Genomic DNA, 72,089 nt, shown 5'->3' with positions numbered 1-72,089 from the left:
GAGTCCGCTCATACTGAACCTTGATCATACGTTTATTCATATCACAAGCTTTCAGCATAAGTTTTACAGGTGTCAAGATCACCCGGAGAGCAACGTCCCAGATTGCAATGGCTGCTCTAAGCCCCTCTGTCTCCAGCATATACTTATAAACAATGCAAAAATATGGGTTGCTCCCTCTGCTGTCCAATCACCTGTCTCCCCTGGGGCGTCACCCTACAGATGGCTACTTTTGAACTAAGATAAACATTCTCTCCGGTTCCATTAAGAAAGTCATAATCTTAATACACTACAATGACTAAAATGTAAAATGTAAAATGTTAACCTCATTCTCCTAACCTGCTTTGTTCATTATCCAAACCTGCGGTGTTAGTTCTAACCTGCTACATAAAGTCACTTATGTCCATAGCTGGGTTAGGCTCAGCTAAAATCCTACAGTTGTCAACAAACCATCAGTATCACCACACTGGCAACTTTGAGATAAACGACTTAGTCGTGCCTGTTGTTCGCATGCGTATCTGCCCTCTCATTGGCTAAAATGGTCCCACCTGATCTCATCTGCCTTCCCTCGTTGAGGACATTTCCATTGTTAGAGCGGTCACTCAAATATCTTGTCAATATAATAGCTAATCTTTGGTTGTGACTAGATGGAGTACAGCTACGACCGTATGTGACTTTTCGTAGCAGGTTAGGAGAACATTTTAACTAAACCTTAACCTTTTCCTAACTTTAATCTAATTATCCTAACCTGAAACGTTAATTATCCTAACCTGCTGCGTAAGTTCTCCTAACCTGCCACGAAAAAGTCACTTCCGGTCGTAGCTGTATACCACTAGTGAAAACCAATTTATAACAGAGACGCAAGAGGAAGCAAGACATCCCACTCCATAATTTTTTCTGGTTCATATACAGTCAAATAGAGTTCGCCAGTTTATAGTACTAAAAACCGGAAATTAGTTCGTTCAGCCATTCCTATGGGGAAAATGAATGGGGAAAGAATAGGGTTTGGGTATAACCGCAGAAAATAAGCCTACGTTTTGTTCTATGAGATAATATCAGTCAGTTAACATGATCTTCATGAATTATGAAGCCTTTAAGATCTTTTTTTTTAGTAGAGAAATGCTTAAAATATCACAAAAAGTGACCTCATAGAACAAAACATATAAGATCTCCTAAGCCTGTGTTTTCCACAGACCTTATTTTCTGCGTTTATCTCAAAACCATACAAAAACTCCATTCATTTCCCCATATAGGCCTTGGCCAACGAGCCATGGCAGAGTTAGTGCCTACAAAAAAACACCATTACTATTACTCTTTATAACTAAGCAGACCAGGCCCAGCTGCTATCCCATTTTGTCAATATCAACAAAACCAACGTGTGCGCAAGTATGGGGCAAAACAGACAGGGTTGGCTTAGATTGTGGACAACATCTAAACTATTTATTTTCAAAATGTTTATTAAAAACATTAATACATTTGCACAATGAACACTTGTTAGCACATTGTTAGTCGTTACAGCCGTTGGTTAGTTAGCTAGCGAATTTTATCCATATTAGCATAGACATGACATAAGTCAAAACAAGACATGGTATCAATAAAAAGATACACTGAGCTGAAACGAGCCACCTACGATTCCCCACATGGCAGCTTCTTGTCATTGCTGATAGCTATCTGACCAGCCTTCTGCCTCATCCATGCGCATACATCATTTTCATTAAGTTGTCAGCCAATGTTTTGTTTTTTTGTCATTTAGCAGACGCTCTTATCCCGAGCGACTTACAGTTAGTGAGTGCATACATTTTTTTTCATACTGGTCCCCCGTGGGAAACGAACCCACAACCCTGGTGTTGCAAACGCCATGGTCTACCAACTGAGCTACACGGGACTTATGGGAGAGTAACCTCATAGATACTGTACTTTTGAGGAAATGTGAAACTCCATTGGAATCGTATTAACGCCGACTGTGTACATTGCCTGTACATTGTCAGCGGGGCATTCTGGGTAAACTCTGACAAAGTGATCTCTCCTTCAAGGAATCAATAGGTATGGAAGTCCAGAGAGGACATATGAATAAAACAATTATTCCCTCATTATGTCGAGATCACAATTTATCTCATTATCACGACATAACACAAAGTGTGTGCCCCCAAAACCACAGCTAATCACATGCAAGAAAACATAGGCAACTTGGCTAGTTTTGTGAGCTAGCTAGCTAGTTAGCTAGGTAGTCTTGTTAGCTAGCTAGCTAGCTAGCTAGTTTATCTATCTTGTTAGCTTGCATAACTGATATGTGTATAATTGTAAGGGACACATCATGTTTTATGGATAATATTAAAATGTACAGAGTGGGTGAGCTCCATTCCTGACAGGCTAATCAGATTCAATTTCAGACTCAGAGCTTGATCAGATTCAATAGCAGTCTCAGAGGCTGATACATCAGGATTCTGCCTTGAAGGCTGTCTGCAAGGAGCCTTACATATGAAACAGCCTACAAGGCAGCATCCTGATTTATCAGCCTCTGAGGCTGTTAGTGAATCTGATCAGCCTGCCAGGAATAGAGCTCACCCGCTCTGGATCATATGCATCAGCCTTTAAAGCACTGACTGATTTGTCAGCCTTCAAGGAGCTTTACCTATGAAACAGCCTATAAGGCAGAATCCTGATTTATCAGTCTCCGAGGCTGCTAGCGAATCTGATTAAGCTCTGAGGCTGACATTTAATCTGATCTGCCTGCCAGGAGTGGAGCTCACCCACTGTAAATTTAAATATTATCCACAAAACATTAAGTGTCCCTTATAATTATACGCATATCAGTTATATATATATATTATTTTTTTTTGTCATTTAGCAGACGCTCTTATCCAGAGCGACTTACATGAGCAATTTTTTTTTTTTTTTTTTTTTTTTTTTTCACCTTTATTTAACCAGGTAAGCCAGTTGAGAACAAGTTCTCATTTACAACTGCGACCTGGCCAAGATAAAGCAAAGCAGTGCGATAAAAACAACCACACAGAGTTACATATGGGGTAAAAAAAACATAAGGTCATAAAATACAACAGAAAATATATATACAGTGTGTGCAAATGTAGCAAGTTATGGAGGTAAGGCAATAAATAGGCTATAGTGCAAAATAATTACAATTAGTATTAACACTGGAATGCTAGATGTGCAAGAGATTATGTGCAAATAGAGATACTGGGGTGCAAAAGAGCAAAATAAATAACAATATAGGGATGAGGTAGTTGGGTGGGCTAATTTCAGATGGGCTGTGATCGGTATTGGGGATTTATTATTCTCCTAAATTGATGGGATGACTAACTTAGAAAGAATGCATTCTTGACTGGGCTAATGTAGGCTGTGACACCTGGCACGCTGTGATTGATGTGAAGAGCTGTTTTAGGGGGTAAAATGAGATAAGGATTGTGTCTCCAGATGCTGGAATATACTGGTTCTTTGTGATCTGTGAACCTTCCTTGGATGTAGGAATGATGTCTAAGGGAGCTGGCTCTTCTCACTATGATAGGTTGTTATGATGAACGTATGCCTGGTAACAGAAGAGGCTGGCAACAGGGGTGCATCAACGGATTGGCTGAGTAAAGTTTAAACCACGCTCAAGTCTCTACTCTAATTGGTCAGCAGAGAAGTGGGAAATTCCCTCTGTCAGAGTATTTGAGTATTGGATCTGAAACAATGTGTTAGTTCTCTGGGGTGCCCTGCGAGGTATCTCAGAGAGCCCGTATATACGAAACATCATATTTACCATTGAAGGTTTTTGCATTAATTAAAATAACTAGTATATCTTAGAAGTTGTGTTGACCTCTTTTGTTCCTAATACCAGTTTTGAATTGACGCGACTTTGACAATTGGTGACCCCGACGCGGTCTGGTAGAAGGGACTTCGCTGGGTAAATGTCCGGCCCATTTGGTCACCTCTTTCATCGAACCGTGTGTTTCACAAACTGCCCGGGCTTCTAAAAAGGTAAGCAGATACCTATTGTTAAATAACTAAAGATCTGCACATTGGCTTTATCCAAATTAATTTTGTGAAACAACTGTCTGATGTAAGTGAACTAAATTATGAAACTATTATGAGTAGATAAGCACAATATTGTGACATGCAAACCTTTGATAAATGTGATGTTTAAACCATGGTACCAGAGAGTATTGATCTACCGGCAAGGTCCGTAACCATGGATACGGCTAGGTTCAGGAGACAATACTGACATCTACCGGCAAGGTCCGTAATTGCGACAATACGGCTAAGGTTCGGAAGATATAGGGAATAATTGGTTTAAGTAATTGCTATCGGCAAGGTTCGTAACTACGACAGTACGACTAAGGTTCGAAGAATTACACCGGCAAGGTCCGTAACTGAGATACGGCTAGGTTCGGGAAATTTTAGATAAATACTAGCGACTGGCAAGGTCCATAACTTCGAGGATATGGCTAGGTTCAGCGGAGTATTTTATAAAGATAGTAGAAGAGGCTGTGTGCCCAAATAGATTGTGTGTGGAATATAAGTGTGTCATTTATGACTGTGTGACATGGGTGTCATTTATGACTGTGTGACATATTTGACTGTGTGATAGGATTATGACTGTGTATTGTGAGTGAGTACGATAACTGTGTACTATTTTTGCTGTGTGATAACTGTATACTACGTTTAACTGTGTACCATTTTTGGCTGTGAATACAAAGAATATTTTAAAACAGTAAATAATGAGAATTACAATTAGGAAATAAGGTTTAAATTGTGCAAACGTTAACAAAAGACACCCATAGGAGGTACTATAAAAAGTTAGACAGTGCGAGTGTTGTCATATGCATGAAAGTGTGAATGATAAACCTGTGTACCTTGATAGAAAACAAATTGGGAATCAAAAGATGTCTGTGGCTGTCCAAACTGTATAATTTGGGAATAAATGTTGGATTTGTGGTTACTCAAGCCATATAACCCATCAGTGACAATCGAAAACATGAAATGAAAAGTGATGAATGAGTGTGACTGAACTAAAACGTTTGAGTTGATATATTTGAAATATAACATTTGGTGTTTGACATAGCATAATACTGCTTTTGAATAGTTGTGTCGAAGCAATTCGGTTTAGTATTTGATTTGATGTTTGATGTTTGACATAGCATAATACTGGTTTTAGGTGCTTGGTTTGGGCTATTTGGTTTATTATTTGATTTAATGTTTGACGTTTGACCCTGCAAAATACTGGTTAAACAATTAGACCGAAATAATTCGGTTTATAAACGTGCACGAACTTTAACTAATTAGGTGGGAATTATTTGATTTAAATAAATAGACTGAAGTACTTTGAATAACGGCAGAATATTGGAAAACGCGCTAAAACGAGAAAACAGCTCCTCACAGCTCCTCAAAAAGCCTGTTCCCCCTGGACAAGAAAGAAGTAGAGTTGCGAGAGGAGGGGCTGGAGAGAGCGAAAGTGTGGCTTTTGGAGCCAGAAAAGACTGGCAGTTGGCTGGGAACGCATGTGGGTATCTGACGAGAGAATGTTCTAAACTTGCTCACCGAACGCAGACGTGCGTCATGGGTGAGAAAGTAAAGAATATTTACATTTGCGTTTTTGGTAATTTGGCAGACGCTCTTGTCCAGAGCGATTTATGGGAGCAATTGGGGTTGAGTGCCTTGCTCGAGGGCACATCGGCAGATTTTTCGCCTGGTCGGCTCGGGGATTGGAACCGGCGACCTCTCGGTTGTTGGTGCGGCGATATTGGTCACTAAACTGCCTGCCGCCCCATATGAGTTTAAGATTGTGGCGTTGTTGGATCATGTGATGGTGGAATAAACTAAGTAAATGTTGTTTTAGACGTAATGTATAATATAGTACAAAGCAAATAGAGGGTTAAATTGAACTAATTATCATGGTAGAGCTAACGTAGTACAGTGAGGGAACTTCATTTTGTGTCAGAGGGTAAGATGAGATCATTAATGGTACTATTGGTGGTAATCTATTTATCATTTCAAGGCATGGAGTAACAATCTGCATTTATGAGTGTAAATTCCACTGCTGATGTGTTGATTGAATGAGTACGATGGAGTATTTAGTTTGGTAATGTTGAATGGACTATTTGTAGCATGTTTTGGGGTTAAATAGAAAAACTAACTTATTCAATAGGGAATCAAAGGGAGAGAGAGTTTTTTGCTGAGGTGAAAGCTACTGCGATTTTCATTTGGTGACGTCACTTGCTCTATGAACTGGGAGTAGTTACTTTGAGAGCATCGCAGATGGTGTGGAGTGACTGGCGATGTCCCTGGTTCGAACACAGGTAGGGACAGTAGACAAAGCTTTCGCAGTGGGGCTATATACCTAGATTACTATGTGGATTGAGAAATGTGAAAGGTTGAATTAGATAGCTTAAATAGAAGTATTCTAGAAAAGTCTATGAAAACATGTTATAAGGTTACCATGCGCTCTCCCCGAAGGAGCAAGGGGAGGGTGAGAGACAGTATAGTTCAGATGGTAGGAACATCATTAAATGTATGCTAATCAACGATAGCAAGTATTTGTTTTATTAATTAGGGCATAATCAGAGAGAACAGTTAAATAAATTGAATAGCGAACTGAAATGGGTTAGCGGGAAAATACAAAATAATTGGACGATTTTAGAACGATAATTTATTTTGGTTAGGATGAAAGTATGCATTGGCTGTTGTGCTGGGGAATAGCGCCAGCCTGTGGTGGGTTATGGATTTGTTACATAAACTTATATTTTAAACTAAAGTGATGGAATAGGCTACAATTATAACATTATCAGAAAAAAGACACAATTTAATGTGAAATGGTTATTACAATTATTATTGATAGTTATTACAGTTATTATCATTGATCCAGTAATGATATAAGGATAGTAGAGGAAGGCAGGGGATTTAATCTCATTTAGGGAAGTTATATTAGGAAGAAAATACCATTAAATGAGGGAACATTTGATGTAACCGTGATTGTATTGGCTAAAAACTCAAATATTACATTTATAGGGGGGACAGGAACAATAGAAGGGGAGACAGATTTTCCTAGGGGGTTGAACAAATAATTGATAATGGATCATTTGAGATGAGATCACATGTAGCAGAGTTATGGTAATCAATTAAATAATCATTGTATACTCAAGGAATTTTGAGTGGTTTAATGGATTAGTTAGGAGGAATTAGATTGATACAAACAATTATTGATGGGTTAAGACTGGGGATATCATGTTTTGTGTGTATCACCATCTCTAGATTATAACCAGGAGAAAGAGATTAGCTCATCTCAGTTAGGCAGTATTTAGGTCAAAAGAGGGAGCTACCAAATTAAGTTGAGCCTAACTATATCTGATTGTTATTTTTCAATTGGGTTTTTCAAATAAAAAAATTTAAAAAACACACCCAGCATGATGTTTATAAAGGGTTGTTATGTTGAATTTAGGGGGATTTTCAACAGATCATGGGTGGTGTTTACTATGCTATAGGATGGAACTGTTTGTTGGGGGATATTTGAACATAAATTAATGGAATTAGCTGCAGTAATCAAAGGAATGGTTATCACTAGGTAAATGGATAAAACAGGGGGAAAACATTACTGACTGGCAGAATACACCAAATGGGGATCAGTATGGCCACTCCACTGGGAGATATAGAATAAAGTTGAATTGGAGAGCAAAAACCCAGCCCAGAGTCCACCTGGAGATAAGTTTTAACGGATGACAGGAAGAGATTTTCTTAACTCAGGAACAGGAGGCTGAGTTAGCAGCAATTCCGTTCAAATTATGGTCACAAGGACAATAGATGTAGGACTAATTAAGGGGGTAGCTCCAGTACAAGTGATTCCTCGATCCGATAATAGACCATACCAAAAGCAATATACTATGAAACCAGAAGCAATAAAAGGGATAACACCTACATTTGAGCATTTACTTAAGGGAGGGGTGATAATTCCTGGAGATGAGGTACAATGCAACTCTCCAGTATTTCCTGTTAGAAAGGAAGCACCTAGCGCCGACTGGAGGATGGTCATGGACTTACAGTTAGGTTAATAGAAATATAATTCCCAGAGTTCCATGTGTACCAGATCCACATACATTGCTGAACCAATTGCAACCAGAGAACTCCTATTTTACAGTGATAGATTTAGCTAATGCTTTCTTTAGTATCCCAGTTCATCCGGATAGTCAGGGGTGGTTTGGCTTTACTTTTCAGGGAAGGAAATGGATTTACGCTAGGAGGCCTCAAGGCTACTCAGAAAGTCCTACAATCTTAGCCCAGGCTATAACTAGGAATTTGGGAAAGTTTGGACCTAGGGAAGGAAGCCAAATGTTAGTTTATGTAGATGTTATTCTATTGGCTAATCCCACTCAGGAGGGATGTAAGAGGGATACAATCCAATTGTTAACCTTCCTGGCAGAACAGGGACACAAAGTGGGCAAAAAAGAAACTTAAACTTTGGCAGAGCGAGGTCATATACCTAGGACACACTATAACTCAGGAGGGGCGAATGTTAAACTCATCCAGGAAAACTGCTATACTTGAAGCGCCAGAACCGTTAAAACAAAAAACAAATGATGAGCTTTTTGGTAATGATAAACTGCTGTAAAGCTTGGGTACTCCATTATGTACTGCATATGGGTAAATTAAGTGATCTTATCTATGGGAAGGCAATGGTAGCCCATGGTAAAGTAATTTGGAACTCTAAGGAGCCATACATACATCAGGGATGTTATCCAAATGGTAGAGAGTAACGAGGGATATGACATTGGTAGTGATTTACAGATGATGAGGTTTTTTGGTGGGCTATTAGATATAACTGGGTTAATCATGAACATAGAGATTTTTATTCTTTGTTGCTAGACAGAAGACTTAGGTGACCTAAGAATAGACTTGTCATGTCCAACAATTAGTCTTCAGGTCAAGCCCGGGAGAGCCTGGGTAGAACAGAGTTTGAACTAAACATGAGTGTTTTTACAAGATAAGAGATTGAAGATTGGATTACTAATTGATTCTGAACTGGATGAAAGTTGAATTTAGCTGCCATAAAAGACAAAGGAAGTGGGAGGAGCAATAAAGAAGCAAAAGACAATCTCAAAAATGAAAGGCATGGCAATTGGATGATAAATTACCTAAGGGATGGTTTAGAAAGGTGGTAATATTGACACATGGGCAAATCATGTGTCAAAAAGGGGGAGTGATAGGATTAAATAATATTGATAGGATTAAATAAAAAATACTTAAAAATAAAAAACACAACAATAGAAATTGAGAGCTCAACATGTATGTGTGAAGATAGTTTATTAACCACACCTGTATGTCAGAGGTTTTGTGCCCCACAGGTGAACTAAAGGAGAAGGTGACCCACTCTATCTCACCAGGAGACTGGGTGTGGATCCAGTCCCTAAAAGAAGAAAAACTGGAAGCAGGCTGTCAGGAAGGGCCCTATCAAGTCCTATTAGATCCATCTGGGTGCATGTCACACACTGCAAAAAGGTAAACCCAGTTACACCTGATGAACAAACACAGAGTTAGGAGAAAGAACCGATCACCATTAGGGCTCGGGGGTTGGCTCCTTAACGAAGATTCCCTTACCCTGTCTGATCATCCCTGTGTGAGTTTGGTAGAAGGTGAAGCAATGGGTTGGCATCTGACATGTTCTCAGGGCGAGGGTGGGGATTCACAGGTCTTCTGACGGTAGGTAGCTGTCTGATTGTGGGGGCCATATTCCTAACACACTCAAACCCTTCTGATCAGCCAAAAGTAGTAGTTAACCTAAAACAAGTTGATAAAATAATACCTGAGCACAGTCTATGAAGGCATAGGAGACAGCTAGACGTAGGGAAAGGGGAAGATTAGGGACTTTAGGGGAGGACATCACTATATGTATGTCACATTGTACATCCTGGGACTATGTAGTTGTTCATATCGAGAGCGTGGGGGATATGTAAATCTCCATACACAGTTTAGGGACAGGTGTAGTATTGTGAAAGTAGGGAATTACCAGAAATGGCAGTGCGACCCATAGAAGGGTAGGTACTGTCTGAAAGTCTGAAGTACGCAAAAACAGGTTTATCCTCCATGCAAGCCACCTGGGAATGTGGTGAAAGAGTCTTGTAGTAACTTGAACTATCTGTATCCCCCGATAACAAAGTCATTCCGACCTAGGTTGCCTACGTTTGAAGTCTCAGGGGATTCTAATTGTTTTTCTAGGACTAGTAAGATAGGATACAGAGTAGGGCATCTTAGCTCTGCTCCTACACAGATAATATCACAACTGAAAGAGAACCTGACTAATCTCTCCTCTTTGTTGCAGCCAGAGGATTTTAGGAACCAAAATCAGGCCCGTGCTGACATCTGATGGATGTGTGGTGATTACTGATTGTGAACTCAACTACATATGTAAACAATCAAACGTGTCAGAGACTGGTGAGTTGTCAAATAGAAAGTAGGACCTCCTCCCGGGATCCTTTGATGAAAGGATCCTTTGATGGGATAGGAGTACCTCGAGGGGTTCCAGAAAAATTCAAAGTTAGGAATCAGATCGCAGCTGGGTTTGAATCAAGTATTTTCTGGTGGTCAACAATTAATAAAAATGTAGATTGGATGAATTATATTTACTATAACCAGCAAAGATTTATAAACCACACTCGTGATGCAATAAAGGGATTAGCTGAGCAGACAGCGGCAACTATCTTAATTGTCAGAGTGGTGTGTGTAGATGAGTGGAAGGAATCAAGCGCAGGAACCAGGATGACTACAACCGTCTTTTATAGTACTGTTCAACACGTGAACAAAAATAGTCGCCTACCCAACCAGGTGGCGCAAACAATTACGCACAAAACACAGTGCGAAAATACACAGGAAAAGCGCACGCAGTGCGAACTCTCGGGACACGCCAACAACGAGAGAAATAAACCATCAGAGGCAGTCTGACAACAAACAATCACGCATAACACCTGACCCACACACACGAAACTAAATAGGGAAACAATTAAGACACAAAATAAGGGACAGGTGTTATGAACAGACAAAACCAAATGAACATGAAACATAGAACGGTGGCAGCTAGTACTCCGGAGACGACGACCGCCGAAGCCTGCCCGAACAAGGAAGAGGAGCAGCCTCGGCCGAAACCGTGACAGTACCCCCCCCTTGACGCGCGGCTCCAGCCGTGCGCCGACCCGGAGCTCGGGGACGACCCGGACGACGCGGAGCAGGGCGCGCAGGATGACCCCGATGGAAATCGGTCAGTAGGGACTGGTCCAATACGTCCCTCCTTGGCACCCAGCACCGCTCCTCCGGACCGTACCCCTCCCACTCCACGAGATATTGAAGACCCCCCATCCGGCGTCTAGAATCCAGGATGGACCTCACGGTGTACGCCGGAGCCCCCTCGATGTCCAACGGGGGCGGAGGAGTCTCCTCAATCTCAAAGTCCTGGAGTGGACCAGCTACCACCGGCCTGAGGAGAGACACATGGAACGAGGGGTTAATATTTTTGTAATCAACAGGTAGTTCTAACCTATAACTCACCTCGTTCAATCTCCTCAGGACTTTAAATGGCCCCACAAACCGCCGACCCAGCTTCCGGCAGGGCAGGCGGAGGGGCAGGTTTCTGGTTGAGAGCCAGACTCGATCTCCAGGTGCGTATACTGGCCCCTCACTGCGGTGTAGGTCGGCGCTCGTCTTCTGTCGACGTATGGCACGCTGCAGATGGACGTGTGCAGCGTCCCACGTCTCCTCCGAGCGCCGCACCCACTCATCCACAGCGGGGGCCTCGATCTGGCTCTCATGCCATGGTGCCAGAACCGGCTGGTACCCTAATACACACTGAAAAGGGGTTAGTTGGGTGGAGGAGTGGCGAAGAGAGTTCTGTGCCATCTCGGCCCAGGGCACATATCTCGCCCACTCCTCCGGCCGGCCCTGACAGTATGACCTCAGAAACCTACCCACATCCTGGTTGACACGTTCAACCTGCCCATTACTCTCCGGGTGGTAACCCGAGGTAAGGCTTACCGAAACCCCCAACCGTTCCATAAATGCTCTCCACACTCTAGAGGTGAACTGGGGGCCTCGGTCAGACACTATATCCTCGGGTACCCCGTAATGCCGGAAGACATGGGTGAACAGAGCCTCTGCGGTCTGTAGGGCAGTGGGTAGACCCGGCATGGGAAGGAGACGACAGGCCTTAGAGAACCGATCCACAACGACCAGGATGGTAGTATTCCCCTGTGAGGGGGGAAGGTCGGTAACAAAATCCACCGAGAGGTGGGACCAGGGTCGTTGTGGAATAGGCAGGGGTTGTAACTTACCCCTGGGCAAATGTCTGGGCGCCTTACACTGGGCACACACCGAACAGGAGGAGACATAAATCCTCACATCCCTAGCTAACGTTGGCCACCAGTACTTCGTGCTAAGGCAGTGCACTGTCCGGCCGATACCCGGATGGCCAGAGGAGGGGGACGTATGAGCCCAACAAATGAGGCGATCGCGTACCTCGAGCGGAACGTACGTCCGACCCACAGGACACTGTGGAGGACTCGGGTCGGTGCGTAACGCCCGCTCGATCTCACCATCAACCTCCCACACCACCGGAGCAACCAGACAAGACTCCGGTAGTATGGGCGTGGACTCAACTGACCTCTCCTCTGCGTCATACCGCCGAGACAGAGCATCTGCCTTCCCGTTCTGGGACCCAGGGATGTATGTGATTTTAAACACAAACCGGGCTAGAAACATAGTCCAGCGAGCCTGGCGAGGATTCAGTCTCCTAGCTGCCCGGATGTACTCCAGGTTACGATGGTCAGTTAGAATGAGGAAAGGGTGTTGAGCCCCCTCGAGCAAATGCCGCCACACCTTTAGGGCCTGGACCACGGCTAACAGCTCCCTGTCTCCTACGTCATAATTCCGCTCCGCCGGACTGAGCTTCTTACTGTAAAACGCACAGGGACGGAGTTTAGGTGGAGTGCCAGAACGCTGGGAAAGAACGGCCCCTATCCCGGCCTCTGACGCGTCCACCTCTACTTGGAACGGTAAAGAGGGATCCGGATGCGCCAACACCGGCGCCGAGGTAAACAGGTCCTTCAGTCTCCCAAATGCCCTGTCCGCCTCAGCTGACCACCGCAAGCGCACCGGACCCCCCTTTAACAGAGACGTTATGGGAGCTGCCACCTGTCCAAAACCCCGGATAAACCTCCGGTAATAATTCGCAAAACCCAAGAACCGTTGCACCTCCTTCACAGTGGTTGGGGTCTGCCAATTACGCACAGCTGACACCCGGTCTACCTCCATCTTCACCCCTGACGCAGACAACTGGTAACCCAGAAAGGAGACCGACTTCTGGAAAAACAGACATTTCTCTGCCTTGACATATAGGTCATGCTCCAACAGCCGCCTCAATACTCGGCGCACCAGGGCTACATGCTCAGCACGGGTAGGACTATACACCAGAATGTCGTCGATGTACACCACTACTCCCTGTCCCTGCATGTCCCGGAAAATCTCATCGACGAAGGATTGGAAGACTGAGGGAGCATTCATCAACCCATATGGCATGACTAGATACTCGTAGTGTCCGGAAGTCGTGCTAAACGCTGTCTTCCATTCATCGCCCTCTCGAATGCGCACCAAGTTATATGCGCTCCTAAGATCCAATTTTGTAAAGAACCGCGCACCGTGCAGTGACTCCGTCATAGTCGCAATCAGAGGAAGTGGATAGCTGTACTTCACTGTGATCTGATTGAGACCGCGGTAATCAATACACGGGCGCAGACCTCCATCCTTTTTCTTTACAAAAAAGAAACTTGAGGAAGCGGGTGAAACGGAGGCCCGTATGTATCCCTGTCTAAGAGACTCAGAGATGTACGTCTCCATAGCCTTTCTCTCCTCTTGAGACAAGGGATACACATGGCTCCGCGGGAGAGCTGCTCCTGACTGGAGATCTATCGCACAATCCCCCCGCCTATGAGGCGGCAGCTGCGCCGCCCGAGTCTTACTGAACGCCAGTGCCAAATCCTCATACTCGGGGGGAATCTGCAGTGCTGGCATTAGATTCGGACTCTCCACCGAGGTCGCCCCTATGGAAACACCCAGACACCGCCCCTCACATTGAGCAGACCACCCTTTAAGAGCTTTCTCTCGCCACCTAATAATAGGGTCATGAGTCATCAACCAGGGAAGACCCAGCACTACCGGATACGCAGGAGAGTCAATCAGATAGAGCTGAATTCTCTCCTCATGACCCTCCTGCGCCATCATCTGAAGGGGTGCTGTGACCTCCCTAATCAACCCAGACCCTAACGGACGGCTATCTAGGGCATGGACGGGGAAAGGCTTATCCACTGGAAGGAGGGGAATCCCTAACTCTATACAGAACTGGCGATCTACAAAATTCCCAGCTGCGCCTGAATCTACCAGCGCCTTATGCTGGGAACGAGGTGCAACCTGTGGGAAACAAACAGGCAAGGTTAGGTGCATGACAGAAAGCTCTGGGTAAGCAGGGCGCCTACTCACCTGGGTGGACCCCCCAATGCGTGACCTGCCTTCTCCCTCACTGGAGGACCCGCCCCAACACCTAGCCGCGGTGTGCCCTCCACGACCACAGTTGGTGCAAGGGCCGGGTCCCCTCGGGCTCCTCCTCCTCCGTTCCCTAGCGCCAGCACCTCCGAGCTCCATAGGGCTCGGCTCGGAGGTGCTGGAGAGTGGAATGGGCAACCCCCTCCCGGAACGTCCACGGGTGGCGAGCAGGGTATCCAGCCGGATGGCCATGTCGACAAGCTGGTCGAAAGTCAACGAAGTGTCCCTGCACGCCAACTCTCGCTGGACGTCCTCCCGGAGGCTGCAGCGGAAATGGTCGATATGGGCCCGCTCATTCCACCCTGCATCAGCCGCTAGGGTTCGAAACTCCAAGGCAAAGTCCTGGGCGCTCCTCATCCCCTGTCGGAGGTAGAATAGACGCTCCCCCGCCGCCTTCCCTTCTGGTGGATGGTCGAACACAGCACGGAAGCGGCGGGAGAACTCCGCATAGTTCGTGGTAGCGGCGTCCATTCTCCTCCACTCGGCGTTGGCCCACTCCAACGCCTTGCCGGTGAGACAGGAGATGAGGGCTGAGACGCTCTCGTGTCCCGAGGGCGCCGGGTGTACGGTGGCGAGGTAGAGCTCCACCTGCAGCAGGAACCCTTGACACCCGGCAGTGGAGCCGTCGTACGCCCTCGGGAGCGAGAGCCGAATCCCACTAGGTTCCGGAGATGAGACAGGAGGGCTGACCGATGGGGCTGGTTCGGTTCGTGGAGGTGTGGGAACCCCGCTGGTCTCCCATCGGTGCAGAGTATTCATCACCCCCTCCAGGGCATGACAGACCTGGTTGATGCGGTCCTCCTGGCCACGAAGACGTTCAGCCATCTCGGCTGTCGGCTCGGTCGCTCCTGCTGATTCCATGGATATGATGCGTGATTCTGTCAGAGTGGTGTGTGTAGATGAGTGGAAGGAATCAAGCGCAGGAACCAGGATGACTACAACCGTCTTTTATAGTACTGTTCAACACGTGAACAAAAATAGTCGCCTACCCAACCGGGTGGCGCAAACAATTACGCACAAAACACAGTGCGAAAATACACAGGAGAAGCGCACGCAGTGCGAACTCTCGGGACACGCCAACAACGAGAGAAATAAACCATCAGAGGCAGTCTGACAACAAACAATCACGCATAACACCTGACCCACACACACGAAACTAAATAGGGAAACAATTAAGACACAAAATAAGGGACAGGTGTTATGAACAGACAAAACCAAATGAACATGAAACATAGAACGGTGGCAGCTAGTACTCCGGAGACGACGACCGCCGAAGCCTGCCCGAACAAGGAAGAGGAGCAGCCTCGGCCGAAACCGTGACATTAATGACATGGCAGAATAGAATAGCTTTAGATATGCTTTTGGCTGAGAGGGGCGGAGTTTGTGTTCTGTTTGGATCTATGTGCTGTATTTTCATCCTCAAACAATATAGCACCGGACGGGTCAGTGACAAAAGAGCTTCAGGGGAGTAACTGCACTGATGAATGAACTGGCTGAGAGATCTGGTATTGATAGCTCCATAAACGGTTGGTTTGATAACATATTTGGTAAATGGAAAACTATTGTTGTAACTATTCTGGGTGAAGTTATAGCTTCTATGGGTATACTTGTTCTTTGTGGATGTTGTCTTATTTCCTGTGTCTGAGGTTTGGTGAGAAAGGAGATGGAGAAGGTGATTTCCCAACAGATGGTGAGATACGGCCCAATCCTGGACTCCGACCTAAGGAATTAAGGATATGACCTACCAGGCTTGGTGGAGTGACACTAGAGGGTGTCTAAAGGGGGCCAAAATATACTTCTCTGTTTGTGTTTTATGTTTTAATAGTCTTATGTTTTGTGTTCTATTAATCCTGTGTTTTATGCTTTATTAATCAAGTTAACCATGTGAATGTTTGTCTTTCCTTATGTGATGATTTGAAGTTCTTTGATGACTGGTAACAATTTGCAAGTGGGGTGTAGATGGACTGAGGGTTTTAATTTTTTAGTATCAGTATGGCCTATAAATAAAAGTGTGATTTTTTGTTTGTATTGTATTATAATGAATGACAATCTGTGTTTTCTTATTTTTTGAATCACACCTTATTAGGTGTGAAAATGGGGATTATTGGGGATTTATTATTCTCCTAAATTGATGGGATGACTAACTTAGAAAGAATGCATTCTTGACTGGGCTAATGTAGGCTGTGACACCTGGCACGCTGTGATTGATGTGAAGAGCTGTTTTAGGGGGTAAAATGAGATAAGGATTGTGTCTCCAGATGCTGGAATATACTGGTTCTTTGTGATCTGTGAACCTTCCTTGGATGTAGGAATGATGTCTAAGGGAGCTGGCTCTTCTCACTATGATAGGTTGTTATGATGAACGTATGCCTGGTAACAGAAGAGGCTGGCAACAGGGGTGCATCAACGGATTGGCTGAGTAAAGTTTAAACCACGCTCAAGTCTCTACTCTAATTGGTCAGCAGAGAAGTGGGAAATTCCCTCTGTCAGAGTATTTGAGTATTGGATCTGAAACAATGTGTTAGTTCTCTGGGGTGCCCTGCGAGGTATCTCAGAGAGCCCGTATATACGAAACATCATATTTACCATTGAAGGTTTTTGCATTAATTAAAATAACTAGTATATCTTAGAAGTCGTGTTGACCTCTTTTGTTCCTAATACCAGATTTGAATTGACGCGACTTTGACATCGGTAAGGTGCTCTGACAACTGATGCTTAAAGTTAGTGAGGGAGATAAGAGTCTCCAGCTTCAGAGATTTTTGCAATTTGTTCCAGTCATTGGCAGCAGAGAACTGGAAGGAATGGCGGCCAAATGAGGTGTTGGCTTTGGGAATGACCAGTGAGATATACCTGCTGGAGCGCAGACTACGGGTGGGTGCTGCTATGGTGACCAATGAGCTAAGATAAGGCAGGGATTAGGGTTAAGTGCCTTGCTCAAGGGCACATGCAAGCTAACTATCAGCATAGATAACTAGCTAGCTAGCTCACAAGTCTAGCCAAGTTAGCTGCGTTGTTCCTTGCACACAATTGGCTGAAGTCTTGGAAGGGCACGCAGCCTGGGAGACAGAGCTGCCTGTCAGGCATCTTTCAGTGCTTAAATGCCTTACGAGATCACAGGGCTCCTTGAAGAGGTGGTTATCTTGCATCTGAACAAATGAATGGATGATGCGTGATACTTTTGATTATCTCGTGATCTCGACAAAACAACTTTTGTTTTGTTGTGATCATGAGATAAATAAGTTGTGATCTCAACATAATGACGGAATTATTTGTTTATTCATATGTCCTCTCTGGACTTCCGTAAATGGGAGTCAATTTGGCAAGAGCACAAAAACCCAACATGAGCACGAATTACATGAACAAGAAGCTCAACATTAAAAATATTTTCCAGGATTTAAGATAATTAACTCGTCCTCTGTAATATCGTATAGCTTTGAAATCGTGACATTAGCTACTTTCGAGAAAATAGGCCGGTATCTCGACTCATACCCTGACTTTAATTAGAATGGCTTGCGTGAAGATTAATTTAGCAACCGCGTGACGCAGCATGACAACGTGAACGCAATTGGTCTAGAGTTTGCTGGACGGAGCGGTATACGTTTCTCCATTCATTTCCCGCTTGGATTCTTATCTTTTCCTTTTATAATATCTCTGGTAGTCTCTGTGGAGTCCTAGAGGGAAAGAGGAAGATAAATGCCCAACTCGGCATAAAATCTGTCTCCCTCCAGCAGGTGGCAATTTTTCGTTGTTTTGCCCACCATGCAAGGAGTTTTTGTATGGAGGTCAATGAGAGAGTGTCGAAATTGGTCAACAAAACATTTATGGCTTATTTGCTACGTGAGGTTTATTTGATCAAATAGAAGTTTCGTAATACTTAAGTTGTTAAGAGTGTACTGACCTAAGTAGGACACGTGACATCCCGGCAACTTTGAGAAAAAACACTTTATATCGGAATTGTCTCGAGATGGCTATGCATATTCATGAAATTAGGCTAGTAGAATAACATCTCTCTCCATTGAACACCGGCGGTTGACGTCAACAACCCTTATCGAATATTCAAAAAAGGATAACAATAATGAGATGTATCCACCAATCCAAAGAAAGAGTAGTCGGGAGCTAGACAGCCCGCTGACAACGACTCCCATTGTTAGGGCGGAGAGACATGTATCTTGTCAGTATATTCATAATCTTTGCGAGTCCCCAACGACCTGATGTTCTGGTTTTCAGGGGAAATGGAAAGAGAGAGAATGGTGACTGGACTTCCACTATTGGACATTAACAAGTCATATATACCAGAGGAGGCTGGTGGGAAGAGCTATAGTAGGACGGGCTCATTGGAATGGAATTGTTGGAATGGAGTCTAACATGTGGTTTCCATATGTTTGAGAACGTTCTATTAATTCCATTCCAGCAATTACAATGAGCCCATCCTCCTATAGCTCCTCCCACCAGCCTCCACTCATACAGTCATTGATTAACAAGGGTCATGGCTAGAAGGGATCCAGCTTTGTCAAATTAATGTCAGACCCAACCAAATTCACAAAGAAATTTGAGTTGTAGATCTGTCATTCTCATTGGAGCCAGGTAGGAGGCGTGGCATAGACAACGCGGGAAGGACAGTTGAGGCTACGACAGATTCGAAAAGATGGCGGAGGCGGACGATGAAGTGGACTGTGAATCTAATGGCGGTAGAATCAAGGAGGATTGGAGTATTGTTCAAAAGAATGGAAAAAGGAGCAAAGTAGGGTACAGCATGGAGAACGTCCATTTATATATTGTAGGAGTAAGGTTTGTTAATGAGGAGTAGCTTATCGAAATACCAATCTTGAAGAATCCATTTGAGCTATCCAAACTGGTGGAGAGAGTGATGGGTAAAGTGAAGGATGTGAGGATCACGAGGGGCAGGTTGGTTTTCATTTTTTGTACTTCTGCGGATCAGAAGGAACGTGTGTTGCGGCTCTCCCGATTTGAAAAGTTTGACGTGTCTCTTCGTAACAGGGCACCCCTCAAGGGGTGTTAAAGAGATTAAAAATATTCCTGGAGTGATTGATGCACGTCAGATGAATCGAGTGGTGAATGATGAAAAAGTGAAGAGTTTATCTGTTCTTTTGTTTTTTGATATGGAGTCTCTCCCTACTCAAATGCAGTTGGGGTATATAAACTACAAAGTCAGAGCATTTATCCCAAGACCAATGCAGTGTGATCACTGTAAAGCTTTTGGTCATGTGTCAAGGGTTTGCAGAAGGGAGAAACCGAGATGTCCAAGTTGTGGAAAATATAATTTAATGTGTTATAAATGTGATGAAAATGTGAAATGTTGCAATTGTGGTGGGAAACAGGAACTCACGTCTTTTGAATGCCCGACAAGGGTGAAAGAAAATGAGGTGGCCAAAGTTAGGGTTGTATAGAGCATTTCCTATGCAGCAGCGGTTAAAAGGGTTGAGGGTTTGAATGGTGCTCCTGAAGAGTCCATGGTGGTGGATAGGCCTTCAATGCAAGCTGCAGGGGTTGCCTTTCACCAAGATGATCCTGACATTTTAATGGTTAAAAAGGTGGACTTTGTGGCCTTTATCGCAATAGTGATAAATGGCACTGCTAAGGTGGAGAAAAGATCTAGGAAGATTGTGACTGCGGCAGAGCGGTTCCTGGGGTTGAAAGATTTCACAGCAAAGGAGTTACATGGAATATTAGCAAAAGCCGTACCACCTTCTCAGGACCTAGAGCCTGGGAAGGGAGATATGGAGAACTAAAAGGAAGAAGTGGGAGTTTTGTTTGTTTTGGCAATGTACTATTTTTATTAGGGTGGATTGTTAGAATCACTATTAAGTATGGATTTATTTTATTTTTATTTTTGGTTTCAAATCGTCCAGTTGGTGGCGGCAATATAACTTTTTGATGTAGTCCGCCATTAAACCCACAGAAGAAGAAGTCATTCTCATTGAAAGCAAGTCTAAGAAGCGACATATGTTCTATGTGTGCTATTTCTATGCTTCCCCTTCTGAAGTTTAGTTTTTGCTTTTACTTTCGGTTTTGTACACCAGCTTCAAACCGCTGAAAATACAATATTTTGGTTTATGGATAATATATTTCACAGCGGTTTAGATGGTACAATGATTATCTACACAATGACTGCTTGTTTTGTCACATGAAATTAGGCGAACTATTAGAATTTTAGCAACCAGGAAATGGCGGAGCGATTTCTGCATATTGCACCTTAAGCAGACCGGAACAGTGACCCCGCAATGGTAAAAGGCTGAGTATGACATCTTCATTTATCCAACATCTTTGTTGTATATGTTTCACTGTCAAATACTCTCCCATTCGCGCAGAACGAGGTTTATCAACAAGTGGGACACCTGTAAAACTATATTTTGGAACCGTGTACAGCAGCCGTCAGCATTGAAAGTAAGTAGACATAGGAGTCTGGAATGTATGTAGATCATGGATATATCCATAGCATTATGCTGTGTGTATGTTTGCCAATAATCACATTTTTCAAACCTGAGCTGTCAGAGATTCAGACCAAATTATGAAACTGTCGTGCGCTAAACTTCCTGCGTATGCAGCTATTTTGTCTCGAGCTCATGCTGCTTGTAACATTGTAGCAAACTGTTGTTATTATTAGCTTGCTAGCTTAGCTGTGCTACAATGTTGGAAGGACTAACACAACAGATAACCCTTATCCTAACGTTCTCAGGAATGTCACAACAAATGATATGGAACGTTTTCCAAGAATCTACGTCACAATATTTGTCATGAACTGTAATGGTTCGCTACACTACAAATTTCTTGCTGTTGGAAGACACACCCTCCACATTTATTTATCGCACTTCCGTGCATCGGACGGGGTGGCACAAGCGTTGATCACGCCAGTCAGTAGAATTAGCTAAACAACATTCTCACGATTCGAGGAGCGTCTATGACAGCCCAGCCGTGAATGATACAGTATGTTATGTCTTTTCGGAAAATGTATCGAAACCGAAGGGCTATCGAAGCACCGGATTGTGGTAAACAAGCAACATCAAGGTGAGGTGCCGCGATTTCTCTTCGGTCTCTGCTATACGGGTTCCTTGGGACGGTCCTACTCAATTGAAGTGGAAGTTTAAAACCGTTAGGTAGGGACCTCACAAGGATCCCAGATTGCGACCATTTCTCTTCTCTCACACAGCCGCCTGCGGAGACGGTCCAAATAGCGCATGCGCATATATTTTTTTACATTTACATTTTAGTCATTTAGCACACGCTCTTATCCAGTGCATACATAAAAAAAAAAAATCATACTGGCCCCACGTGGGAAACCAACTGAGCTACATGGGACCCTTGTAAAAAGTCATTTGAATGCCATTGCTCCTCATGTAATTTTAGTCAGTATACATATATTCCAGCCAGTATAAAGATATAGGCTACTGCATACAAGGGTGAAATAAATAGCACATCTAATGTTCTATTTCACTGCATGTCAGTGGAGGCTGGTGGGAGGAGCTGTAGGAAGACGTGCTCATTGTAATGTCTGGAAAAAAGTAAATGGAGCGGAGTCAAACGTGGTTTCCATATGTTTGATGTGTTCAAAACCGTTCCATATATTCCATTCCAGCCATTACAATGAGCCCGTCCTCCTATAGTCCCTCCTCCAGCCTCCTCTGCTGCATGTTCTCTTTTGCTCACAGGACCAACAATACATCCTGAAGTTACAGAATGGCTTTGGCTCTCACAGCATGGATGTGGTATCCTCTCTCTGTCCTATAGTGTATCAGGTCAGGTTTTACAGATGCTTTGAACAGTTTCTAATGGACCTACAATCTCAGGATATCTCAGAATAAGCTCCTCTAATTTACCAGGGTAGGAACCAAGACCCTGTGGATTTCAGAGTAACGTTACACCATTTTACCCAAGACCTACTTTCGAGAGGCAGAGGGCGTGCATTGTCTAAGTGGGAATGGGGAACTGGTGTTGTCCTGCTGCTAGTCCCTGTGACAATGTGGAGGAAAGAAGTGGGTTACTTCATGGGGGTGTCAAGGATCCAGCATCCTCCTCAGAATGTGGAGAGGTCGCTGGATTCCACAATGGTTCCAAAGCAGATTCTGAAGTGAGGTAAGATTATGACTCAACACTGCTATTGGTTACCTAATTAAATCAGTCATGTTTTTTATTATCTTGATTGGACTGCAATCAAAACCCACTGGGCAAAAACTGGTTGAATCAACATTGTTTCCAGGTAATTTCAACCCCAAAAAACAATGTGATGGCATTGAATCAATGTGGAAACTGATTGGATTTGCAAAAACCATCAACATAAGGGCATTTCGTATTTTTTTTCACCCAACTTCTAACCTAAATAGTTAGTTGACAACTCAACCAAATGTAAATCAAAACTGGACGTTGAACTGACGTCTGTGCCCAGTGGGAACACACCACTTGAATCAACAAGTCAAACCATTGGCAAACACATGAAGCACTTGTAGTCTCCCATACTTTTGCCTGGTAGTACATGTATTTTGAAACATGTTAGTTTTGTTTCCATGGATGGTTTGTCGTAGGAAAGCGGGAGGAGACGATGCAGAGGAAAATAAAGAGAAAGAGGTGGCTGTTGTGACTGTGCAGGTGTGGCGCAGTGTCTCTCCCAAAACCAATAGAAAGGAAGACACTGCCCAGCCCCAGACTATAGAGAAGAATGGACTCCTCCAGACAGAAGACAGAGAGGATGAAGAACCCTCTCCCATCACAGACACTGGACTCATAGCAAACTCCATCCTTACAGCACTGGACAAAAGCACTGAGGATATAGCCACAGAGAGCACAAATGTAGAAGCTCAGATTTGCACTTCAGATCCTCCCCAGGGTCCCCATAAGGAAGATGCCCGAGGAGGAGGAGATGCAGAGAAGGTCCCGGCTGAGATAGAAGCTGTTGCTGAGCAGACCTCCCCTGTGGTCCAGAATGAACACTCGGATAATATAACAATTACACCCGATGCTAAGGACAAATGCCCTGAAGCCTTCTCCCTCAAAGCTGAGATACCAGTAGAATCCATTACCTCTGAAACTGTGGATGAGGTTTCAACAATACCCCTCCACAATGCGGTGGATGTACTGTCAGAGCCAGAGAAGTGTTGTCTTGGCACTGTGGAGGTCACATCTCTCCCAGACACCCAGCTCACCCCACCAGAGGCCTCTGAGGAGGCAGCATCTACTGACAGTGTCCCTCACTTGCCCTCATCTCCATCTCCCACTAGGTAAGTCACACGTCTATGGCTAAAACGGCTATAGCTTCAGTTCAAACCATTGGGACTTTATGGGTGACTCTTTGTGTATTTACAGTGTGTATTTCATACATCTTTCCTCCCTGTCTTCTCATGTATAGTACTGTGATAAAGGGGGTTGATGATAAAGAGAATAGGAGCTCTGTAGCGCACCTAGATGATAGTCCACAGGATCCAGAGGCCTCTCCTGCTTTAACAGAAGCTACAGAGCCCACCCAGAATGGTCTGGTTCCTCTAAACTTCACTGGCCTAGTGAAGGAACCAGTGAAAATGTGTCCCTCTAAGACCAGCAACAGGTGAGTAGACTCAGATTTACAATGGAAATGTTCGTTATCACAACTCATTGAAATAAACGGAATTAAATAAACGGTATAAAAATGTTGTAATTTCCTTTGCAACCATTAGGGGGCATCCAAAGACCATAAAAGTAATATCACGCAATGGGATTTGAGCAGGTGCTGAAAAAAATAACTACTTTCAACCATCTCTGTGATGTAATATCGAAAGGAATGCAGTCCTTCATATCCTAAGAGTGAAGCAAAAAAAAAATTCAACCCTCCAGCTGAGGTTTCCTATACGACCATGATTAATAGTGAACTGAGTTTGAGTGATAGGAATTAATTACTTTGAGTGGTCCACATTACTTTTCTCCTGGAAAGGCCTTTCAAATCTCTACACCTATGGCTTTCCACTGTTATTTTGAGTGTGATTTGATCTATGTTTCCTGCTGTGAACATACATACATTATTCCTCAAAAGGTAGATTAAAGTATCATCTTCTACAGTTGAACATTAGAACGGTACTAACATTGTGCCTTGCCTGAGGCCAGACTGTACAAGAGGAATGTGGTTTAAGAACATAAGACCATGACAGTAGAGATGTTCTTCTCATGAAATTTAGGGTGCGATGCCTGCCTGTATAACGTAAAGTGTAAACGCATGCAATTCATAGAATGGCTTTATCGACTTCTCTCCAGTCAAAACTCCTGTGAAGAAGAGAAGGAAGGTATCCAGTGTGGATTGACTGAAGTCCCATCTTTGGAAGACCTCTTAGATGAAGGAGAGGAGGAAGAAGTGCCAGAAACAAAGGAACAGAAGGAAAAGGAGGAGATGAAGGAGAGTGCTGCTGCAGGAGCCATGACAGGGGATGAGACTGGAGGGGAGGAGGTCCAAAAAGGAGAGGCCCTTCGGGGGCCCAGCACCTCAGCTGATTTGGAGGTGTTACCAGTGAGGGAGGGAGATGGTCCTGCTGGGGAGGATCTGGGAGTTAGGTTTGTCAAAGTCTCTCTTTGTACCGCAGAACTGACTGCAGATCAGTGTCAATGTCACATAATTGAAGCAAAATTATTGTATATTATTTGACATGTTAATAATAACATTATCATTAACTATCTTCCGCTTCTTAGCGAGGAAGACCTGTATCGAGGAGCTGAAGAGCTCCCCCAGGGGCCAGTCAAACATGCAGGACCGGAGCCACTGTTTGAAATCACACGTCAGTCACTTTCAGATTTCCTTTGTGTCTCCTTTAATGGTATACCCACAAATATTTTGATTTAATATTAATATTCTCTTTCTCACTATTCTCTCCCTATCTCAGTTCCAAAGGTTGAGGACAGATGCAGTCTGGAGCCGACGTTGGATATTATGTCCTACAGTGAGAGAGAGTGGAAGGGAAACACTGCCAAAAGTACCCTTATTAGAAAGGTCAGTTGATTAGCCAGTTACTATGATCTTATATTTTAAAAAGGAAATCTGGGATTGGTTATTTCATTTTTTGACCTTTAAAGATGGAATCCGCAGTAGGGGGAAAGGGCGCCACTGACCGCCCCACCACCCCTGTTTTTGTTGCCAAGGTGAATATTTAGGACATTCTTACAAGATGACGATTCATGCTAGTTTGCTCTTCCTGTCTGGTCCCAGGGTTACACTGAGTTGTCTCAGAGGTTTGGGAGCCTGAGACGGGTGAGAGGAGATAACTACTGTGCCCTCCGAGCCACTCTGTTCCAGGTGCTCTCCACCAGCACCCAGCTGCCTGTCTGGCTGCAGGACGAACACATCTCCATGGTACACAATGCTTGCATAACTAACGCTGTGTACACTCTGACACTTTTATATAAGTCATAATGCCTCATACTGGCTATACCTACGACCCCAGTATAAAGCTAAGTGGACATTAGCTGCCTGATGGTCAGTGTGGCTTGCCGTTATAGTCTGTTGTATTTTGGTCGCATTCATTAGTGCACACCGTAGCAAAACATTTTGCAATGCAAAACAAACATGTGCATTTCTTATTAGATAAGTTCAAGGATGTCCCTCCCTGTTTTAATCAGTTTTCTTCTGTTTGGTGCATAATGCATACAACCCTGTTTCTTCTCCACAGTGGCTGGAGGAGCTGGAGGACCTGATAGGCCAGTGGATGTTCCCCTCAGAGTGCAGACAGAGGGAGGGAAGAGAAGACGCCGTCCAACAGCTCAAACGCTACATGAAACTCCTCCAGAACAGGGTACCGCCCATGCCTTCCTTACCCAGCCCTATGCACTGTACGCTTTGTAAAGACTCAAACACCAATGTCTTTTCTCAGATTTTCAATGCAGATGTAAGTGATTCCCAAACCTTATGGTTGTAATTATGAACACATGGAAGAGGGTTTTAATGGCAGTTTTAGAGCAGTTTGTGGTATACTGCACTGACTGTACCCTCCCTTGCGGATTGCTGTGTTTTATTGAAGCAGCCTAATATTAAACAGAAGGAGAGAGGATAGATTGATCCTCAGTCTTCAGGAAACAGTTTAATACATCTGTGGGGAGTAGACTGTATCGCAACATGAGACCTCTGGCTGGCATCTAGCTGGCTGGCATCTAACAGCCTATTCCACCTCTGGAGGAATTCTGTTCTTGATTACACTCTACACTTCAAAGACTTCTCCCTCTGTCGTTAGATGGTTGGTAGCTGTACCCTAGCATCACCAACTAATGGGAAAATGGTGCATACTGTCACCTTCATATTATGGTGACAACTGACTGACACTGAAGTCATGAATTGCGAGATAAGAGCAGTATGATATCCAGCCATACTAATGTTGACAGTGTGTGTGTGTGTGTGTGAATTGCAGTCGAGAAAATAGCAATAATTCAATATACATGCAGTATATGATTTCCAGCCATGGTGATGTTGACAGTATGTGGCGTGTGTGTTGTTGTGCCCAGTGGCAGGCGGCGGTGGGCTGCTCCAGCGCGGAGGAGAGACTGCGTCTGTGTGAGCGTGTGTTCCAGGGAGGGGAGGAGGAGCTGGGCCTGCTGGAGGCTCTGAAGCTCCTCATGCTGGGCCGGGCTGTGGAGCTCCACACCACCATGCAAGAGGGAGGGGACGTGCCTGTCTTCTGCTGGCTGCTCTACGCACGCGACTCCTCCGACTGCCCACGCACCTTCCTCTCCAACCACCTGAGCCAAGTGGGATTCAGCGGGGGGCTGGAGCAGGTGAGCACCCGGTTGCTGTGATGACATAGAACACACAAACATGGTCCCCTGTACATACTTTATGCCAATAGAACACACTAAAATGGTCCCCTCCCCTGTTCAAATGAACATGTATTCATACTTCTGTAAACACTGTATATACATAAGCCCAAGCACTCTCTCTAATGGGGTTTTCATAGGCATCAATTAAATGTCTCTCAATGTTATAAGTAGCACACTTTCAGTGTTGGGGAGTAGTGAACTACATGTACTTCAACTGGTAATTTAACTACATTTTGCAGGAGCTTGGTGGTAGTTGAAGTAAATTAAAATCTTGATAGTGTTTTCAGTAGTTAATGACGTTATTGCCATGTAGAGGGGTAGCTAACTACTGGAACTACACTACTTTTTTTGCAAAATGAAAATAAACTATGGGTGAAGTTGACATGTCCTTTCGTTTTCAACATCAGACCTGCCTAATTCTAACTTGAAACATATTTTTTTTTAATAGACTGATCTGAGAATTATCTGTTCTTGCAATTTGTACTCTATGACATTTCAGATTTACATATTATACTTTTTCACAAAGTATTTTGGATGTAGTGAACTACTTTTTCAAAGTAACTTTAGTTAAGTAAACTATATTTTTCTTAAAGCTGCAATATGTACCTTTTTGGGCGAACTGACCAAATTCACATAGAAATGGTATGTTTCAGTAGTCCATTGTTGATATAGTCCCAAAATGTTTTGCTTGTCAGTAGTCAAGGTTTCAAGAAATCTGGCCCATATGATGCTGTGTTTTGCATCATACGGATCAGATTTCTTTATTTTGAAAGTTGCATATCTTGAAAACTTGATTGCTGACAAGCAAAACATTTTGGGACTATATCAACAATGGCCTAATGAACGTTTTTGGGTGGAATTTTCCTTTAAGGGTAGCTTTAGTGTAGCTTAACTTCTTCCAGTGTGAAGTAATTGGTAGCTTGGTAAACTATATTTTCCCCAACACTGCAGTCTTTCCTGGTAGTTAAATTAAATTGGTGATAAACCAGGATCATTTGGCTTTTTAAGTTGGTATTTTAGCTGTACTTTTCCCATCCAAACCATCAGTGAAGTGGTACCATTTAGCCGGTAGTCATACTCAATGCTGAGCAAAAACAAGAGGATACAGTAGGATGGGTGTGTTTTAGCTTTCCCACAAACCAAACCTTGAAGTCTAACATGCACACACTTGCTCTGTACCATCTGTTCTTATGTCCTCAACAGCAGTTCAGCCTAAGCCTCAGGGCTTTTCTGGTTTGTTCAGTGACTCTTGGGAAGGTCAGAGCAGGCCAGAGATGAACATTCATTTGAGTTTGTATTTTAAGCTTAGCATCAATGACAGAGCGGTGTATCAGGGAAGAATGTATAACACAGTATGGGCTCGATTCAATTCAGAGCTATAGCGCAATAGAAGTTTAAAGGCAATGTACCCGTGTTCGTGGAGACTGCATTCACGTAAATGCTGCAATATGTTGGCTCAATCGGAAATTACCATAATTTAATTTGCGCTATAGCGCTCAACTGATCAGAATAAACCAATATTCGAGCCCTAGTACTTTTAAGAGGCTTCTACTGATAAGTTCATTTTCAAAGTCCTCAAACAATGGATCCAATACTGATCCATGCCAATACTCCCACTAACTCTCAATACCCAATTTTCAAAAACATATGTAATAATGATTTTATAAATATAAAGCATCAACTCCCTATCTCATTGGTTCCTGAGTGTAGGTGGAGATGTTTCTGCTGGGGTATGCCTTGCAGTGCACCATCCAGGTCTACAGACTGTACATGGCACACACAGAGGAGTTTGTCACCTATTTTCCCGACGACCATAAGGAAGACTGGCCCTGTGTATGTCTGGTCACAGAGGATGACCGCCACTACAACGTCCCAGTGGGCCAACCCAATGGACTCCAGGTCCCAGAAGACCTCACTGCAAGCTGATTGGACTTGAAGTCCCTGATTTGCCACTGAAGAAGAAGCTCATGGCAGGCAGAACAGAGAGCACTCCTCATGTTGACTGGGTGAACACTGAACATATTCCTGCCTATTGGCATTATGGCCCCATTTACACCTGGTGAAAAATAGCTTTTGGAATCTGACTAGAACTGATGATTGAATAGATATCAGTTCACATGTTCTGTATCACCATCACAGGATGCATTTTTTTTTTATAGCAGGTGTAAATGGGTACTAATGGGTAGAAATGGTTACTAAAACATCCATAAAGGGTGAGAGCAGAGTAGGCTACAGTACGCAGAGGTCGATTCCTCACAGCATATTTTGGCATTGTTTGACACTGAAACCATGACCCTGAATCAATTTTAGCTACCAGTTAGTTAATGGTACTCAAATTTAGAAGAACAACTCAATGAAATACACAATTATTGCATTTTGAGGCATTTGTAAGGTTAGCAGTGACTTATTTGGAGATGGGCTTAAACTAGAGTACAGTAGGGAGGAGTTTGTTTGATCATTTTTCTGTGCGTCAGTGGCATGCTTGGTCTCTGCTTGCTGCCATACGCTCGAGTGAAGGTGTGGTCTTATTTCGATATGTAACATGTTGCCTTTAACCAAGGTGCTCTTGGAGAAAATGCATTGTGCCAATGTTGTTGCAAAATCCAGATACTGGCAACAGTTTCCTGGTTCATTGTCAAACCACCAGCCTCTGAGTTGGGTTCTACATATGAAGCCTGGCTTGGTCCTCCATGTTGCCTTAAGTCACTTATGCACAATATGGGTGAAAATTGGTGATTACTGCCTGGAGACCATTTTGGAAGAAAAGGTTCAAAGCTAACACTGATTATACCACTTGGGTAAACACTTTTCTACAGTGTTCAATTTGTGCAGTATGATTGCAGAGTTTAAATGAAATAAAATCAATATTTTCAAAATAAATTCTCACTACGTGTCAATGTTTCAATAGTCAGATGATGGGCTCTTTAAATAACAATTTATTTGCCAAATAAGATAATGCCTTTACAATATGTACATCGAACAGTCAGAATGTGCTATTAAGAAAATAGCTATACTTGTCAAAATAAAATGAAAGTACAGATTCCCAGACTGCATTAAGTGGACAAGCATAATGACGTAAACACAGTCACACACAATAATATACTGAGGGATTCCCGACCCCTTTCTGCTAGTTAATATACACACTTTTCAAATTCCCGTCGCCTATATAAAAACAGAACTAAAGTCTTTGAACACTATTCAATGTAAAATACACTTGCCCAACTCCACAGGTCCTTTAAAATGTTCCAGCATTAAAATAAAATAAAGCTGTGCTTCTTATACTTGACTATCCAAGTAAAATAATGTTTCAATTTCTCCACAACACATTTCCCTTTGCTGAGGAGGACAGGTTTTCCTGCGTCAGTTATTTCCCATGCTCAATTAGCAATAACACGATGATGAAAGTGATTAATACGTATCCTATTTCTGCAGTTCATGAATACATTAATTGTCCAGAGGATTGGAGGGTATTTACATGGATTTCAGTGCATGGCTTGTCTGTACAGTGCGTGTTCCTCATCATGGCAGATCTCCACTCTAATTATTAGCTGATAGTCCACTCAAGGAGCCTATTAAGCGCTCTGTGCGATTCCTCAGTTGTTCTCTCAGGTCCGGTATTAGGGCCTACCCATGGTCCTCTTCCACTGGAATTCCCTTTTTCTATGGAGCTCAGCTCCAATTTCTCCGGCCTCTCTCCCTCCAAGTGCCTCTACTCCTGTTCCTCCTCCTCCTCCTCCTCCTCTTCCTCCTGGAGCTCTTCAATGGCATCCATCTGAGTTCTGGAACATACCTCGCTCATAGGAGCAGAGTCCTCTCCCTCCACCAGCTCGCTGCCCATCTCATTGTTTTTCTGTTGAAAAGGAGAGCACGAAAGAAAAGGAAGGTAAGAAAGAGATGAAAGGAATGAAGAGCAATTTAGAGTTATTTAGTACTTCACTGTATGACTACATACAGCAGGGATCATCAACTAGATTCAGGCACGGGACAATTTATTTTCTTCAGTGGATGGTCAGTGGGCCGAAACATAACTACAAATTGACCACAAGAAGCCCAAATGGATATAATATTTAACTAAAACAATCATTTCAAACCTTGCTTGCATTTGTATACGGTCACATATGTCGTGTGGGAATACTTTGGAACAGATTTCCTAAATTAAAATAACTTGGAGCTTACTTGCTGGTGTTTTTAGTCTCATGTCCAACAATAAAAAATTGCTCAACTTAGGGGGCCAAATAAAATCACCCCTGGGCCGCCAGTTGGGGAACCCTGCTATACAGTTTTACTCTCCCTTTATATATGGGTTTTCTCACCTGTTTTCGATAGACATAGCAGGCAGCAATGGCCACCATGGTAGACTCCCCTATGAAACCAGCCAACAGGGACCCAACCCCCAGAGTGGCCCCGTGGACACTGAAACACAAACCCCAGTTTTCATTAATACAGGAACAACTGACCAGTAGAGCTCAGAATACAGGATATACCGTAGGCCTATGTGGTACAGGCTTACCCTATTGGAATACATTTAGGGGGTCATTATAGACTAAAATAGGCCTACTATAGTGTGTGGTGAGTGAAAAATGTACGAATTAGTTCTGGAAGAACGCAAGTCATCCTAGATGTTTTGTTGTGAAATCGCCTGGCATCAAGCAAAGACGGATGTTTTTTGGGTGGTAAAAATAAAGTATTTCCTACTCCTGAGTCTTTGCTATAGCAGCAGGTCTGATATACTGGCTTCGGCTTGTCAGTCCGGATGAGGTGTTGCTAAGCGATGGAAGAAATATCCTCTCTATATGGTCAGTCTTTACAGTGATTTATGCTCAGATACCGTTGGCCCACAGTGAAACTACCATCTTGAAGTGACACCGCTTTGTTGCATACGGTTCAGACAGAAATGGCTTTGCGAGAAATGGCAGTAACATATTCACTTGCATTTACAGATAAGGTAGGGTAAAAGGGCAGCTAGTGTTGTCGATGGGTCGAATTCTGGTGCAGCAAAAAGCAAACACTAGCTTTGAGCATACATCTGAGCATTGCACATAGATGCATGTTTTATTAACTCAGACTAATATATATATATATATATATATATATATATATATATATATATATATATATATATATATTATTATGCTACTTTATGTTTAATTTAAAACCATGCACAAAGAACTGGTCTAAAGATTTAAATGAGGCTATTGACTACGGTAAATATAAAACCGCAGAGAACCCATCAACTCATACCCTCACACTGAATTTGCACAGTCTGCATTTGATGGTAGGTGATGTGGTGAACGGTGATCATTTACATATTCCTGATTTAAACTCTTATCTGAATACATTTCTATTCATGTTTGCTTATCATGAAACAGAGAGCAGCTCCTCAACTCCGCGTCAGATTGGAATCCAATCAAAATGTCACACTGAGCAATAAACAAAGTTTGCTGAATTGAAATAAACCATCTTTAGCTATCCAGTTCTAGAACAGAACATAAGTCATCATATTGTAATGTGTCGAATCAAATCAAAGTTTCTTGGTTGCTATACAGATTTGCAGATGTTATTGCAGGTGAAGCAAAATGCTTGTGTTTCTAGCGCCAACATTGCAGTAAAACACAAAAATATAAACAGTACACACATAATCCAGAAAAATAACAATTAAGAAATATCAGAACGAGCAATGTCAGAGACTGGAATATAAATATATATATATATATACAAATAATGGTGTGTAAAGACAGTACATGAATAGAAAGATGTGTACAGCAGTAGTTATATAGGATGAGCCTTGACTAAAATACAGTATATACATATAAAGTGTGTAAAACAGTATGTAAACATTATTAAAGTGACCAGTGTTCAATGACTATGTATATAGGGCAGCAGTCTCTAAGGGGCAGGGTACTGGGTGGAGGCCAGCTAGTGGTGACTGTTTAACAGTCTGATGGCCTGGAGATAGAAGCCGTTTCATCTCTCAGCCTATCACACAATGTTATGCAAATTAGTTGCTGTAGGTGATGACGCTGGGGCATGCTGGGTCTGTCAGTTCTAGAGGCGCTTGTGTGCGTCAGGTTGGTGCGCACTATGTTCATCCAAATAAACAACAACTTGGTTATTTCATGGGAAATTATCGTCATGGGCTGTTTATGCTAGTTAAAAGACTACGTGTGAGTTTCGGTGGCCATACAGGCTCGTTACAATATCAAATCTCTCATGCCACATCATAGCTTACATTATTATGAGAGTGGTGAATCAGGAACTCATACATGTTAGCTAAAGGACCCAGACCATGTGTCCTAAATGGCACTATTTTCCCTTTACAGTGCACCAGTCAAAAGTAGTGCAATAGAAATGGAATAGGGTGCCATTTGGGATACAGACACTGGTCTGTGTCCAGTGAGGTGTCCACCTACCCCATATAAGGCAGCACGACCAGGCTGGTGATGAGGACGATGATGCGGAGCACAGAGCTAGGGGCCAGCACAAAGGTCTTCTTCAGGGTCATGAGCCAGCCAGTCAGGTGGGCCCGGACTGTCACTAAACACATAGGGGACAGAGTCAGTGGAAATACCACATCACAGACTGCTGTCTCAGCAGACCATGGTTGCATCCCAAATGGCACCCTATTCCCTTTATAGCGCACTAGCTTTGACCAGGGTCAATAGGGTTTTGGTCCAAAGTAGTGCACTATATAGGGAATAAGGGTGCCATTTGGGCCATGTCCACACACAGAAAACCCTCGTACTCAGATAGGAGAGAAACAGGTCAGGACAATACATATTAGGAGGCTTATTTTGGTGACTAATCCTAAATGGTCAGACATTTCCAGCAGACATTTCCTGTGACTCTTCCTATTATATACAGCTAGTATGTGTGGGCCATAGGGGAATCAAACTCACAACTCTAGTGTTGCAAACATGCTGCAACCAACTGAGCCATTATGCACTTTGTACACTTCTTACCTGGCAGAGGGAAAAAGGAGAAAATCCTCAGTGGAACCACACAGAGCTCAGCGAAGGCAAGGTCTACCCCAATCACATTCACTAGAATCTTCTCAGAGATGTGAGGGGTCCAGAACACCACAAAGCAGAGCTGGCCACACAAAAACACACACAGAGGTGTTATACACCACACATAGCCGGGCAAACAAAAACAAACACAGAGTTTAGTGTTACGGCAACCTCGGCAAAAACATGCCTCGTTAGAATGTACTAGATCATTAAGGACGAATGGTTTTAGGTTCACCGTGGTCCCTTTTGAAGTTAACACAAGCCAGGCGTGTAACCCAAATATAATGAATTCTAATTGCGGTAACAATGTACAGTACCGTACATAACACAATATTGCAAATCAAAATCGCTGGAGGTAAAAGACAACTTATAAACTACACTGAACAAAAATATAAAATGCAACAAGTCCCATTTTGTTTCATGAGCTGAAATAAAAGATCCCAGAAATATTCCATACGCATAAAAAGCGTATTTCTCTAAAATGTTGTGCACAAATTAGTTTACATCCGTGTTAGTGAGTATTTCTCCTTTGCCAAGATAATCCATCCACCTGACAGGTGTGGCATATCAAGAAGCTGATTAAACAGCCTGATCATTACACAGGAGCACCTTGTGCTGGGGACAATAAAATGCCACTCTAAAATGTGCAGTTGTCACACAACACAATGCCACAGATGTCTCAAGTTTTGAGGGAGCGTGCAATTGGCATGCTGACTGCAGGAATGTCCACCAGTTGAATGTTAATTTCTCTACCATAAACCGCCTCCAACGTCATTTTAGAGAATTCGGCAGTACGTCCAACCGGCCTCACAACCGCAGACCACGCGTAACCACGCCGGCCTAGGACCTCAACATCTGGCTTGTTCACCTGCAGGATCATCTGAGACCAGCCACCCAGATGAAGCTGTGGGTTTGCACAACCGAAGAATTTCTGCACAAACTGTCTCAGGGAAGGTCATCTGTGTGCTCGTCGTCCTCACCAGGGTCTTGACCTGACTGCAGTTTGGCGTCGTAACCGGCTTCAGTGGGCAAATGCTCACTTTTGATGGCCACTGGCACGCTGGAGAAGTGTGCTCTTCACGGATTAATCCTGGTCTCAACTGTACCGGGCAGATGGCAGACAGCGTGTATGGCGTCATGTGGGTGAGGGTTTTTCTGATGTCAACGTTGTGAACAGAGTGCCCCATGGTGGTGGTGGTGGGGTTATGGTATGGGCAGGCATAAGCAACAGACAATGAGCACAATTGCATTTTATCGATGGCAATTTGAATGCACAGAGATACCGTGACGAGATCCTGAGGCCCATTGTCGTGTCATTCATCCGCCGCCATCACCTCATGTTTCATCATGATAATGCATGGCTACATGTCACAAGGATCTGTACACAATTCCTGGAAGCTGAAATTGTCCCAGTTCTTCCATGGCCTGCATACTTACCAGACATGTCACCCATTGAGCATGTTTGGGATGCTCTGGATTGACGTGTACGACATTGTGTTCCAGTTCCCGCCAATATCTAGCAACTTGGGACAAGGTTCCACAGGCCATAAAACAGCCTGATCGGCTGTATGTGAAAGATATGTGTCGGCTGCATGAGGCAAATGGTGGTCACACCAGATACTGACTGGTTTTCTGATCCACGCCCCTACCTTTTTTTTAATGGTATCTGTGACCAACAGATGCATATCTGTATTCCTAGTCATGTGAAACCTATAGATTAGGGCCTAATGAATTTATTTCAATTGATTGATTTCCTTATAAGAACTATAACTCAGTTAAATCTTTGAAATTGTTGCATGTTGCGATTTTATATTTTGGTTCAGTGTATATGAAGTGTTCCTCTGGTTAGAAATCTTTGAATTGTTAAAGAAAATGTAGCAGTGCAGTCGTGCCGATGACTCTCAGATGTTTTGCTGAATGTCTGTTTAGTCACCTGTCATACTATACACAAATACAGGTTATGCTGAGTCACCAATGACTCATCAGTGGTTTTCCTCAGTTTTTCACCAGACTTCCTCACTCAGTCTAAATTTCGAAAAGCCATCTAAAAGTCAATTTGTTGTTATAAAGAAAATCACTTAAAACCCATTTGCTCTGTTTACAGTATAAACTGGCAGTGAAACTGATCCTTTTGTGGTTTCTTGTACACTCGTCTGTCTTCTCTCTGCACTGTTCTCTTTCCCACAGAGTCAGATGCAATCAGAGCAAGTCTTGGCATGTGGGCTGTCAGGGACTGAGCCTGTGTTCTCATCAAGCCCATAGGCCATGCCTATCTGGCCCAATGTGCAGTGTGCTATATACAGGTAACTACCAAAATAAAGGAAACACCAACATAGTGTCTTCAGAAAGTATTCATACCCCTTGACTTATTCCACATTTTATTGTGTTACAGCCTGAATTCAACATTTATTAAAAAATAATAATTCTCACCCATCTACACACAATACCCCATAATGACAAAGTGTAATGTTAGTAGACATTTTTGCTAATTTATTTCAAATGAAATAGAGAATTCTCATTTAAATAAGTATTCACACCCCTGAGTCAATACTTTGTAGAAGCACCTTTGACAGCAATTACAGCTGTGAGTCTTTATTACATTTACATTTACGTCATTTAGCAGACGCTCTTATCCAGAGCGACTTACAGTTAGTGAATACAACCCTGGCGTTGCAAACGCCATGCTCTATCAACTGAGCTACATCCCTGCCGGCCATTCCCTCCCCTACCCTGGACGACGCTGGGCCAATTGTGCGCCGCCCATGAGTCTCCCGGTCGCGGCCGGCTGCGACAGAGCCTGGATTCGAACCAGGATCTCTAGTGGCACAGTTAGCACTGCAATGCAGTGCCTTAGACCACTGCGCCACTCAGGAGACTCATTTTATGGGTATGTCTCTAAGAGCTTTCCACACCTGGATTGTGCAACATTTGCACATTATTATTTTCTAAATTCTTCAAGCTCTGTCAACTATTTGCAGGTCTTGCCATAGATTTTGAAGTAGATTTAAGTCAAAACTGTAATTCGGCTACTCAGGAACATTCACTGTCTTCTTGGTAAGCAACTCCAGTGTATATTTGGCCATGTGTTTTAGGTCCTTGTCCTGCTGAAAGGTGAATTCATCTCCCAGTGTTTGGTGGAAAGCTCTTGAACCAGGTTTTCCTCTAGGATTTTGGCTGTGCTTAGCTCCATTCCGTTTCTTTTTTGTCCTGAAGAATTCCCCAGTCCTTAACGATTACAAGCATACTCATAACATGATGCAGCCACCACTATGCTTGAAAATATGGAGAGTGGTACTCAGTAATGTGTTGTATTGGCCCAAACATAACACTTTGTATTCAGGACAAGAAGTTAATTGCTTTGCCAAATGTTCTTGTCCCTTGTTGCAAACAGGATGCATGTTTTGGAATATTTGTATTCTGTACAGGCTTCCTTCTTTTCACTGTCAATTAGGTTAGTATTGTGGAGTAACTACAATGTTGTTGATCCATCCTCAGTTTTCTCCCATCACAGCCATTAAACTCTGTAACTGTTTTAAAGTCACCATTGGCCTCATGGAGAAATCCCTGAGCGGTTTCTTCCTCTCCAGCAACAAAGTTAGGAAGGACACCTGTATCTTTGTAGTGACTGGGTGTATTGATACACCATCCAAAGTGTAATTAATAACTTCACCATGCTCAAAGGGATAGTCAATGTCTGCTTAAAAAAATTGCGAGGCATTGGAAACTTCCCTGGTGGTTGAATCGGTGTTTGAAATTCACTGCTTGACTGAGGGACCTTACAGATAATTGTATGTCTGGGGTACAGCAATGAGGTAGTCATTCAAAAATAATGTTAAACACTATTGCACACAGAGTGATTCCATGCAACTTATTATGTGACTTGTTAAGCTAATTTCTACTCCTGAACTTATTTAGGCTTGCCATAACAAAGGCGTTGAATACTTCAAATCGCTTAGCCTACTAATTGATAGCCCTTACTTTAGTGAACTTGCAAGACATTGCAAGCCAATAAATTGTGAGATACCGTATTGCGAGATATAGCTTTTGATTACCGATGCATGGCTCTGACGGTCTGCCTGGTGGCCGACCTGCCTACCTATGCCTGGATGTGCCTCTCCCCCATCTCCAGCTCGCTCTTTCTTTGCTGTGAAAGATGCGAGTTTGTTCTCGGAAGTAGCCTACGGCAACTAGCTTACTCAGTCTCCTCTGTTGCAAAAATACTGAATCTTAGGAGTCAAGGAGTTGATTCTTAGCGGAATCGAAGCTTGACACCGGGAGTCGATGGGCAAGGAATCAATTATTTTGAAGTCGACTCTCCACCACTACAGCTCAGCCTCTCTGTAGCATGGATTTCGTACTCCTCCACAACTAACGTGTAGCACCCACTTGGGTGATGCCTCTGCTGCTGCTAAAGGGCAAAAAAGCCCAACAAACATCAGTCCAGAGTAGTAGTCATCCTCACTACAGTCGTGGTCAAAAGCTTTGAGAATGACACAAGTATTGGTCTTCACAAAGTTTGCTGCTTCAGTGTTATGAGATATTTTTGTCAGATGTTACTATGGTATACTGAAGTATAATTACAAGCATTCCATAAGTGTCAAAGGCTTTTATTGACAATTACAGTAAGTTTATGCAAAGAGTCAATATTTGCAGTGTTGACCCTTCTTTTTCAAGACCTCTGCAATCCGCCCTGGCATGCTGTCAATTCACTTCTGGGCCACATCCTGACTGAAGGCAGCCCATTCTTGCATAATCAATGCTTGGAGTTTGTCAGAATTTGTGGGTTTTTGTTTGTCCACCCGCCTCTTGAGGATCGACCACAAGTTCTCAATGGGATTAAGGACTGGGGAGTTTCCTGGCCATGGACCCAACATTTCAATGTTTTGTTCCCCGAGCCACTTAGTTACCACTTTTGCCTTATGGCAAGGTGCTCCATCATGCTGGAAAAGGCATTGGTTGTCACCAAACTGTTCTTGGATGGTTGGGAGAAGTTGCTCTCGGAGGATGTGTTAGTACCATTCTTTATTCGTGGCTGTGTTCTTGGGCAAAATTGTGAGTGAGCCCACTCTCTTGGCTGAGAAGCAACCCCACACATGAATGGTCTCAGGATGCTTTACTGTTGGCATGACACAGGACTGATGGTAGCGCTCACCTTGTCTTCTCCAGACAAGGTTGTTTTCCGGATGCCCCAAACAATCGGAAAGGGGATTCATCAGAGAAAATGACTTTACCCCAGTCCTCAGCAGTCCAATCCCTGTACCTTTTGCAGAATATTAGTCCATCCCTGATGTTTTTCCTGGAGAGAAGTGGCTTCTTTGCTGCCCTTCTTGACACCAGGCCATCCTCCAAAAGTCTTCGCCTCACTGTGCGTGCAGATGCACTCACACCTACCTGCTGCCATTTCTGAGCAAGCTCTGCACTTGTGGTGCCCCGATCCCGCAGCTGAATCAACTTTAGGAGACGGTCCTGGCGCTTGCTGGACTTTCTTGGGCGCCCTGACGCCTTCTTCACAACAATTGAACCGCTCTCCTTGAAGTTCTTGATGATCCGATAAATGGTTGATTTAGGTGCAATCTTACTAGCAGCAATATCCTTGCCTGTGAAGCCCTTTTTGTGCAAAGCAATGATGACGGCACGTGTTTCCTTGCAGGTAACCATGGTTAACAGAGGAAGAACAATGATGTCAAGCACCACCCTCCTTTTAAAGCTTCCAGTCTGTTATTCTAACTCAATCAGCATGACAGAGTGATCTCCAGCCTTGTCCTCGTCAACACTCTCACCTGTGTTAACGAGAGAATCACTGACATGATGGCAGCTGGTCCTTTTGTGGCAGGGCTGAAATACAGTAGAAATGTTTTTGGGGGATTAAGTTCATTTTCATGGCAAAGAGGAACTTTGCAATTAATTGCAATTCATCTGATCACTTCATGACATTCTGGAGTATATGCAAATTGCCATCATCAAAACTGAGACAGCAGACTTTGTGAAAATTAGTATTTGTGTCATTCTCAAAACTTTTGACCACGACTGTACAGGCTCTCTGCCATTTTCATAATGCCGTCAGGTCTCATTGATTAAAAAGCAGCCGTGCCGAAATGCGTCTTTTAAATGCAAAACATTAACGTTAACCACCAGACAAGTCAACCTGCCATCAGTCCTGCAACTCTTTGGGTAAAAACTACCAGATACAGTGAGGGAAAAAAAAGTATTTGATCCCCTGCTGATTTTGTACATTTGCCCACTGACAAAGAAATGATCAGTCTATAATTTTAATGGTAGGTTTATTTGAACAGTGAGAGACAGAATAACAACAAGAAAATCCAGAAAAAAAGCATGTCAAAAATGTTATACATTGATTAGCATTTTAATGAGGGAAATAAGTATTTGACCCCTCTGCAAAACATGACTTAGTACTTGGTGGCAAAACCCTTGTTGACAATCACAGAGGTCAGACGTTTCTTGTAGTTGGCCACCAGGTTTGCACACATCTCAGGAGGGATTTTGTCCCACTCCTCTTTGCAGATCTTCTCCAAGTCATTAAGGTTTCGAGGCTGACGTTTGGCAACTCAAACCTTCAGCTCCCTCCACATATTTTCTATGGGATTAAGGTCTGGAGACTGGCTAGGCCACTCCAGGACCTTAATGTGCTTCTTCTTGAGCCACTCCTTTGTTGCCTTGGCCGTGTGTTTTGGATCATTGTCATGCTCGAATACCCATCCACAACCCATTTTCAATGCCCTGGCTGAGGGAAGGAGGTTCTCACCCAAGATTTGACGGTACATGGCCCCGTCCATCGTCCCTTTGATGCGGTGAAGTTGTCCTGTCCCCTTAGCAGAAAAACACCCTCAAAGCATAATGTTTCCACCTCCATGTTTGACGGTGGGGATGGTGTTCTTGGGGTCATAGGCAGCATTCCTCCTCCTCCAAACACGGCGAGTTGAGTTGATGCCAAAGAGCTCAATTTTGGTCTCATCTGACCACAACACTTTCACCCAGTTCTCCTATGAATCATTCAGACGTTCATTGGCAAACTTCAGACGGCCCTGTATATGTGCTTTCTTGAGCAGGGGGACCTTGCGGGCGCTGCAGGATTTCAGTCCTTCACGGCGTAGTGTGTTACCAATTGTTTTCTTGGTGACTATGGTCCCAGCTGCCTTGAGGTCATTGACAAGATCCTCCCGTGTAGTTCTGGGCTGATTCCTCACCGTTCTCATGATCATTGTAACTCCACGAGGTGAGATCTTGCATGGAGCCCCAGGACGAGGGAGATTGACAGTACTTTTGTGTTTTTTCCATTTGCGAATAATCACACCAACTGTTGTCAACTTCTCACCAAGCTGCTTGGCGATGGTCTTGTAGCCCATTCCAGCCTTGTGTAGGTCTACAAGCTTGTCCCTGACATCCTTGGAGAGCTCTTTGGTCTTGGCCATGGTGGAGAGTTTTGAATCTGATTGATTGATTGCTTCTGTGGACAGGTCTTTTATACAGGTAACAAGCTGAGATTAGGAGCACTCCCTTTAAGAGTGTGCTCCTAATCTCAGCTCGTTACCCGTATAAAAGACACCTGGGAGCCAGAAATCTTTCTGATTGAGAGGGGGTCAAATACTTATTTCCCTCATTAAAATGCAAATAAATGTATAACATTTTTCACATGCATTGTTCAGTTTTTTTTTGTTGGTATTCTGTCTCTCACTGTTCAAATAAACCTACCATTAAAAGTATAGACTGATCATTTCTTTGTCAGTGGGCAAATGTACAAAATCAGCAGGGGATCAAATACTTTTTTCCCTCACTGTATATAAAATCAACAACTCAATGACTTATCAAAAACAAAAAAGCTGATAAAAAATCTAAAATGCACTACATGACCAAAAGTAAGTTGACACCTGCTCGTCGAACATCTCATTCCAAAATCATGGGCATTAATATGGAGTCAGTCCCCCCTTTGGTGCTATAACAGCCTCCACTCTTCTGGGAAGGCTTTCCACTAGATGTTGGAACATTGCTGCAGGGTCTTGCTTCCATTTAGCCACGACCATTAGTGAGGTCGGGCACCGATGTTGGGCGATTAGGCCTGGCTCGCAGTCGGCGTTCCAATTCATCCCAAAGGTGTTCAATGGGGTTGAGGTCAGGGCTCTGTGCAGGCCAGTCAAGTTCTTCCACACCGATCTCGACAAAACATTTATGTATGGACCTCACTTTGTGCACGGGGGCATTGTCATGCTGAAACAGGAAAGGGCCTTCCCCAAACTGTTGTCACAAACTGTTGTCATTGTATGCTGTAGCGTTAAGATTTCCCTTCACTGGAACTAAGGAGCCTGAACCATGGAAAACAGCCCCAAACCATTATTCCTCCTCCACAAAACTTTACAGTTGGCACAATGCAGTCGGGCAGGTAGCGTTCTCCTGGCATCCGCCAAACTCAGATTCGGCCGTCGGACTGCCAGATGGTGAAGCGTGATTCATCACTGGCATGCACTGCAGCGAGCTTTACACCACTACAGCCAACGCTTGGCATTGCGCATGGTGATCTTAGGCTTGTGTGCGGCTGCTCGACCATGGAATCCCATTTCATGAAGCTCCCAACGAACAGTTATTGCGCTGACATTGCTTCCAGAGGCAGTTTGGAACTCGGTAGTAAGTGTTGCAACCGAGGACAGCAGATTTTCAGCACTCGGTGGTCCCGTTCTATGAGCTTGTGTGGCCTACCACTTCGCGCTGAGCAGTTCTTGCTCCTAGACGTTTCCACTTCACAATAACATCACTTACAGTTGACCGGGGCAGCTCTAGCAGGGCGGAAATTTGACGAACTGACTTGTAGGTAAGGTGGCATCTAATAACGGTGCCACGTTGAAAGTCACTGAGCTCTTCAGTAAGGCCATTCTACTGCCAATGTTTGTCTATGGAGATTGCATGGCGATGTGCTCAATTTTATACACCTGTCAGCAACGGGTGTGGCTCAAATAGCCGAATCCACTAATTTGAAGGGGTGTCCTACATATTTTTGTATATATAGTGTATGTACACAATTTACAGAGATCTCTGTTTCCTCTGCCTTACGGTGCCATGGCAACCATGGAACCCTGGTTGCCAGGCTTGAGCCCACACCCACTTGTTTATAACACTGAAATTCCACATCTGGTTGGCATGCCACCGCCACTCCTCTCCGTGGCTCCAAGGCCTAACCTTTTCCACCAACTTCCTGTTTTTCACATCCAAGTCATCAGGGACACATTTTTTCTCCCCCATCAAACCAGTCTTGTTTTTTCTGTTCCCATTTCTACCCTGCATTTAACACATCCTGACACCGAAACCGTGAAAAAACTGACGATTTATGACAGGGCGGAACTATACCTTTCTCAACAGTGCATTTACAATAACAACTTCTTGTTGTGCTCTGTTCTATTATTAATACATGTAGAGCTGGATGAAAAATAGAAGTCAGCTTTCATTACTTTTCTCTGAAATACACATGCATATGTAAACTGATATGTTATGTGAAATACATATTTTTATGGGAATGACACAATTTTATCATGCCCTTTTAACCAGGAGAAGAAGTGTTAGGGGGAACAACAGCACACCAACCTGGTGTGCCTCTCTCTCTCGCTCTGACACACACCGCAACCTGACACCTGAAGTCAGATATAGAACCAAAAAAACAAAACACTGCTAGTCGAAATACTGTACATTCTGTCCAAACATACAGGTATTGAAACCACTTATTCTGCATTGCTGGTTCTATACCTGCTCGTTTGGTGGCTTAGCGCTTCAAGCTCCAGGGCTTATCCAGAGCCTAAATATGTATTTATCTATGGCACTGTGTTTATCTGTCAGGTGTCATCTTTGCCTTACTTCCTCGTTTTCAGCAAGGACAAAAAAAAAAGTTGGCTATAGTTGAGGAAATGATTAAGTAGGATACCCATCTGACTAGATAATAATGTAAGAAGCATTGACAGAGGAACAAACGCCAAGCATGCCCATGCAGAACACTGAAAGGATGTTCTACTCTGCTTGCATGAGTCTCAACCAGTTTTTCTCCCATCTGTGGCACACTTTGTGCCATAACTGACAAACAGAACACAAGAGCTAAGATCGTCTGGATTTTGGGTCTGAATTCTACACTCTGGATTCTCATTTTTTCTATAGAGTTAGTATACATCCCAATAGTATTTGATTCTGTGACTTATCAAAATACAGTATTGGAATAAAAAAAAGAGCCATACATCCTTCTTACCGTGAGCGATAGCACCAAACAACAGGCTGTAAACTTTTTGATATGAGTCTTTGTGACCGGTGTGCCGGATATGAGCTTATTGCTGGGATTGGTCTGTTGGAGAAGAGAACATTATCATTAGTGCGAAATAAAATGCATTAATACAAGCCATCTGTACTCAGTACCCGAAGATATTTAATATGTTTAATCTGCAACAAGAGGCTATTCTTACACTGGCCTTGGTTTACCTTGTCAAAAGCGGGATAGACGGCCCTCAGTTCAGTCAGCCAGCCATAGGGCATGTGACCCACAGGGTAGGTGGCGGTGAGCACAGCCACTGCCTGGCCAAGCAAAGAGAGTCATTAGGATTCACATGCCATTTAATTTCCTTTTTGGACAGCTTACAGTAATGTAGCCAAGATGTTAAAACATGACTGACTAGCCAACACCTGTCAGCAAAGACAATTATGAATATGTAATCGCATGTGGATTTTCCCATGTTTATACCAGGACAAGCGCCTTGGGCTTGTCAGCATTGTGTGTAACCGACAAAAACAGGCAGTGACAGTCTTTGCACAGACACAGTAGAGACGTTTAGGAATGTTTTCAGTCACTGTCAGTGTGAGCTCATCCTCTGAGTTTCAGGTTGAATCACGCGAACACCACTGGCAGCCACTGTGCTGTTGATTATTTCCAGTTCATTCTGGTAAACAGCTTATTGTTTTGCCTCTGGTTAGGTCTCAATGCACGAACGCTCCAGAGATTGTTCAAATGCCAGCTGTGATATCATGAAGGGAATCAACCTAGCAAGTGGATAACTGCAAAGCCTGTACTACAGGCCGAACTGATGCTAAGAGTTCGGCTGTATGAAGTCACTTTATTGTTACAGTACAAGCATGGTAATGAACACTGGCAGTCAAAAGGTCCCCCCACAGAGGATTTTATGAGAAATTCCTCCTCCCATGAGCCAGCAGCCTCTCTCTTCAGACAACAAAACATTAGATTAGAATTTTGACTACTTCTGGTAAAGGCCATTGCGTTTGGCAGCTGCCGAATAACAGTGAGTGGGACTGAGCTAAATGGGGTATTATTGGGGAGTGGACTGAGTAGGCTACAAACTCACCTCAGTAGCTGCGCTGCTCCCCTTGAGGTCCCGGGACACAAAGAGGTTGACGATGGGCCTGCTGATCCGCTGGGTAGCCAGGATGAGGGCCAGAGGCCACCAGAAACTCAACATCTTCCTGATGGTGGCATCTCCCTGCAAAGTGAAGTTAAAAGCAATGAGAGGGGAAAACAAGGGTATGTTCAATCTGGGTGCTTTGTAGTTGTAGCGCTAAGTCCTCATGTGAGGGCAGTAGTATTGATTACTAGACCTAATTGTCCTGGTTCCTTTTGGGACATAAGCTACTATCACACAGGTAGACTGCAACAAAGACAGTTTTAGAAGACCAAGATTAATTGATGCGCCAGTAAAGATACACTACATGATGAACTCCATCTATTACATTTAAAAGGTCCCAGTAGGGCGACTAAGGAAGCGGCGTACCCCCACGTCAAGTCCACTGGAGTCGGGGATCTTGTCGTGGATGTTGTAGTAGTAGCCTATGCCCACGATGGTGAAGCGCACCAGGGCTCCCATATACAGGGAGAGGATGGGGATAAGCAGGGGCTCCACACACGGCAGGTTACTGTGCAGCAGGATGGACACAAACACAATCTGCCACGGAGAGGAGGGAGACCACAGTCAGAACTCAACACACTCACTGAAACTCCCAACACACACACTCACTTCATTTGCTCACACACATAACATGCACACACGTTTGTTACTGACTCTACACACACGCACGTACACTACCGTTCAAAAGTTTGGGGTCACTTAGAAATGTCCTTGTTTTCGAAAGAAAAGCACTTTTTTTGTCCATTAAAATAACATCAAATTGATCAGAAATACAGTGTAGACATTATTAATGTTGTAAATGGCAGATTTTTAATGGAATATCTACATTGGCGTACAGAGGCCCATTATCAGCAACCATCAGTCCTGTGTTCCAATGGCACGTTGTGTTTGCTAATCCAAGTTTATCATTTTAAAAGGCCAATTGATCATTAGAAAACCCTTTTGCAATTATTTTAGCACAGCTGAAAACTGTTGTGCTGATTAAAGAAGCAATTAAACTGGCCTTCTTGAGACTAGTTGAGTATCTGGAGCATCAGCAATTGTGGGTTCGATTACAGGCTCAAAATGGCCAGAAACAAATAACTTTCTTCTGAAACTCTTCAGTCTATTCTTGTTCTGAGAAATGAAGGCTATTCCATGCGAGAAATTGCCAAGAAACTAAAGATCTCCTACAACGCTGTGTACTACTCCCTTCACAGAACAGCGCAAACTGGCTCTAACCAGAATAGAAAGAGGTGTGGGAGGCCCCGGTGCACAACTGAGCAAGAGGACAAATACATTAGAGTGTCTAGTTTGAGAAACAGACGCCTCACATGTCCTCAACTGGCAGCTTCATTAAATAGTACCCGCAAAACACCGTCAACAGTGAAGAGGCGACTCCGGGATGCTGACCTTCTAGGCAGAGTTGCAAAGAAAAAGTCCAGTGTCTGTGTTCTGTTGGCCAGTCTGAGATATGGCTTTTTTTTGCAACTCTGCCTAGGTCAGCATCCTGGAGTCGCCTCTTTACTTTTGACGTTGAGACTGGTGTTTTGCAGGTACTATTTAATGAAGCTGCCAGTTGAGGACCTGTGAGGCGTCTGTTTCTCAAACTAGACACTAATGTTTTTGTCCTCTTGCTCAGTTGTGCACCGGGGTCTCCCACTCCTCTTTCAATTCTGGTTAGAGCCAGTTTGTGCTGTTCTGTGAAGGGAGTAGTACACAGCGTTGTACAAGATCTTTAGTTTCTTGGCAATTTCTCACATGGAATAGCCTTAATTTCTCAGAACAAGAATAGACTGACAAGTTTCAGAAGAAAGTTATTTGTTTCTGGCCATTTTGAGCCTGTAATCGAACCCACAATTGCTGATGCTCCAGATACTCAACTAGTCTCAAGAAGGCCAGTTTAATTGCTTCTTTAATCAGCACAACAGTTTTCAGCTGTGCTAACATAATTGCAAAATGGTTTTCTAATGATCAATTGGCCTTTTAAAATTATTAACTTGGATTAGCAAACACAACGTGCCATTGGAACACAGGACTGATGGTTGCTGATAATGGGCCTCTGTACACCTATGTAGATATTCCATAAAAAAATCAGCCGTTTCCAGCTACAATAGTCATTTACAACCTTAATAATGTCTACACTGTATTTCTGATCAATTTGATGTTATTTTAATGGACAAAAAAAGTGCATTTCTTTCGAAAACAAGGACATTTCTAAGTGACCCCAAACTTTTGAACGGTAGTGTACATACAGTCATCATATACGCTGCTGCTACTCTGTTTATCATATATCCTGATGCCTAGTCACCTTACCCCTATACATATCTACTTCTATCACTCCAGTATCGCTGCACATTGTAAATATGGTACTGGAACTGACCCTGTATATAGTTTACTTACTTCTCATGTTCTTCTTATTTTGTATTTGTATTTCTCAAGTGTTTTTATTCTACCTTATGTGATTTTTAGTACTACATTGATATTGATTACAGCATTGTTGGGTTTAGAGCTTGCAAGAAAGGCATTTCACTGTACTTCTGCACGTGACATTAAAACTTAGAGAGACTCCCTTACAACCACATCACTGTCACAAACTATCAGAGCAGGGTATACTGCCAAGTCCACTTTTGAGGTCAATTGAATTAGTCTTTGCAACAATGACCAATCTTCACTGTAGATTAGTGAAAAACAAGGAAGCAATCTGCTGAGTACCTGTGCGATGACATCAGAGATGGAGGCAGAGCCTACGATGACACTGTATTTGTGCTTAAGGAGGATTCCAGCATGGATCCAAGCCTACAAAACAATAAACAAAGAGACAATTGATGCTTCTCCACCCAAGAATTTCAGCACACCAAGTACCCATTGTTCTTGTCTGGCTTGTTTAAAAAAGCAAGCCAAAGGCCCACATTGAAATCTGATTTCGACCAGGCAAAGAGAAGATATGCAGTCGTTGAAATACAGGGACAGGCGTGTCCGTTTTAAGACCCAGCATGATGAGCAGAGGATTACAAATCATTTTTCTAGGTCAGGTGTTTTTAAGCTTCCCTCTGCCATGATTATGGCTCTCTGACTGACCATACATTGGGTCATGGAAGAGCTGGTTTGCGTCCCAAATGACACCCTATTCCCTACATAGTGCACTACTTTTGACCAAAGCCCTATAGGGAATAGGGTGCCAATTGGGACGCAGCCTTGAATCAAGCCGTATACTCTACTCAGCGCTCACCATGGCATCCAGCAGAGGGAAAGCTGCCAGGTAGAGGAAAGCCCTCCTGGTCTTGTTGCCCACGGAGTCGTCCACATGGTGGAGCTTATTGATGATGTAGTAGCCTAAGTCTGTATGGGCTGGAGACAGGGAAGACAGTCACAATACTATGAGACCTGAGGAGATGACACAGCTAAAACGATTTAAAAAGTTTAACATGACATAAGACATTTAAAAGTTAAAGCTCACCTAAAAGCAGTTTACAACCGACACATATCATTGGATTTTAAATAATAACTTGGAATTAATAAGAAATATGGGTAGTTAGTTACTATTAAATGTCATCATTTGGGACAAAACCACAGTTAAAGCCTCACCTATGAGAACATGAAGGATGAATGCTATTGTGCCTGCTACCGCCATACACAGCACAGCCTTTCCCCGGTCCCTCTTGCTGTTGACAAACACCAGGCCCACGTTCTTGAAGTCACTCATGGGCCCAGTGAAGAACTTCATTAGCGAATAAGCCAGCCCGTAGCTGGCTAGCATCTCAACTGCATCCTCTTTAAAGCCTGCTAAACCCCGGTTAAGAGCCTGCCAAGGACCAGAAGGGCAAGGGAATGGATTGGAAAGAGTGAGACCTTATTCGCCCCACTAGGCTCATCATCATACCATCATCATTCATACTAGTGCTGCGCTAGGCTGGTCCCAAATCTGTTTGTGATATCATGTCAAATCCTTATCACTCATTGTCATACCAAACATGTTAGCTGACATGATAGCATAAAGAAATCTGGGACAAGGCTAGTAATGTGATTTACTAGTAAACAAATGGCAGGTTTACACTGTATACAGTGAAAAGATAGCTCATACGACTGGTGTAAGCAATTCAGTGACACACTTCATTAAAGGTCATTTCCATGTAAAAAGGGTGCATGAGCACTAACGTGAAGTTCATAGGAACAAATCAAATTGGGTGTCAAATGAAAGCTAAGCTTAGATACATTTTTTTGTAATTTCCCCATCTTAAAAATTAGGCATAAGTAATGGCTTTGATTTCTGGTCAAACTGATGGAAAAGCAGTCTTAGAAAACAATGTAACAGAAGGTATTAGAAATACATCAAAACACAATGTTGAAGTAAAGATCCCTGCCAACTAATATCAATACTTATTTAGTTTTAGAGAAAGGATTTTCCTTCTGTAAGTTTAAGAAACATTGCCTTGTGCCTTGTAATTCCGTTACCAAAAACCGACATATCTTTAAAGGGATAATTCAGGATTTTGGCAATTAGGCCCTTTATCTACTTCCCCAGGGTCAGATGAACTTGTGGATACCATTTGTATGTCTCTGTGCTCAGTATGAAGAAAGTTAGAGGTAGTTTCACGAGCCAATGCTAACTAACAAATCGTTAACAGAATTACTGAAAAATCTTTAACGGAATTACTGCAACTGAATTGGCTATACAGTAATCCCTCGTTTATCGCGGGGGTTACGTTCCGAAAATGACCCGCGATAAGTGAAATCCGCGAAATATAAAACTTTTTTTTTTTTACAATTAGCAACTATTACATGTATACAAATACAGTGACTCACGTGTAGGCCATTTCACTGCTCTTCAGACTGGGCCGCTGCATCCTGACTGCGCTCTGCAGTGTTCTCTTCTTCTGAAGCCCGCGGTGCAGGTGTGTTTGTTCGGGAGAAGAACATAGTGATAGGCAGCTGTTGTCGCTCTTTTTTCTTCTTTGCAAAAAGATCCTTGTACACCGACATGCCACCATCGATTACGTTGGAGAACTGTAATGAACGGCTCATCAAAGGGTCCCATTCCTCAGCTACTCGCTTAAGTTCAGTGGCCATTCGCACCATGGTTGCTAAGCGACCAAGCGTTAGTCCTTCCTCCTCATCTCTCGTGTCCTCTTCTCCCTCTTCTCTTTCATCGTCGCTTTGTGGCTTTGTCATTTCTGCCAGCTCTGCATCGGTCAGCGGCTGTGCGTCTCCATCAATCAGGGCGTTTATGTCATCCGGACTCATGTCATTAAAGCCGTCTCCTCCAATCTGTTTAGCCAGATTCACAGCTGTTTCTACGGCAGAGTGGTGGACCTCGTCAAGCGAGCCTCCGGTTGCGTTTTGCACTGCCTCTGGCCATAGTTTTTTCCAGCAGGCCTTCAGAGTTTCCGTTTTCATTTCCTGAATGGCCCTCTGAATGTTTTGGAGACACGATGCGATGGTGTATCCACGCCAGTAGTCCTTCAGTGAGAAATCTTGATCCGAGTCCATAGCGTCAACAAGATGTTGCAGGGTGTTGCGCGTATAGAGAGCCTTGAAAGCACGGATGACTCCTTGGTCCATGGGCTGAATCAGGGATGTAGTGTTTGGCGGCAGAAATTCGATTTGCACACCATCATATGCCAAATCATTACCGTGACCTCCGGCGTTGTCAAGGAGCAGAAGCACTTTAAAGTCCAGTCCCTTTCCTCTCAAATAACACTTGACCTCCGGGATGAAACAGTTTTTGAACCAATCCAGATTGAGCGCTTTTGTCATCCAAGCCTTTGCATTGTACATCCAGTAAACAGGCAAATCATCCTTATTTTTGTTTTTCAGCGCCCTGGGATTTTTAGACCTGTAAATCAGCCCCGGTTTAATCATGAAACCTGCGGCATTTCCGCACATAGCCAGGGTCAAACGGTCTTTGTGAACTTTAAATCCTGGGGCTTTGGCTTCTTCCTGCATGATGAAGGTGCGGGAGGGCATTCGTTTCCAAAATAAGGCAGTCTCATCCATGTTAAAAACTTGTTCGGGCTTATATCCCCCCTCCTCAATGATCGCCTTGAATTTATTGTTCACGAAGGCTTCTGCCTCAGCGGTATCCGCAGACGCCATCTCACCGTGCAGACAAACATTTTTAAGTCCAAAGCGTTTCTTAAACTTTTCAAACCAGCCCTTGCTTGCATTAAATGCGCTTGGCACTTTGTCAGCAGCACTTGCTGGGGGCCTGGCATCCTCTCCCACTGTGTCAGCAGCACTTGCTGAGGGCCCGGCATCCTCTCCCTCTTCCCCGTCACTGACAGCAAAGTTTTCATACAGCATTCTCGCTTTTGTGCAGATAACGTTTGTATCCAGGGTTATGTTTTTTTTCCTGCAGTCATTAGTCCACAGAGCTAATGCCGTCTCCATCCGTACCATGGTCTTGTTGCGGACAGTTACAACCCTTTTTGCATTCGTATTAAAATTGACTGCTGCTGTCGTCCTTATGTTTTTTTCCTCCTTCTTTATGTAACGAACGGAAGATTCATTGATTCCGTAATGGCGAGCAACGGCTGCATAGCTTTTACCTTCCCTTAGCATGTCCAGAAGTTTAACTTTATCTGAGATAGGTAGCATCTTCCGCCGTTTGGGCCCATCCGCAGGTGCTTTTGTCGGTCCAGGCCGTTTCGTCGACATTATGGGTTTAGGAGATGTTCGAAATTACAAGATAATTTGGCCAACTTAATGTAAATTTGCCAAGCTGTTTTATGTACGTACACATAACTGCACGAGACGACAAAATGATAGCACAATTCGTAGCATGTTTTGATACAAGAAGCGGGAGTGAGTTTTTAGCGAATCAGAATGCAGAGCACAATGCACCAAAAAAAAAAAAATGCATTATGAAAATCCGCGAAATAGCGAATCCGCGATAAGTGAACCGCGAAGTGGCGAGGGATCACTGTAATGGGAAATCATAGTAGTCACAAACCACAGTTGGGTTACCTACTACTGTCATGTTAAGCTCATAACTGTTTTGTGTTATTCCATTTGATTTCAATAACTATTTTGACTGCACCCCTTTGATTTGAACAAAACTTTTCTTGCTGGTAGAAGTGGTCAGAAAGTGACGTTTTGGACAGGGTGCTCAAAGTTCACCCATTTTGCATACCCCACTATACCATGAGACATCCATGTCTTAATCACTGGAAAAGATGAACGGTTGATTTTGACATACAGTGGGGGAAAAAAGTATTTAGTCAGCCACCAATTGTGCAAGTTCTCCCACTTAAAAAGATGAGAGAGGCCTGTAATTTTCATCATAGGTACACGTCAACTATGACAGACAAATTGAGAAAATAAAATCCAGAAAATCACATTGTAGGATTTTTTATGAATTTATTTGCAAATTATGGTGGAAAATAAGTATTTGGTCAATAACAAAAGTTTCTCAATACTTTGTTATATACCCTTTGTTGAAAATGACACAGGTCAAATGTTTTCTGTAAGTCTTCACAAGGTTTTCACACACTGTTGCTGGTATTTTGGCCCATTCCTCCATGCAGATCTCCTCTAGAGCAGTGATGTTTTGGGGCTGTCGCTGGGCAACACGGACTTTCAACTCCCTCCAAAGATGTTCTATGGGGTTGAGATCTGGAGACTGGCTAGGCCACTCCAGGACCTTGAAATGCTTCTTACGAAGCCACTCCTTCGTTGCCCGGGCAGTGTGTTTTGGATCATTGTCATGCTGAAAGACCCGGCCACATTTCATCTTCAATGCCCTTGCTGATGGAAGGAGGTTTTCACTCAAAATCTCACGATACATGGCCCCATTCATTCTTTCCTTTACACGGATCAGTCGTCCTGGGTCCCTTTGCAGAAAAACAGCCCCAAAGCATGATGTTTCCACCCCCATGCTTCACAGTAGGTATGGTGTTCTTTGGATGCAACTCAGCATTCTTTGTCCTCCAAACACGACGAGTTGAGTTTTTACCAAAAAGTTATATTTTGGTTTCATCTGACCATATGACATTCTCCCAATCCTCTTCTGGATCATCCAAATGCACTCTAGCAAACTTCAGACGGGCCTGGACATGTACTGGCTTAAGCAGGGGGACACGTCTGGCACTGCAGGATTTGAGTCCCTGGCGGCGTAGTGTGTTACTGATGGTAGGCTTTGTTACTTTGGTCCCAGCTCCCTGCAGGTCATTCACTAGGTCCCCCCGTGTGGTTCTGGGATTTTTGCTCACCGTTCTTGTGATCATTTTGACCCCACGGGGTGAGATCTTGCGTGGAGCCCCAGATCGAGGGAGATTATTAGTGGTCTTGTATGTCTTCCATTTCCTAATAATTGCTCCCACAGTTGATTTCTTCAAACCAAGCTGCTTACATATTGCAGATTCAGTCTTCCCAGCCTGGTGCAGGTCTACAATTTTGTTTCTGGTGTCCTTTGACAGCTCTTTGGTCTTGGCCATAGTGGAGTTTGGAGTGTGACTGTTTGAGGTTGTGGACAGGTGTCTTTTATACTGATAACAAGTTAAAACAGGTGCCATTAATACAGGTAACGAGTGGAGGACAGAGGAGCCTCTTAAAGAAGAAGTTACAGGTCTGTGAGAGCCAGAAATCTTGCTTGTTTGTAGGTGACCAAATACTTATTTTCCACCATAATTTGCAAATAAATTCATTAAAAATCCTACAATGTGATATTCTGGATTTTTTTTTCTCATTTTGTCTGTCATAGTTGACGTGTACCTATGATGAAAATTACAGGCCTCATCTTTTTAAGTGGGAGAACTTGCACAATTGGTGGCTGACTAAATACTTTTTTTCCCCCACTGTAATTTAAACGCTTACAAACAAGGTTGTCAAACTATTTAATAATTTCTTGTAAACATTTTTGTAAATAAAAATAGTCATTTTTAACCTTTAACGTCAATTATCTAAAAACACGTAAACTCCCTAATTTACATCATCTGATGTGTAAGTGTTGTGCCCGCCATCGGTTGAGACACAGCATACTCTTGAATACAGGGTGGGTATAATTTCAATCATATAAATAGAATGGACCTATCCCTTCAGACCACTGCAATTTAGCTTGTACACCATTGAAATTGAAATGTTAACTTCCAATAACTACCACAAAGATGGCCACCGGTCCACCCACCATCGAATGTCAACTTAAATGGGAATGTCTGTTCTGTTCTGTATATTTCTTCTGATTTCAATAGGTTTCCTATGGAAGATTGACAGTAATTTAAAACAACTGATATTCCCATTCAAGTCAACATTCTCTGATGCGTGGATCTCTTTGTGGTACCATTTTGAAAGTTGACATGTCAATGTTATTCCCATTTTTGTACATTTATCAGCTAAAACATGACACCCACCCTATATTTAAGAGCATGCTGTGTCTCAGCCGATGGCGGGCATAACACAAACTCCTTAGATTATGTAAAAAAGGGTCTAAGCTAGGGCTGGGCGATATGGCCAAAATATCATATGGCACACTTGTGAAACATAGACGTCTCTGATTGGTTCAGATTTGGTCTGGTCTGGACCAACCACATTTGGTCTTGTTTGCGGTCGGAGCTCATTAGAATAATAGCCAGTATGTAGAATAACACTCATATATGCAAAGGAGGATATTGCATATTTCTACCTTAGTGTACCTAAACAGGATACATCTCCATGAAGAGAATGACTTTCATATCCATAATTATGCATTTCTGTGTAGTACAGATCAGGGACCCATGATGTAATTATGTTACCGTAATTCTGTTATCAAACTTTGCATCTGCACAGTTCTTCCAGTAAATGTGTTTTTGTGAAATGTTCTGTGTAAATTGTTCAAAGTAGTCCTTGTGCATAGAGTTGTATGATTTGTTAAAGTTTGAAATCAATGGTTTTTGTTTGTCCACAAAGTGAAAAATCTGAGTCTCAGCCGTGGAATTGCCCTTAAAGGCCCAGTGCAGTCCAAAATGTGATTTTCCTGAGTTTTATAAATATTTCCACAATAGGAGGTTGGAATAATACTGTGAAATTGTGAAAATGATAATAATGCCCTTTTAGTCTAAGAGCTGTTTGAAAAGGCTGCCTGAACTTTTATCGTGTTTTGGTGAGATGGAGTTTTGGCCTTCTATGGTGACATCACCATGCGGTAAATTAGTTAATAGGAAAATAAGAAAGACAGTTCCAAACTTCTCTGCCAATAACAGCTAATTTTCAGTTTTCCCCTTCCTACTCAGACCACTCCCAGACAGTCCTAGCAAAATTATTGCTTGAGAAATTGCTCTTTGCTAAGTTTTTTTTGTTGTTGAACATTTTAATTGAAAACAATCACAGTAAAGTACTTAATTGTTACTCAGAAATGATTTGATATTGAGATAAAACTACTGCATTGGACCTTTAACATAATGGATGTTTGGAAATATGATCGGCTAGGGCAGCCAGGATGCAAAAACACTGTTCTCCGTTACACCCTGTCGTGATCCTGAACCACAACTAGTCATTCAGCTAAATAAGACTTCCATTTAGCTTTGCCTCCAGAGAGCATCCACAGCTGCCTCTTTCCATAGAAGGGAGCCGGGTGCTATTTATATCTTCTCACGTGGCCATTACATAAGCATAATCCTAACCTCTTCCGAGACACACTGTGCCGCTTGGACTCCCACTGTCCACAAGGCAAGAATACCAGCTAGGATGCTAGGCCTGTCAGCTGTCATATGACTGGGCCTGAATGGGAGCTGTGGGTCACTGGTATGGGGCTATGGCAGGGGAATGACATTCATAACATCTCCACTGAACTGTGCTTTAGTTCTGCATGCATTATGGCATTTTCACAAGCCACAAAGTATCAGTACATCTACTAATGATTAAATATAATATAAATAATATATAATAATATATAATATAATAATATAATATAATATGCCATTTAGCAGACGCTTTTATCCAAAGCGACTTACAGTCATGCGTGCATACATTTTTGTGTATGGGTGGTCCCGGGGATCGAACCCACTACCTTGGCGTTACAAGTGCCGTGCTCTACCAGCTGAGCTACAGAGGACCACAATCAGTGACACCATTTATTAAACCAAAATCTACTCTTATTTCCCAGTTATAGCTAGTGGACCTCGCTTTGATCACTGCCCTAGATCCCTATTACAATTCAAGGGCTTTTAGTTTACATTCACTGCTCTAGAGATCACTGATGCATATATAGCCCAATCCCTCCTAACCACCATTGAAGGCTAGCCTACATCCTATAAACCAGTGGCGGTCGGTGACATTTAAGATGAGGGAGGATGTTTTTTATCAGCATGGCCTTATTTCTATTACAGCATATTGGATGACTGTCATTCATATTTCATTCACCCAGCTCAATGTAACATTGATAGGTTTAGGCTACTACATGATACTAGAATGTTCCCTATACCCATCAAGAGGTTGCTACAACCTAGCCTATTAAAGAAAGTTTACAATGTAGGTGCACAGTTTGAGAGAAAAATGTGAGTAATCAAGAGGTGCGTTCGTAAATTTACTCTGGCTATCTTCCTCCGATTTCAGAGCACTCGTCTGTGTGCCAGAGAGCAAAATAACTGATGAATTTATGAACGCGCAAGACCTGTTGAATATGGCCAGTGTCAGTAAATGTTGACAAAATAACATAATTAAATTATTGCCAGCAACACAGTTACGGTCACTAATGCTCTAGATAACATGACAACAGCCTAACCAGCTCTGCTAGGGCGAGTAAAATGGTCAGAGTGAGGTGTTCTCTCATTTGTGTCTGGAAGTAGCTAGGCAACTTTAGCCAGTTAGCTTGGGTGCTTGACTGCCGTTGTGATGTCAGAACGCTCGGATCAACCCTACTGAATGCTCCGAAAGGGACACACTCTGAATTTAGAAACGGACCATCTGACAACGCTATGAAATTACGAACGCCCAGAGCTCACTATGAGCGCACTCTGGCAGTCCAGATTGAATTTACGAACACACCAAAGGTGACAGACAGTGACACATTCAATACCACCTTGAACACACTTGCATGCATCTAGCTGATCTAGGGTGTAATCATTAGTCCAACAGTTACAAACGAGTTTCTATTGGACAGATTCAGGTATGTTTATCCCCGTTTCGTTCCGTTTGTTTCCGTTTTAAGAAAAGTTTTTCAACAGAATCGGCGGAATGAATACACCCCTGATCACACTCAACCACAGTTCACTTTCATAGCAGCCACATACAAACAGCTTGTTTTATTTATTTATTTATATATATATATATATATATATATATATATATATATATATATATATATATATATATATATATATATATATATATATATATATATATATACACTGTAATTCCTTCTCGCAACTATGTACGAGCTCTCCTCCTGTCACCTTTTCCCTTAGCTTGTGGACTTCAGTGCACAACACATCAGCTGTCTGTGACCAGGCGAAAAAACCTTTCCAAGCCAAACCTTCATATCATGACTGCTAACTGCTACACACAGCCTACATCGTTGTCACATCATAGTCAATCACCATAGCTACTAGAACTACAATGCTAGTAAACCTACTACAATCATGCAGTACAGTGTAGTCTGCAGCAAGCAGTTTAGCAGATACACCAGCAGCAATAAATTAATAAACCAAAAGCTTACCTTGACTTGGAAGAGTTCCAGTGTTGGATAGTCATAGCCAGCTAGCTGACATAGTATCCCTCTCTGTTTGAGTAGACTAAACTAGCTAGCTGCATTTGACGCTAGCTAAGAAAGTAAAAGTGAAAAAATATATACTACAAAATATAGCTAACTCTCTCTCTCGCTCTTCTCCTTAATTTTGGAATAAATTAATTTGTTCAAAACTGTTCAACTATTGTCTTTCTCTCTCTGAGTCAACTACTCACCACATTTTATGCACTGCAGTGCTAGCTAGCTGTAGCTTATGCTTTCAGTACTAGATTCATTCTCTGATCATTTGATTGGGTGGACAACATGTTAGTTAATTCTGCAAGAGCTCTGATAGGTTGGAGGACATCCTACGGAAGTTGTCATAATTACTGTGTAAGTCTATGGAAAGGGGTGAGAACCATGAGCCTCTAAGGTTTTGTATTGAAGTCAATGTACCCAGAGGACAGAAGCTAGCTGTCCTTTGGCTACACAATGGTGCTACCCTACAGAATGCTGCTGAGGCTACTGTAGACCTTCATTGCAAAACAGTGTGTTTTAATGCATTATTTGGTGACATATTTAGTATAGTTTTATCTAAAAAGGTTTTTATTTTTATGAAATTCACTGAGGAAGATGGTCCTCCCCTTCCTCCGAGGAGCCTCCACTGGTATAAACACAGAAGAGCAGCCATCGTCTAAATATGGGTTACATCAGCTGCTAGCTAGCTAATTTGTCTGTAGCACCCTCTGCAGAATGGGTTTACTGTTTACTAACATGACAATAACTAGTCGCACTCATTTGTATACACATACATCTATGCACGCGTCTGTTTTGGAATCTCTAGGCTTAAGAACGATCAAATTCTGTAATTGTGGGCCACTACTACTAGTACTAGTGGTGCTCTGGTGGAAAGATAAAAACATTCTGTACCATGTTGAAAGCTTAGCTCAAGTCAACATAGCAGTCAAATCAAGCAAACGTTAGTTAGCACGACAGTGTTTTGACAGTGCCAGATAGCTAGTTAGCTGCTTGACGTTCATCCCCTTGCCTCAACCACAATGCTGGCTACAGACACATATCCTACGCAAATTACGCTGTATCATTTCAATTTGATGCCGCAAACCTACCTGTTCGCCGAGGTCGATGGCTACATTGGTAATAGCCAAAGGCACCAGAAAGCGGATGAGAGGCCAATAAGGAATGAGAGATGGGAATTCCACCATAGTGTAGCCGGGGTGACAGAACGAGGGGCATCTGCCTCTGTCTTGACTATTAAAAAAATGTTTTTGGTAGAATAGATTGTAGGCACTTCACTTCTCGTGAAATAAATGTCAATTCAATTGACGATACGTTACAAGTCAGAACGCTCCCCGCATCGCAGTTTCCAAGAAATATGCTTCGGTGTGCAGAGGAGAAGGTCATCAGCAATTGCAGATGGGCGCTTCTCCATTGCTCGACATCGGTGAAGGAGAAAATGACAGCTAGCTGCATGAAAATTAGACAGCAAATCCAGCGATAAGGTCTCGACTTGAATCATAACAATAATCGGGAATTCGAGAGACAGCTCTTGTAGTATAATTTTCTGAGCGTTCGACAGCCTACCATCCCGCCTTGCCTGACGTCAAACCACGTGTGTGTCGTGAGCAACACTAGTGGAATCGACCGTTCGCCTTCAAAGTAAAGGTCCCCGATTAAAACTGACGCAAATGGATAAAAATAGTGGAACATGCCACATTTGGACTAGATAATTCTAAACAATGTTGGAATGTTGTTATATAAATGCAACAAAAGACAATAATGACTTAAGTTGACACACAAAAAAATCTGTTGAAATCGCACTGTGGATGTGTTAGACTTTAGAATTGCATTGGGGGCAGCCTTACCTATGGATCTTGGGTCCATGAAATGGAGTATCAGCCTGCTCAGTGACACCCACAGATTAAAAAGTTTACACAAATATTAACATCATAGATCTTATTACGAAACAGAAGGATTGTATTATTGAGTCATTGTTAGTTTTACACTTAAGACATGAATTAGTGAATTTTGTCTCTTAATAAATTCTATACATTAGTTTTTAATGGATTAAACGTACATTTTCGTTAACTGTAATTTCGTTAGTTATGTTCCAACATGACCTCTATCTTGTGCCAATGTCAGTTCTTTTTAAGTCTTGGTTACAGTAGTTTATATTTTTCCTAAGAGATTGTCAGTTGGAAAGGCTCTCTGCAAGGTTTTGTAAATCTTATTTATCATATGAATATCCTTTTCTGACTAAAATAGGGTTCCCTCAAAAAATTTATTGATTTTAAACTTTTGAGTTGCATGTATTTGAAAATATCTACATTGGTCAGTCCAAAATTGCTTTTTAATTCTCTCATGGAATAAATGTATTTCCTATTACCAAGTCATTTACAGCTTCTATAAAAACGGTTGGCTGGTATGCCCTCACCCGTCTGAGCGGTCGGCTGTGAATGCCCTCACCCGCTAGTATAATTATGCTGACTGTGATTTGGGTTTTGACCCTCCACAGGATGTTCTGTAAGAACAATGCTGATGCTTCTCTTTTCAGAGTTTTTATTTCCTATTCCTCTTCACCAACACACATTAAGCACACACACACTTTAGGTCATATAACATTAATTGACTGGGAGTGAATCTTGGTGGAATAGTACTTGAGTTACTCCGAATGAATTGTGGTTCTAAGGCAAAAACATGCACAACATAACAGTATCAGTAAAGTGTCATAATTATGCAATATAAACATGAATGAATAAGCATAATATTACACTATTATAACACAGCTATAAACATGGCTATAAACTTAGCAGCATAAACATTAACCTAAAGATGAACCTCTTGTCAGAGAGAGACAAACCAATTACTGAGACTGACAAGATAAAGATTTATGGCAGCCTCTCTCTCCCGCCTGGTGCGAGAGCCTACCTTGCTGAAGTCTTATCTGATCTGCCCCAGTGCCACAGGGTCATAAATTACTCTGCGCATGCGAGAGCTCCAAGACCCGTCTGGGAGGATTCTAGAAGCTCGCCCATGGCAGAGCAACAACCACTTTAAGGAAGGCCGCTATGGAAAGCGCTACAGTATCATACTCATATGAAAACTATGTTTACCAATAAAACAATGACACCTATGGCAACGGCACAATGCTACATACTATAAACAATATGCCAAGCAGTATTGGCATCTCCAACATTAAATAATAGTAATAGCTGGCGCAGCGGTCTAAGGCACTGCATCGCAGTGCTTGAGGCGTCACTACAGACCCAGGTTCGATCCCAGGCTGTGTCACAACCCATAGGTACAATTGGCCCAGCGTCGTTAGGGGAGGGTTTGGCTGGGGGGGGCTTTACATGGCTCATCGCGCTCTAGCGACTCCTTGTGGCGGGCCTGCAGGCTGACTTTGGTCATCAGTTGAACAATGTTTCCTCCGACACATTGGTGCAGCTGGCTTCCGGGTTAAGCAGGCGGATGTTAAGAAGCGCGGTTTGGCGGGTCATGTTTCGGAGGACGCATGACTCGACCTTCACCTCTCCCGAGCCCATTGCGGAGTCGCAGCAATGAGACAAGATCGAAATTGGGGGTAAAATATATATATTTTTAAATAATAATAATATATGAATTTGTAGTAATTACCCATTATTAAACAACATGTAAAAAGAAACCCAATAAACCCCCCTGCAACTTACATTTCGATGCACGCACCACATTCAGGTATTCTTGTTACTGTCCACAATAAAAATGGTCCTCAGAAATGTGCGTCTTCTTTCTTCGGACAACTATAACACAACCTGAGAGGGTGGATGCAGTGTCCAGATGCGCCTTTCCAAGCACTCTGATTGGTTGGGAATGACAGGGCTATGATGGGTGAGGGATAACTAAGGTAGGCTGAACAGCCAAACTAACGGAACTCAAGGGAAACTGAAGGGACTGTGGGAAATTTAGGTAGAGAGGAGGGGAGCAGGATGGCCTTTTTTACAGCCGCCACAATATTTCTAATGGAAATATTAGCATCCACTAAAAGGCCTCTAACCTAAAGGGCACAGTCTTTGCAGGCCACATGCCTTACTGGGCCACAATCTCTAGAGGCTAGTTCTAATCTGTCAGGGCAGGGAGTGGGATAATCCGAGCCACTGGGTGCACGTAGGTTCTGTCACCTATACGCAGCTCTGCAGTCCTGATCCTGCGGTCGGGTCCAGGCATCACCTGAGAGACCTGTCCTGCAGGCCACAGTGCTCTGGGTAGCTTTGGGTCGACAATCATGACTGTAGTGCCGACTTGAAGGTCTGGTGTCTCTGCTTGCCACTTCTGACGGACCTGTAGGCCAGGCAGGTAGTGGCTGATAAAGTGCTTCCAAAACTGATCTGCTAGCAGCTGGCTGTGTCTCCATCTGCGTCGGCTGAGCAGCTCTGATGCAGGGTAGACAACTTGAGGAAGTGAGGCGTCTGGCCTCCCCATCAGGAGAGCATTTGGGGTTACCGGGTCCGGGTCTGCAATGTCCGAGGAGGTGTAGCCTAAGGGCTTGGTGTTGAGGATCCCCTCTGTCTCAATGAGGACCGTCCTCAGGACCTCTTCTTTCACAGATTGGGCTCCCAGTGTTGCTTGAAGGCCTTGCTTGAGGAAACGGATCTCTCTCTCCCAACAGCCACCGAAGTAGGGAGCGCTTGGTGGATTGAAGGCAAACTGTATCTGCTGGCTGGCTAGCTTTGCTTGCAGGTCTTGCTGGAGAGCCGAAAATGCTTCCTTCAGCTCCCATTCTCCTCCTTTGAAGTTGGTGCCTTGGTCAGACAGCAATTCGAAAGGCCTTCCTCGGCAGGCCATAAAGCGTCTGAGCGCCATCATGAAGGAGTCTGCGTCAATACTGGAGAGGAGGTCAAGGTAGACTGCCCGGGTGGTCATACACTTGAACACGATGCCCCATCTTTTTTCATTGCAGCGGCCTATCTTGAACATGTAGGGGCCGAAACACTCCATGCCAGTGGAGTAGAAGGCGGGTCTGTGTAGGCGGAGCCAGGGGAAGGTCAGCCGTCTTGGGAATCTCCGGAGTCGCACGCCACTTCCGACATTCCGCACACTTGCGCTGGTGAAGCCGGATAGCCTCTCTGCCACGGATTATCCAATATTTCCGCCGGACTTCAGCGAACACTCGTTCGGGCCCTGGGTGAAGCAGTCTCTCGTCGAAGTCTCCGATGATCAGCTTAGTGATTGGATGTTGGGGGTCGAGCACGATGGGGTGCATGGCCTTTTGATCCAGAACTGTGCTGCGATGAAGGCGACCTCCCACTCGAATCAGCTGAGTAATGTGATCCTGCTCCGGGGCGAGAGTGACTAGGCGGCTACTGGTGGGCACAGGCTTGTCTGCTGTAAGGTGGGTAACTTTGGTGGAGGGATAGCTCTGCTTTCTTGTAATCACTGGCTGAAGGGCTGCACCCCGACACCTGGTTGAGTAAGTGGGCAGTTGCCTCCAGAAGTTCGCCGAAGGTCTTGAACTGGCTAACTTCTGGGAGAACAGTGTCTGGCGCTTGAGCAGTAAGACCGCAGAATGTAGGCTTCCTCAACTCATTCTCTTCCATAGGGGCAGGAAGTGGCTTCTCCGGCCACTAGTCTGGGGTTCCATGCAGGAATGATGGGCCCTGGTTCCAGCGACTTCTGGGTCCCAGTTCTGCTAGGGTCTTCCCACGCATGATGTCATCCGCTGGATTGTTTGCTGAGTCCACATAGCGCCATGCCTCTCGGTCAGTGAGATCCTGTATCTCCGCAACTCGGGTGCCAACAAAGATCTTGAATCGGCAGGAATCTGATTGGAGCCATGTGTGGACCGTTGTGGAGTCCATCCACATAATAACTTGGGGGATAGGGAGTGTGAGCTCAGTCTGCAGGACCTTGGCTAGCTGCGCTCCAGTCCGTGCTGCATACCATTCCAGATGAGGGATCGACTGTTAATTAGTCGGGGCTACTCTTAACCTGGCTGTGAGGAAGGCCATCTCGATGTTGCCACTGGGGTTTTCAGTTCTGAGATAGGCTACAGAGCCGTAAGCCCGCTCAGAGGCATCGCAGAACACGTGGCTGTCCCTCAGAAGTCAGGGAGTCCATCTCTGGGCTGGTGTAGCACCTTGGCAGGGCTATCTATTGCAGATCTGGAAGTTCTCTCTCCCACTCTTTCCAGGAGAGGAGTAGATTTTCAGGCAACTGGGTTTCGTCCCAGTCCCTCTTCTTGTCCCATAGACACTGAACCAGCATTTTGACCCTGGTGGTATAGGGGGTGATGTACCCCAGGGGGTCATATTGGCTAGCCAGGACCTTGTAAATGGTGCGCATGGTAACTGTTGGACAGTCTAGCTGGCGAGACTTGTACGACAGGGTGTCGGACTGACAGTGCCAGAGGGCCGATTCTTGATCTTCCGCTTGCTCTTGTGATCCAGAGTTCGGCACTGCTCGACCTGGCATCAGAAGGGAGATGGCTGATCACCGACATGACGTTGTTTGCCCACTGTCGCAGGTAGAAGCCTCCCTCAGCTAGTAGCTTACGAAGCTTGTCCACAAGGGCCTTGGCATCTTCCTTGTCAGTCAGGCTTTGCAAACAGTTATCCACGTAGAAGAACTTCTCTATCGACTCTCTTACGTCTTCTCCATTGCTGTAAGAGTCAGCGATGAGCAGGGCCTCTTCCAGATTAAGGTGGTCACCGAGGATCTGGAACTTAAACCACTCTGTGGCATCTGCTGGGAGGATGTTATCCAGGGCGATCTTCAGCCATGAGAACTCTCTGGGGTTCGGATGAACGAAGTCCGGGATCATTGGAGTGGGCCCTCTGTAGGTCCGCTCCTGACCTGGGGGACATGGTGGACTCTAGACCTGAGTCTAGGGGGACGCCTGTCAGCAGAGTAGCTGCGCCGCCTCTGGGGATAGTAGCGCTCCCTGGGCTTTCGTGTGGGGACCGATAGCTCTGTCCGGGGTTCCCTGAAATGACATTGACCTGGAGATTTGCTCGGCTGTCTTGACGGGTAGTAGCCGTCCCGGTGGTATCGTGGCTCTGTCGCGGCCTCTGATCGGGAGACTCTAGAGTGGCGTTCGACAGGGGAGTTGCTGGACTCCCTAGAGGCATAGGAGCCCTCCTGGCGCCCCCTCAGGGGTGTTAAATGCTCTGCATAGGTGGCCCTGGAGTAACGCCGGTCAAGGGAATAGGCGGGTCGCCTCGGGTTGTAGCAGCGAACCTGACATATTGGTGTAGGAGTGGAATGCTCCGACCAGGAGACGGGGTAGTCTTCCCTAATTGGATGAGAGTATCGCTGTCCTATTGGATGTAGGACTTGCTCTCTAGAAACCTCCTGGGTGGTGGTATGTGGCTGGGAGGCAGGCTTACGAAGGCGATGTGAAGGAACGTCCTGGCTTCTCCGCTCTTTTGGTGCCGCTGTAAGGCTGAAGCTGGGCTGGCCATGCTCTCCTTGGTCGGCAGTGCCTTGTGACTCAGGGTGTGGGGCTGGTGCTGGCCCAGTCCTCTCCCCCCAATCCTCATCCTCGTTCTCTTCCTCCCCGCACCGTTCTTGAGCTTGTTGTAGGGAAGATGGCTTTGAGGGTGCAGGTGGCCATTCTTGGCATTGACATTCCTTCTGAAGCTCTCTTACTTGCCAGCGTAGGATCTCTTTATCATAAGCGTTCTGACGGCCCTGATAATCCAGCTCACAACGCTGTTCTGCAGTCTGCAGCCTCATCGCCTGCATAGCTGCAAGAAGCTCTTCGTACTGACGGCGCAACTGAACTATTCCTGGCTGGTTGGAGATAACCATCGGTCGTGGTCTTCAGCTCTCCGCCACTCCTGACTGTCTGCAGCGTAACGCGGCTCCTCTTCAGTGCGGCGGCTTTGTGTGTGTGGTGGTGACCGCTGCCTCATGCGGCTCAGATCTGTGAGGTCGTAATCTGCAAGGTGTGCAGGGAGAGTCCTCTGCCTCATGGGGCGCGGAGAAGGATTATCTTCTGCTAATGAAGCCATCCTATCTGTAGCTTGTCAGAAATCCGGCATATCGAAGGACCATATAAAAACGGTTGGCTGGTATGCCCTGATCCGTCTGAGATGTCGTCTGTGAATGCCCTCACCCGCTAGTACAATTATGCTGACTGTGATTTGGGTTCTGACCCTCCACAGGATGTTATGTAAGAACAATGCTGATGCTTCTCTTTTCAGAGTTTTTATTTCCTATTCCTCTTCACCAACACACATTAAGCACACACACACTTTAGGTCATATAACATTAATTGACTGGGAGTGAATCTTGGTGGAATAGTACTTGAGTTACTCCGAATGAATTGTGGTTCTAAGGCAAAAACATGCACAACATAACAGTATCAGTAAAGTGTCATAATTATGCAATATAAACATGAATGAATAAGCATAATATTACACTATTATAACACAGCTATAAACAGGGCTATAAACTTAGCAGCATAAACATTAACCTAAAGATGAACCTCTTGTCGGAGAGAGACAAACCAATTACTGAGACTGACAAGATAAAGATTTATGGCAGCCTCTCTCTCCCGCCTGGTGCGAGAGCCTACCTTGCTGAAGTCTTATCTGATCTGCCCCAGTGCCACAGGGTCATAAATTACTCTGCGCATGCGAGAGCTCCAAGACCCGTCTGGGAGGATTCTAGAAGCTCGCCCATGGCAACGCAACAACCACATTAATGAAGGCCGCTATGGAAAGCGCTACAGTGGCATGCTCATATGAAAACTATGTTTACTAATAGGGCGGCAGGTAGCTTAGTGGTTAAGAGCGTTGTGCCAGTAACCGAAAGGTCGCTGGTTCTAATCCCCGAGCTGACTAGGTGAAAAATCTGTCGATGTGCCCTTGAGCAAGGCACTTAACCCTAATTGCTCCTGTAAGTCGCTCTGGATAAGAGCGTCTGCTAAATGACTAAAAAAATAAATAATAATAATAATAATAATAATAATAAAACAATGACACCTATGGCAACGGGCACAATGCTACATACTATAAACAATATGCCAAGCAGTATTGGCATCTCCAACATTAAAGAATAGTAATAGCTGTACAATAGAACATATGGCGGCAAACGTATTAAAGTTACTAAGTAATTTTTGGTAATGACCCATTATTAAACAACATGTAAAAAGAAACCCAATAAACCCCCCTGCAACTTACATTTCGAAGCACACACCACATTCAGGTATTCTTGTTACTGTCCACAATAGAAATAGTCTTCAGAAATGTGCGTCTTCTTTCTTCGGACAACGATAACACTCTGACCTGAGTGGGTGGGTGCAAGTGTCCAGATGGGCCTTTCCAAGAGCTCTGATTGGTTGGGAATGGTATGGCTATGATGGGTGAGGGATAACTAAGGTAGGCTAAACAGCCAAACTAACGGGACTCAAGGGAAACTGAAGGGACTGTGAGGGAAATTCAGGTAGAGAGGAGGGCAGCAGGACGGCGTTTTTTACAGCTGCTATGCCTTTAGTTTTCCATGTAGACCAATTTATTGATGAATTCTGAAAAGCTATCCAAGGATTGTTCAATAGGGTTGTGTTTTTAGGGAGTGATATTGGTTAGTGTAGAATACGTTTAATTTTCTTCCATATTGTGATAGTGTTCTTAACTATGAAGTTGTTAATGTTTTTATCTTTATCCTTAGAAAATAGACATGTAAAAATTTAACCATGTACAGTACCAGTCAAAAGTTTGGACACACCTACTAATTCCAGGGTTTTTCTTTATTTTGACAATTTTCTACATTGTAGAATAATAGTGAAGACATTAAAACTATGACATAACACATATGGAATCATTTAGTAACCAAAAAAGTGTTAAACAAATCTAAGTATATGTTATATTTGAGATTCTTCAAAGTAGCCACCCTTTGCCTTGATGACAGCTTTGCACAAAGGTGATTCTAAAATGTATTAATTCAGAGGTATGAATACTTATGCAAATGAGATATTTCTGTATTTCATTTTCAATACATTTGCAAACATTTCTAAAAATATGTTCACTTTTCCATAATGGGGTATTGTGTGTAGATGGGTGAGAATATTTTTATTTATTTTATTCAACCAGAAAGCGCCCTCGTGGGAAAAAGCCGCACTTGACCGTTGCACTTGAATCATTCCCACCGTGAATGGCTAGGCCCGCTACACTATGAAACCACACACTATTGCAGAGACTTTGATATTACTGGCCGCAATTGATATGGTGAAAACAATGTGTGGGGAGAAAGAGGCACAGAAACTCACATCAATACCTTTTTCTGATAACACTGTTAAACAAATAATTAAAGCTATTGCTAACAATCATGAGGAAACTCTGACTGAATGACTCAAAAACTCCCCAGCTTATGCTCTCCAAATGGACGTTAGCTGTGAGGGCCAAGATGCCCATGCATTGACTTTTGTTCGCTATAGGCCTACAATGTCGGGGGTGCTATTCACGAGGACATACCGTATTGTTCTGTCTCACGATTCCCGAGCATGAAACGGCACAGTGTGCTGCATGGCATTATTGACGAAAAACAGATTCCATGGAATCGAATGGTGGGCTTTTGCACAGATGGGGTGCCATCTATGGCGGGAAGGTGGGCAGGCCTCTGCATGCTAGTTATGAATGTGTCTCCCTCTGTCATATGGATGCATTGCATGATACACCGAGAGCAACTGGCGGCAAAAGAGCTGAGCACAGAACTCTTAAGATATACTGCAGCAGGTAACTTCGATTGTAAACCACATTCCAAAAAGCAAGTCCTGCATATCTTGATTATTGTCCAGTCGTGTGTTCGAGTGCTGCAAGGAAAGACCTAGTTAAGCTGTAGCTGGCCCAGAACAGAGCGGCACGTCTTGCTCTTCATTGTAATCAGAGGCCTACTATGCATGCCAGTCTCTCTTGGCTAAGAGTTGAGGAGAGACTGACTGCATCACTTCTTCTTTTTATAAGAAACATTAATGTGTTGAAAATCCCAAATTGTTTGCATAGTCAACTTACACACACACTTACCCCACCAGACATGCCACCAGGGGTCTTTTCACAGACCCCAAATCCAGAACAAATTCAAGAAAGCGTACAATATTATATAGAGCCATTATTGCATGGAACTCCGTTCCATCTCATATTGCTCAAATGAACCGCAAACCTGGTTGCAAAAAAACAGATAAAGCAACACCTCACGTCATAATGCCTCTCCCCTACTTGACCTAGATAGTTTATGTCTAGAATTTTCAGATATCAAAATGAAGTCCTGGGCCAAAAATGTTTGGGAACCCCTGTGTTACAGCCTGAATTCAAAATGGATTAAATATTTGTTTTCATCTCACCCATCTACACACAATACCCCATTATGGAAAAGTGAACAGGTTTTGAGAAATTTTTGCAAATGTATTGAAAATGAAATACAGAAATATCTCATTTGCATAAGTATTCATACCCCTGAGTCAATACATTTTAGAATCACCTTTGGCATCGATTACAGCTGTGAGTCTTTCTGGGTAAGTCTCTAAGAGCTTTGCACAACTGGTTGTACAATATTTGCACATTATTCTTTTTTAAATTCTTCAAGCTCTGTCAAGTTGGTTGTTGATCATTGCTAGACAGACATTTTCAAGCCGAGTTAAGTCAAAACTGTAACTAGGCCACTCAGATTAATTCACTGTCTTCTTGGGGTATCAGCCTACCCAGTGACACCCACAGAACACAACTGAAGAGTTTACACAAATATTATATGATGGGCTGATACCCCATTTCATGGACCCAAGATCTGTACATTGCAATATGAATGTTCAATATGCTCAATAGGCTGAATAGTGAGGTGATTTCCTACAGTTAAAGTCCCGCAATAAGAGCTACGACACTAATATTTGTGTAAACTCTTCAGAATTGTAATCTGTCGGTGTCACCAAGATCCATAGGTAAGGCTGTACAGTGCATACAAGCAATGTTCCTTCTAAACTGCGCGTGCGAGCCCCGATAGCCCCAGCTCCCCGGGACTGCCGTGCAGAAATATCAGCCCAGAGAGAGAAACACAAGATTGAACTTTACTCAACTTTCTAGAGCAGTGGTCGATCACCAAGGCATTCCTAATCGATCGCCAAACATTTCTGTAAAAACCCCAGCGATAAAGCCTTCTGTTCCTATTTTTTTGTATTCGTATCGGGCTGTTGATGGTAGGTGCACCCGATTCAGCTGCCCTGCGTGCCGGGTAGGCAAACTGTTGCCATTTTTAACAATTTCATGTGTCTGAAGGTACCAACTCTGCCTTCCCGGCGGGCCTAGAGAGCAAATCAAGTGCACTACAGGTGTGACGCTGGACAATCGAATGGCTCAGATGGACTTGTCTGCAGTGACGTGCAGGCATAAAGGAAAGCTACATAAAAGTTGATACTGTGAGATTTCAAACGTTTAAAACCATGACAAGAGAGAGGCTGTCAATGAATACAGCAAAGAGATGCTGTTTTTATGAGTGAGTTCATGTTTGTTCTTACTCAGCACAGTCAACACTTAGTATTCAACACTTTTATAAGCCATAAAATAACACTATCAACGTGTCCCTTTACTGTGGCAATTGTGATCGAATCAACGTAATATTAGCCACTTTCAATACAACATACCGAAACAAAACGAACTATGCAAGAAAGTTTGTTGTAGGCAGAACGAATGATTATATTGCATTGACACGCACTTATAGGGAAGGACATTCAACAAGCACAGGACTTACACAAATGACTGATGATTGGCTGAGAGAAATTGATGATTAAAAAAACTGTGGGGGCTGTTTTGTTAGACTTCAGTGCGGCTTTTGACATTATCGATCATAGTCTGCTGCTGGAAAAACGTATGTGTTATGGCTTTACATCCCCTGCTATATTGTGGAGAAAGAGTTACCTGTCTAACAGAACACAGAGGGTGTTCTTTAATGGAAGCCTCTCCAACATAATCCAAGTAGAATCAGGAATTCCCCAGTGCAGCTGCCTAGGCCCCTTACTTTTTTCAATCTTTACTAACGACATGGCACTGGCTTTGAGGAAAGCCAGTATGTCTATGTATGCGGATTACTCTATACTCACTATACACGTCAGCTACTACAGCGACAGAAATGACTGCAACACTTAACAAAGAGCTGCAGTTAGTTTCAGAATGGGTGGCAAGGAATAAGTTAGTCCTAAATATTTCAAAAACTAAACCCTAAACCTCAACTAAATTGAGCAGGTTGAGGTGACTAAACTGCTTGGAGTAACCCTGAATTGTAAACTGTCATGATCCAAACATATCTATACAACAGTAGCTAAGATGGGGAGAAGTCTGTCCATAATAAAGCGCTGCTCTACCTTCTTAACAGCACTATCAACAAGGCAGGCCCTACAGGCTCTAGTTTTATCGCACCTGGACTACTGTTCAGTCGTGTGGTCAGGTGCCACAAAGAGGGACTTAGGAAAATTGCAATTGGCTCAGAACAGGGCAGCACGACTGGCCCTTGGATGTACACAGAGAGCCAACATTAATAATATGCATGTCAATCTCTCCTGGCTCAAAGTTTAGGAGAGATTGACTTCATCACTACTTGTATTTGTGAGAGGTATTGACATGTTGAAAGCACCGAGCTGTCTGTTTAAACGACTAGCACACAGCTCAGACACCCATGCATATCCCACAAGACATGCCACCATGTCACACCCTGGCTCTGGGGACTCTATATGTTGAGCCAGGGTGTGTAGAT

General features: G+C 43.6%; 2 protein-coding genes across 7 annotated transcripts; one reads left to right on the top strand and one right to left on the bottom strand.

Moving 5' to 3' along the window:
• Positions 1-20,790: 20,790 nt before the first annotated feature.
• On the top strand, positions 20,791-30,213 carry LOC311100233 (uncharacterized protein). Of its 6 annotated transcripts, none has more exons than XM_084141060.1 (12): positions 20,859-20,970; positions 22,233-22,319; positions 22,404-22,656; positions 23,103-23,795; positions 23,924-24,118; positions 24,799-25,092; positions 25,228-25,313; positions 25,419-25,525; positions 25,742-25,885; positions 26,202-26,324; positions 27,028-27,297; positions 29,050-30,213. In XM_084141060.1, exons 3-12 carry the CDS (start codon positions 22,502-22,504, stop codon positions 29,263-29,265), a joined length of 2,283 nt encoding a protein of 760 aa, XP_083997186.1. In that variant the 5' UTR covers positions 20,859-20,970; positions 22,233-22,319; positions 22,404-22,501; the 3' UTR covers positions 29,266-30,213. The 6 variants fall into 6 exon arrangements, with proteins under 6 accessions (XP_083997183.1, XP_083997186.1, XP_083997185.1 ...); XM_084141061.1 differs by lacking the exon at positions 20,859-20,970 and adding an exon at positions 20,982-21,591; XM_084141057.1 differs by having other exon boundaries at positions 20,791-20,970; positions 22,233-22,656.
• Positions 30,214-30,216: 3 nt separating this feature from the next.
• On the bottom strand, positions 30,217-60,009 carry LOC311100289 (progressive ankylosis protein homolog). Its single transcript, XM_084141145.1, has 12 exons — positions 59,486-60,009; positions 49,310-49,526; positions 48,954-49,072; positions 48,437-48,520; positions 46,109-46,279; positions 45,686-45,820; positions 44,811-44,903; positions 44,584-44,676; positions 34,299-34,428; positions 33,750-33,873; positions 31,653-31,752; positions 30,217-31,189 (listed from the first exon to the last, which is right to left on the bottom strand). The coding sequence occupies exons 1-12, from the start codon at positions 59,579-59,581 to the stop codon at positions 31,049-31,051; spliced, it is 1,503 nt and encodes a 500-aa protein (XP_083997271.1). The 5' UTR covers positions 59,582-60,009; the 3' UTR covers positions 30,217-31,048.
• Positions 60,010-72,089: the final 12,080 nt, after the last annotated feature.

Source organism: Coregonus lavaretus (assembly GCF_964263955.1).
Source record: "Coregonus lavaretus genome assembly, chromosome: 2".
Taxonomy (NCBI): Eukaryota; Metazoa; Chordata; class Actinopteri; order Salmoniformes; family Salmonidae; genus Coregonus; species Coregonus lavaretus.
This window is presented reverse-complemented; position numbering and strand designations above follow the sequence as displayed.

Excerpts from the sequence above, each read along its gene's own strand:
- LOC311100233 (XM_084141057.1), top strand. The coding sequence starts at position 22,502 with ATGGGGAACTGGTGTTGTCCTGCTGCTAGTCCCTGTGACAATGTGGAG. Across the intron at positions 25,314-25,418 it reads GCCACTGTTTGAAATCACAC|TTCCAAAGGTTGAGGACAGA; the intron begins GTCAGTCACTTT and ends TCCCTATCTCAG. Across the intron at positions 26,325-27,027 it reads TGAAACTCCTCCAGAACAGG|TGGCAGGCGGCGGTGGGCTG; the intron begins GTACCGCCCATG and ends TGTTGTGCCCAG.
- LOC311100289 (XM_084141145.1), bottom strand. The coding sequence starts at position 59,581 with ATGGTGGAATTCCCATCTCTCATTCCTTATTGGCCTCTCATCCGCTTT. Across the intron at positions 45,821-46,108 it reads CCAGTGGACTTGACGTGGGG|GGAGATGCCACCATCAGGAA; the intron begins GTACGCCGCTTC and ends TTCACTTTGCAG. Across the intron at positions 34,429-44,583 it reads GTTTGGTGCTATCGCTCACG|CTCTGCTTTGTGGTGTTCTG; the intron begins GTAAGAAGGATG and ends TTGTGTGGCCAG.